Source organism: Protopterus annectens, chromosome 1.part1 (assembly GCF_019279795.1).
Source record: "Protopterus annectens isolate FY-2018-M chromosome 1.part1, PAN1.0, whole genome shotgun sequence".
Classification (NCBI taxonomy): domain Eukaryota; kingdom Metazoa; phylum Chordata; order Ceratodontiformes; family Protopteridae; genus Protopterus; species Protopterus annectens.
In genome coordinates, this window is record NC_056726.1 from 728,322,929 (window position 1) to 728,395,017 (window position 72,089).

The following is a 72,089-nucleotide window of genomic DNA, read 5'->3' on the forward strand; positions in this document are numbered from 1 at the left end:
AGGCACTTTAAAGCAGTTGTAAGCGGGTGTGTGCGGGTTTGTACAGAGCTAAGCAGTGCTAACCTCTGGGTACAGTTTCTTACACTCAGTTAGCTTCTATTTTGCTTAATTTTTGTAGGCAATGTTTACCCTTGCGCAAATGCACTTAAATATGCTTACTAGTGCTTATATATGCTTACTACTGCTTATTTCTGCTTAAACCTGCTTACTAGTGCCTTATTCATTATGACACTGACACTTCACATGTGCATTTAATGCAGTACTCCGGTTCACATTTAAATATTATTTAGTAGGTTATACAGCAATAAAATGTCAATAAATGTTCATATACATATTTCACATAGAAAATGGTATGTGCTGCAGTGGGACTTGAACTGGAAATGCCTACTTGTTAGGCAGATGCTCTGACGACTACATTATTGCTGGTTTGCCTCATTTGCATATATCTTCCTTGTTATCCTCTTCAGCATTTTCAGCTGCTTTAACCATAGCTAAGCGATGGGCACACCCACGCATCTACGGTTAGCTGTACTCGGGGTTTTAAAAAAAATTAAAGGGGTTTCTTCTTTTTATTTTTATGTCCTGTTGCTGTTGTACACATGGGGGACTGTTGGTGAAGATATGCTGACACCTATGAGTGATCTTGCTCATTTATTTACAGTTTCTGCTGTGTTACTTTGCAGGAGCATGTTTATTTTGAGAGCTCTGCTCTCAGACATGCCCCCTGCACTCGTCCATGCTCCATGTAGGATTAGGAGGTCAGGCAGCGCATCTTCATTAATATGCTGTCCTCCTCCTAAACTGCCACTTCCATGCAGGACTAGATTAGTCCTGCATGGAAGATTAGTCAATCCAGGGGTAAATCTATTTTTCAATCATAATCTTATTACATAAGAAGTGAACTGAATCTGTGTTCTGTCAGTTACATATGATTATAACACTTTTTACTAGCCAAGCCACATGGTCAAAAAATTCCTGTCCTGCCCAATTGACTATGTTACTAGTAGAGACTTACCTCAGACCTTTAACATTTATAATGCTACTTCTTGATTGACTTCCTAATGATAGAAAGGTGCCCTTGAGGTTACAGTTTAGGCTATTAAAGTAACTTACTTTGAGCCACATCTTTCTATGACTGTCTTTTTAAAGATAAGACTATTTAGTTAATTATTTATTTATTTAATTTTTTTGGAATCATGTGATCTGGTTGTACAGCAAATTTTAATGCCATTTATCCCTATTTAAAAGTGACATTTAATGTGTATAAAGGGACTATTCCCTTTTTTCTGATAAGTCAGTGTGGTAGAATATATATCACTCTCCCTTGAAATGAAGAACCTTAATAGTGCCATATCACCCAATGTCTGTAGTTCTAAATTACAGAAAATTTCATCATTTAACAGTAGCTCCCTGTACTAACTTTACAATCTTCCTGTAATCAGTATGAGGAGATTACTTTTTTGTTTTATTTTTCTTGTTAGGAGAATAAAACAGAGACCTCTGTGTGTCAGCTTGTTTGTGTATACCAGTAATCAAAGTAGCCCTTCTGTTTTCACAATAATTTATGAACAGCCTTGTTTGTAAAATTATTACTGTATAAATTATTCACTTAAGATTATTTCAATGTCCCTAAAAATAAAATTAAATCAGGCTCACCTTTTGTTTTAGACTCTTAATGGAGCAAAGTCTTAGTAATGTAAGGCTTGGAGACCGAATGGATCCAAGTTCTCATGTACAGACTGTAGTGATTACATTCCCTTCACCAGTTACACATTCTACACAAAAAAATAATAGAATTAGTCTTCTAGGTTGAGGTAACATGATTTCAGGCCTCTCTTTGTATATGCTAGTGGTGTGTGACAATTTGCTCAGTTGCTTACACATGCATGGTCCATTGGATATGATTACTCCCATCATTTATTTTTTAAGTTAAAGTTGTATTCAACAAATGCATAGTAAACAATAAATTGCTCTTGATCCATGAGCTGATTTGCCATGTACTTGATATGTTTTCTTGGCTGAAGACATGTTTAGACTGGCAGTTGCATGAGTGCAAAGTAGAGCAGCTGTTAATTAGTACTGCAGATGCCTTTTGCGTCTTTTTAGACAATAAAAAACAATTTTGTGTCAAGACATATGAATCATTGCTGTACTCCCTAAAGAAGTGAGAACAAGAAGATTCAAAATGATGCTCAAAATGCAGCTCGTAATATAATGTGACATCAAGTTTAAAATGAATTACCTGATGAGCATATCTTTTTCAGGGAATGGATATGAATACAAAGTTCAAACAAGAACTGTCTGTCTCAGATTTGTAAGAAAAATATTTGACTAAATATAAATTATTGACATATGTATATGATGTGCTGTGAATGAAATCATATATTTATCATGCAGTTTGTTTTCTTTAGGGTAAGAAGTTTGAATTGGAAATTTCTAAAATTATTACTGTTATTTTAAATAAAGGAAACAGTACTTATAAGCATTCAATGAATTGCATCCCCTATAATGTTGCTTATTCATGTTTGATGTTAGTCTGTTGTTTTGCATAGTTATACTACTCTAATGTAGAGTTGCACAAATCTGTATTGTGAATATTTTACAGTAATTTCTTAATTTAAGAGGGCCTTCTTACATTGGCTTGATACTGAACTCAGAAGACAAGAAACTGTAGACAAGGGCAAACTATTGAAAAGTTATGCCAGCCCCAGCAGTTTAAGCCACAGCCTTCAGAAAAGCATAGATTGACAGAACTCCATTTCTCTTCAGCTCTTTCTAACTATAGTGAACACTATTGTAAAATGCATAACACAAGTATTTAGAGCAGATTATCTTAACATGCATTGTATTTTAAATATAAATTATTAATCAGAAATTATGAGTGTGGATAGTAGCTTTCAGTGCAACATCCTTCACATGTAAGTACACTGGCTATGCTCCAAAGTCATTTCAAGTTCAGGTGTAAAGTGCAGTTTGTGTTAATATCTTATTTACCACAGCAAACAGCCCATGGGAGAGAGGATACTTAATGAAATACCATCTATATTATGCAATGACTGACTAGTAATATTCAAAAAAAGAGCATGCTGATTGGTCAGCCCAACCAGTGTGCCAGTTGTAAATCTAAGAATACACCAATGGAAAAAGGTCCAGTCACCCAGACTTTTTTTTCATTAGTATATCCCAAAAAAATTTAAATGTTCTTTCTTTTTTTAAATAAATGTACAAAACCAAAGACCTCAAATGAATGAGGGAGATGGCACAGAGAAAAATAAGAGGATAATCAGGTATGTTCTGCAAAACTAAAGAAATGTACCTGGTTATCCTTTTATTTTCTCTGTCCTGTCTCTCTCGAATGTTAAAAGTCTCCCAGTTTCTTTTTTCTTAATAAATAAATAAATAAATAAATAAATAAAGCAATGGAGGTCTTCCTTTCTCCATTGCTTCCTTTACATAGCACTGATGTACTGCACAAGTGTGGGAATGCAAGTCCTATACGCATGTGCAGTATATCAGAAAAGCCCCAGGATACCGGAGGAAATGTGGAAGGGTACCATGAAGGTGTTATACAAAGACATTAATTAAGAAAAGTAAGTATTTTTTTCTTAAATAATGTCATTGTATAATAGCAATAACCAATTCTGTGGTGTGGTATATTGAAGATTTACCCATGGGCGGCTTTATTTAATCACTCGGGCTTTGCCCTCATAATTAAACAACACCAGCCATGGGTAAATCTTCAATATACCACACAGACGTCATTGGTTATTGCTATAGTACATGATGCTAGGAAATATGTGTTTTTGTGAATGTGTGTACAGTCCTTGACACAATGATATTTTACACTGAAAAAAAGTGTAAAATGATGTGGATTATCTTCAGTACCTTTATTAATCATTCCATGTACTTCAAAAGCAAGAAAAAAACAATGAGTTTGCTGTCTCTATTCCCAAATCTCATAATGCACACCCGCTAGCCTAGTTTGGAAACTAAGAACATAAACAGTTCTCTAGTTAAATGCAGGGACAGTAGTGTGTGTGTGTGTGTGTGTGTGTGTGTGTGTGTGTGTGTGTGTGTGTGTGTATTAGGTATTAGGAGGGATCAATTGCAGTGAAGAGCCCATTTCTTTTCCTGCAGAGAAGGAGCGATCTCTATGTTATGCCAAAGAATGAAATTAGCTAGACACTCCAATAAAAAAGAAAGATATTGTTTAGCAGTTTTGGTATAATTTTGTCCACTGTATTATTTTACTGACTTTTTGGAGGAAAAGGTATATTTTCTGTCTGGAATTTTCACTGGAGTATTTAGGGTTGACCTTAATTTTCTTTTGGTGTCTATGTTTAGAGTTATTCTTTATGTTTAGAGTTATTCATGATGGATCTATATCAGATGATTGACTTTTCAGAAATTCGAAAAAAAAGAGACCATATGATTGAGTTTCCAAAAACTTGAACATCAAAAAAAAAAAAAAACAAAAAATCTACTTTTTTTTTACATTTTGCATTCTATAGCTATGTCAAGAATCTCAATGGCAACACTCAGATCTGCCATCAATGAGATTGAACTACAGTAAAGGAAAGAATAAATTTCCTGATCCTTGCTGTACCACAATCTCCATTCAAAAGCTTTGAGTTTTCCAAAAACACGATCATATGGTCTCAAAGTTCCAATTTCTATTTGTATATTAATAAAATGCAATAAAAATTAGATTGCAAAAAAAAAAAATCCAGTTTCTGTAAACTGAATCAACTGATTGGGATCCCATTCTGGATATAATATATGCCACCAAGAGCTCAAGATCTCAGAAAGGGTTGTTTTCTAGAGAACATCGACATCTGTGGAGTGACAGAGACTTAGTTCAAGGCTCCAGAGGGCACCCTGCATTACCAGGCTATAATTCATACCACACCATTTGGCCACCTAACCTGGACCGTAAAACTAAAGGAGGAGGCATGTCCATATTCACTAAGGATATCCACACCTCCAGGCTAGTTGCTCAGCATAATGCATCCGAGATTATCCAAGTGCAACTAACTCTGGGCAAGACCGCAATCCAAATTGTAGCTTACTACAGATTCCCCTTCATGCCCCAGGATTTCCAGTCCTCATTTCTGGAAAATATTAGGGTAGAACCCAACACCCTAATAATGGGCGATTTCAACTACCCCGCCATTTACTGAGAAAACTATTCATGTAGCAACTCTTTTGCTCAACGTTTTCTGGAATTCATAAATTCCAATGCCTTGGATCAACTTATCCACACCTCCACCAGGGGCAGCATCATCCTACACCTGGTCATTACCAACATGGGTGACCGGTGTTCTACACTAGAGGTCAGTTCCTTCTTGGTCAGATCCGACCACAAGCTAATCACCCTAGACATCCACATCACACCTCCACCCCCCCCATTAGGGAAACCACTGTAAACAATTTCTCCAAAGCCAACTTCACGCTTCTTAAGACAGAAGTGGCAAACGTCATGACACCCATGCAGACAGACAATAGAGGTACGAATGCTGAATCCTGCAGAAATGCACTTTATAAGCACTTACATGAGTGCATGGATTGTGCTATCCCTAATAGAACCAAGATGGTATCCTCCAAAAAAAGGAAGCCAATCTGGTGGTCTCCTGCCATAAACAAACTCTACAACAGAAGAAAGAAACTGTTGCAAAAAAGAGTAAAATCCCATGATTGGAGGAACTCCCTGGTCAGCCTCAGTAAGAAGCTGAGATCCCTCATAAAACCCTCCAAAGCTAGTTATGAAAACAAAATCACCAATGATTCTAAAGACAGCCACAAAACATTCTATAGCTATGTCAAGAATCTCAATGGCAACACTCAGATCTGCTCTGAGTTACAGCACAATGGCACTAAATACACAGAACCAACTGATATTGCCAACATCCTGACAGATAGGTTCAGTGCTAACTTTATCCCTCTCTCACCCCCTAAAGGGCCCATCTTTATACTGGAATAATGCAAAGTTCCTGTAATCATGGCTGCACAGTTACAAACCACACTCTCAAAAGCCAAGAACACAGCATCCATGGGACCTGACAACATCCTAGGCTGCATTCTACATGAACCATAGAACAAACTGGCACCCCATCTAAGTACCATGTTCAATCATATCCTCACCTCAGGCTTTGTGCCCACTGAATGGCACACAGTGACGGTTATCCCACTCCACCAAGGGGGAGCTACCACGGACCCCGGGAACTACCGCGCCATTAGCCTGATGAGCCTGGTCTGCTAGGCCATGGAATGTATCATCATGGAACTTATAAACAAAGACATTGGTAATCTGCAAACTCTGGACCCCACCCAGTTTGGGTTTGTAAAAGGCAGATCATGCCTCCTAAACCTGATAGACTTCTTTGAAGCAGTCACCAAAGCCATAGACGAGGTTAAGGTGATTCACATAACCTATCTAGATCTTGCCAAGGCTTTCAACACCATCCCCCACTCTGGAATTATAGATAAACTCACTAATCAAGGTATAAATCCCTATGTTACAAGATGACAACAAAAACAAAAACAAAACAAGCTTGTTGATGTCACCACTAAAGGCAGTTTGTTTAGACAAATAAACGTAAAATAAAACAAAACTAACTGCCACTAAAGCCGAAGTTGTTAAAATCTAAAAACTAGTTCACTTTATTAATACTAATGCTTTTAAAAACTGATATAGTCCAGCGCTTTTGGTTTTTAACCTTTCTCAAATCCTAAGTAAAAAAGCAGCTTTTATCTATTTAAATAATCCTTTCATCAATCCATGAAATCAAGCAGCCAATAGAAAGCTACTTTTCTGTCACACCCTTCTTTCAGTGCATGTGCTTCACTTTCTTAAGGTCCTTCATTTCAAAATCAGCTTGGAACAATTTCATTCAGTCCTGGCTTCAAATCTGCTCTTAAGTTCATAATCCACTTACTTTTTTCTATTTCAGTGCGATTAACTATGTCTCCTCCTCTTAGTGTTTCTAAGAGTTTATTTATAACCATAAATCTGAAATTGTGACCTGTGTTGATTTTAATATGCCTGTATAGTGCATTTATTCCTACTTGGTTTTTCATGTCTTGATTATGTCTAAGAATATGCTCTTTCAACATCCTGTTCATTTTTCCTATATAGAAAGCAGAACAGCACTGACATTGGGCTACATATATCACATTCTTGCTTCTACAGTTAGCAAAGCCTTTGAATGAATATTCCTTATTTGTTTTGGATGTACAAATGTATTGCTGACTTTAATATAAGGACAGGCTTTGCAAAACCCACACTTATGCGTACCTTTTTTAACATTAGCCAATTGTTCATTATCTTGGATGGAATTATTCTGATAACACAATAGTCTTTTCAGATTCCTACTGTTCTTCAAGGAAAAACTAGGGGTATCTCCCACTATACCCCTTAGTTTCTCATCCAAGACCAATATTGGCCAATTCTTCCTTATTATTTCACATACTGTTGAGTTATCACTACTGTATGTCAAACAAAACCTCATTTTATTCTCTTTACTCTTATTGCCTCCATCTTTTTACTGGGCTGAGTAGAATAGTATGGTCTTCCTTTTCCAGTTCGTAGACTCAACATCTTATTCATATTTCTTACAACTTCATCTTTCCTGTATCCTCTCTCCACAAAATTCTTAATGAGTTTTTCTTGTTCTTTCACAAAATCTTCCTCCATAGTGCATAGTTTCAATACACGAATCATCTGATTCTCAGCTATGTTGTTGAAAATATGTCTAGGGTGCATACTACTCCTATGGAGCATATGGTTACGCCATGTGGATTTCCTGTGCATAGAAGTATTAATGCCAAGTTGTTCATCCACTGTCAACTGAATGTCCAAGAAACTGATCGATTCTTCAGACATATTCATCTAAAACCTCAAAAAAGAGGTAGTTCCACTTAAACAGATTTCACAGTTTCTTAGGGAATTCTCATCCCCTTCCCACAGGATGAAAATGTCATCAACAAAACGTGTATACAGAACAATATTGCCATTCCAGATGTTAACAGGATCTGAATCATAAGATGGGTTGCCAACTGACTAACTGACAGAACCCACACTGTGAAAGTAGCAGACTCCAAATCTGACTTTAGACCAGTGACAAGTGGAGTACCACAGGGTTCAGTCCTGGGTCCTCTCCTGTTTGGTATCTACTTCTCTGAAGTACAGACTAACACAGAAGGTCTCTGGCTAATGAAGTTCGAGATGACTGCAAACTAGGAGCCATAATTGAAACTCCTAACGATGTGGATATCCTACAAAAGGGCCTCACTGAGGCAGCTGCCTGGTGTCAAAGCCATGGCCTCAAGCTCAATGCCAAAAAGTGCATTGTCATCCCCTTTGGTAAAAACTCTGTACCCATGAACTACCACATAGGCAGTAGTCTACTTAACACCGAAAGTATGATAAGAGACCTTGGGACACAGGTGGACAGTAGTCTCTCCTTTGATAATCACATCACCACAGTAGTCAGGAAATCATTATATGTGCCACACCTCATCACAAAAGGTTACTCATCCAGGAAAAAAGAGGTCATTGCTCCCCTCTACTCATCACTCATTATACCCATTATAGAGTACAACTCCCTTTAGGTATGTATCTCACAAGACATCTACAATAACTGGAAATGCCACAGAAATACCTCACAAAGAGGATTACCGGCCTCAAACAGATGCCCTATGCAGACCATCTAAAAAAACTCCAGCTTTACTCTGTTGCATATCGCCTACTCAAAGGCGATCTCTGCCTAACATACAAAGTTATGTCAAACCCAGAGCTGTTGGACATGCTCCACTTAATGAAATCCCAACCCCTCTGAGCCACATGCTCTAGGGACCTAAACCTTGTCACCACAATAAACAGAACATGCTGGAGGGATAGATTCCTGTTCCAGAGACTTCCCATACTCTGGAACAAACTACCTATCTATATCAAACAAAGCTTCTCATTAGCACTCTTCAAGAAAAATCTTGATGATTGGATGGGAAATAGGAAATTCACCCTGGGGATCACTTCTGTGGCTCTGCTCAACAGAGGCACAGGAAAATAATTTTCTTGGGTGGCAAAAGCTAGGGTACCTTTTTGGCTGGGCTTATATAGGCCCTAGGGCCAATAGCCTAGTAACTACCTATGAACCTATGATTCCTTATTTACGATTGATACCACGCTAAAGGAACATTGTACTAGGAAGCCATGGTCTTTGAATCTCACAGGTGTCAGTACAAATGTCCTATGCTTACTGAGTAGTGTGGTAATGTAGTCTGGGGCAAACTGTACTGTACAGCCTGTAGTTTTACACTGGTGTCCCAAGTCTCTTAATTTTTTTCATTTCTTCATCTCTACCTATGTATTTCAGGAATTGTATGCTAAAATGTCTCAAGATGGGAGGCTGTACTTGCTATCAGTTCTGGGAGTCTCTCAATATCAAAAAGCATGGACATATTCTTTAACTTTGTCAGCTCCTGTATTATGGAAAATACTGACATCAATATTTCCTTGCCTTCAGATAGACTGTTTGCTTGTGTCTTTCAGCTTTTCCCGGTTAGGGGTCACCACAGCGGAACTCCAGTCCACTAATAATTGGCAGTTGATTTTTACATAACGGCTTAACAGGCCTGATGTACAACCTTCAACAAAGGTACGCCCATTCACGCATGTCTCCATGCAGAAGACGCTCTAGCTGAGAATCGAACCAGACAGCATCTTACTGTGAGGCGACAACACTACAATAGACTAAGGAAGTATATATTACCTCTATGGGATCATTTCTTGATATTGCAGAATTCTTGATATTGCAGAATTTTAAATCTGTCATTTTGTTCTAGGCTTGAAGTTCTGTAGTCAGTTAATCATGGCCAATCGTGGCAATCTGCTCTTCCGGTAACGTTGCTTGCTGCTTGTTGAGTGTTTGATTAATGTCTTTGAAATTAACTTTTCAGTTGAGAAGTATGAAAAAAAATACTCTTTATTCCTACAGCTGGAAGTTGCCCTATTAATTTTACATTTAGTCAAAAACATATGCCTGGGAAGACTCATTGACAAGAAGCAGACATCACTGAAAATTAGATAAAGAGTTATTTTCCTTAGGAGACAATAGAATGCTAGGATTCCAGCTAAGTAAGAGGATGCTTCCATTTAAAGGGAATAGTAGGGAGTAGAAATAGCCTGAAGGGGGAATTCAATAAAGCTTACACAGTCATTTTTTTCCATGTACATGTCATGGCACAAAGCAAACATGGGTGCTGTGAGTTTTAGATTCAGTAAAGTCCATGTAGTGGCAAGCAATCATGCACACTCACCCGCAATTATGGAAACTTTCATGGAATGCAAATCTCAGTATAAGTAGCTGAAATTTATGCTAATGAAGCAAAACAACATGGTAGAGCGATTCAACAACCTTAAATACAATTGTGTAGAGTCCGTGCCTGTTTTGGCAGTCTACTTGGAAGCAAGGGCATGTAAAAGTCCAGAATTATAGACGGGATTCCCATGAAAAGGTAACAACACACATATAATGAGCGATGTATACACTGTGGATGTCTGAAAGCATCAGGTGTGTATGTCTGATTACTATAAATAAATTTTTTTTTTACCTCATGTTTATGCAGTGCACCGCCTGCCACAAAAGGTTTTAACTATGATTAACACAAACGTCATGTAAAACAGGAGTATAATGTACTGTAACCATAGGTAAAGTAATACCCTACCTTGTACCTTTGAAATCATGCTCCCATGCTGTTGACCAGATTAAACGGCTATTAACCATGTAAATTCCAGGCTGTCAGCATGGTTATTATACAAATGAGTGCAAAAATCAGTGGATTTGTTGAATCACAAAAAGCAGGAACCATGTAGGGCTGTTCAGATTGTGTAGGCTCCTACAAGGTGTTTATGTTACAAATGGGTGTCGATAACATCAGAGGGGTGTGTCAGGTCACTTTTTTTTTTTATTTGTGCATTGCATGTATTTGCACAGTGCAAAGCTTGCCACATATAGTTTTGGCATGCCATTTTTGCATGACTAGACTACCCACATATCAGACATGAGCTATATATCCAAAACTAGAAACTGGATACATTCAATTCATATTGCTGAGCACTGCTAGGCATCACGCAAACCCAGTTAGTGGGGCTGTGCTCTGCTAATACACTCAAGTTATGGGACTTTGCGTAACTATTCCTGTGGCGACAGATGTTAAGTATTAGACTGGAGTCCAGATGGCCCTGGCTTCTAGTTTAGGGTATGCCAACTTTTCTCATATTGTTCTGACACTGCAGCTTATACAAATAAAGTGTAACTTGCAGTAATTAGCATTTTCTGTACATTTCATGACAACAGGGATGAAAATATAACATTTTGACATGGCTTACCTTTTGTAAGCACACCTGCTGTCTGCTGTGCGATGGTGCACACAGCACACTACTGCATACTGAAGTAGGACATTTAAATCTTGTTAATTATATATCCTGTGCAGGTGACTTGCATCTTATTTAGCTAATCACACATGGTAGACCTACTCAAGAAATGTGGAGAGTGTGCATACAGCCTATATTCTGATTTTCTCTTGATAATTCAAGACCATTGGAGTAACGTCAATGCTGCTGGTTTTGCTGACAATAGGCTTAGGCTGAGAAGGAAAAGAGTGTTAAGGCCCAGGGTAAACTTCCAGGTGCTACATGAGCTGGAGACTGTAGAGCACTACAGTGTAGACAGGGACATATTACATGAACTCTGTGAGCTCTGCCGCCCTCAACTCAGAGCCAGAGCCAACTGAGGGGAGCCCATCCCAGTGGAAACTAAGGTATGTGTAGCCCTTAGGATATTAGCTACAGGTACTTTTCTAAGACCAATTGGGGATGTAATGGGAGTGCCACAGGCATCAGTATCCAGGATACTCTACCATTCCCTGGATGCTATGCTCCTACATGCCAGTGAGCACATATATTTTCCCCTTTCCCTGAGGAAAGGCCCAGCGATATGCAATGGTTCTAGCATGTAGCACACTACCCTAAAGTACTGGGTGCCATAGATTGCACTCATGTACACATCAAGGCACCACCTGTTGAGCAGGGTATAATCTACATTAACCACATGGGATACCACTCTATCAACTGCCAAATAGTGTGCAATGCCCAGGGGATTATCCTGAATGTGTGTGCTGGCAACCCTGGCAGTTATCTCTGGCACATATCACACTTGTACCAGATGTTTGCTAGGGGGAACATCCCACACGGCCATTTAATGGGGGATGTTGGCTATGCCCTAGAATTGTGGATGATGACACCCACCAGACATGCACACCCATGGAAGAATGCCATAATGAGGCATATGCACAAACTAGGAATATCATAGAGTGTGTGTTGGGCTTCTGAAGCCACAGTTCCAGTGCCTAGATATATCCAGTGGAGCCCAGCAGTATAATCCACAAGCACGTACACAAATATTCACAGTATGTGCTATGCTCCACAATCTGATCCTGCAGAAACAGCTGCAGCAGGATCAGCAAGAGGAAGGGACACACATTCCCCCCACCAGTGTCTAGGTCACCACAGTCACAGGAGGACTTGTAGGAGGAACCCCCTGCTGCTGTCCCTGTAGGCAGATGTAGGCATGCCTAGTATGCCCTTGCTTTGGCTAAGAGACAATGCATAGCACATTCACTGACCACTTAGGGACTTAGGGACTAATACCTTTCTCCTACTCACATACACACATTAAAAATGATGTCAGGCAACTCACACAACCTGTATCTATGCATATATTGGCTGTGTACTGCTTGCATCAGATAGAGTCAGCCTTGAACTAAAGTTTTGTCAACTGCTGCATTTGCAAGGTAGGTCCTTAACCTACACTGTATTCTTGTACAGTATTATGAAATATCCTTGTATCTATGAATTTGGTATAGTATGCAAATAAATAGTGGTGTATTTGTACAGACACTGTTTTACTATTATGTGTCAATTTGTAATTAGTTGGCCTCATGCATGAACCATTCTTGTAGTCCTTCTGCAGCAGATTACTGCTACATCATTCAAGAGAGAAGTTAAAAAGTGAGACTACACATTGCAGTGTCTGACTTCAGACTTTGTAACTTAAAAGTAAATGTGGTTTGTCCTCCCCCCAAAACAGGAGTGTCCCCTTGTAACTGCCATAACAATAACTCAAGTATGCTACCCCCAAACCCACGGTATATGGGTGTTTGTCACATTTATTAACCCCCACATTTTCAGAACAATAATACAGATTTGATCCTACATTGTATGTTTTAGATAACTGATGAATAGCAGTGTACACTTTTATGCAGGTATTTGTGTGGTAAAAGACAGCCATCCTGTCTGGTGAAGCTGTAATGCTGTTGAGGGTCCTAATCCTGATATAAGTAGAAGTTTTGGAGATGTACTAGCAATAGCTTGTGTTTTACAGACTCTGACGCTGTGCCCCATACTGTTATCTACTTTGTCTTGTTTTAATTCCACATTAATGTGGAGCGCCACATGTATAAAACATTTTTGATAAGGCTTAGCCAGTTTGCATGGAGTACAGCATCGCAGAAACAGTGAAAGAGGAAATACGATTTATGTCAGACTGCCAACCACAGACACTAGATACATTCAATTATTGCCGTTAGTAATTGGGAAATCCTGGCCTGGAGTAGAGATAGGAGTGGGCTGTAGTAACAGGTATATATCACATAATATTAAGTCTGACATGTGAGCAATGCACCTTGCATTTGTGCACTGCTTACCTATGCACAAACAGGTAAAAAAAAAAAGTAAAAGTGCATGCGGTACACTTAGTTAACAATAGCACAAATCTGATGCTTTTCACACTATTGCATTATATAAATATATGTATGTCTTTAGTGCCCTACATAGCTCTCAAGCTCTTAGAGCAAGAAATCTGGACAAAGTCGCAAATAATAGGGGACAAAGGTCCAAAACTAGGGACACTTTATAAATACTGCTCTTACAAATTTACAAAGTTGATAGAATAACAGGTGTTGCATTAGCATTAATTTTATGAAGGACATGACGTCTGAAATTCAGATGTCTGCCATTATTTTCTGACTTCATTTATCAATGATTTGCCATTGATTATCCAGACAACCACAATTTTGTGTGAAACGGACCAGAAATATGAATCAATCATCTGGACATTCTGCAAAAATCTGGACAGTTGAGAGTTGTGGCCCCTATCATTGTCAGGCACCATGTCTCTCCTAAGACTACATAAGTTCCTATGTACATAGGTAGGTACTAGGCTATCGGCCCAAGGGCCTAAGTAAACCTAGCCAACAAGGTTCCCTGGCTTACGCCACCCAAGGTAGTTAATTTCCTGTGCCTCTGTCGAGCAGAGCCACAGAAGTGATCCCCGGGGTGTATTTCCTATTTCCCATCCACTCATCAAGATTTTTTTGATGAGTGCTAATGAGGAACTTTGATTGACATAGATGGGAAGCTTGTTTCAGAGTATAGGAAGTTTCTGGGACAGGAATCTATCCCTCCAGCATGTCCTGTTTATTGTAGTGACAAGGTTTAGGTCCCTAGAGCATGTAGCTCAGAGGGATTGTGATTTCTTTAGGTGTAGCATGTCCAACAGCTCTGGGTTTAACATAGCTTTATATGTTAGGCAGAGATCTCCTCGGAGTAGGCAATATGCTAGAGTAAAGCTGGAGTTTTTTGTGACAGTCAGTGTAGGACATCTGTTTGAGGCCAGTAATCCTCTTTGTGAGGTACTTCTGTGGCCTTTCCAGCTGCTGCAGATGTCTTGTGAGGTACATTCCAAAAGGGGTGTTGTACTATATAATGGGTCTAATGAGTGCTGAGTAGAGGGGAACAATGACCTCTTTTTTCCTGGATGAGAACCCTTTTGTGATGAGGTGTGCCACATAGAAGAATTTCCTGACTACTGTGATGATGTGATTATCAAAGGAGAGACTACTGTCCACCTGGGTCCCAAGGTCTCTTATCACACATTCGGCATTAAGTAGACTGCCGTTTATGTGGTAGTTCATGGGTACAGAGTTTTTATCAAAGGGGATGACAATGCACTTTTTGGCATTGAGCTTGAGGCCATGCCTCTGACACCAGGCATCTGTATCAGTGAGGCCCTTCTGTAGGATGTCCACATCATTTGGGGACTCGACTGTGGCTCCTAGTTTGCAGTCATCTGCAAACTTCATTAGCCAGAGGCCTTCTGTGTTAGCCTGTACTTCAGAGAAGTAGATACCAAACAGGAGAGGTCCCAGGACTGAACCCTGTGATACTTCACTTGTTACTGGTTTGAAGTCAAATTTGGAGTCTGCAACGTTTACAGTGTGGGTTCTATCAGTGAGCCAGTTGGCAACTCATCTTGTGACGTAGGGATTTATACCTAGTTTAGTGAGTTTAGCTATGATTTCAGAATGGGGGATGGTGTCAAAAGCCTTGGCGAGGTCAAGATAGGCTGTGTGAACCACCTTATCCTCGTCTGTGGCTTTGGTGACTGCCTCAAAGAAGTTGATCAGTTTCGGAAGGCATGATCTGCCTTTCACAAACCTTAACTGGGTGGGGTCCAGAGTTTGGAGGTTACCAATGTCTTTGTTTATGAGTTCCATGATAATACATTCCATGGATTTGCAGACCAGGCTTGTCAGGCTAATAGGGCAATAGTTCCCAGGATCAGTGGTGGCTCCCCCTTTGTGGAGTAGGATAACTGTTGCTGTGCACCATTCAGTGGGCACAAAGCCTGATGTGAGATTATGATTGAACATGGTGCTTAGGTGGGGAGCCAGTTCATTCTGAAGTTCATGTAAAACGCAGCCTGGGATGTTGTCCGGTCCCATGGATGCTGTGTTTTTGGTTTTAAAGAGTGCAGATTTTACCTGCATAGATGTGATAACAGGGACTCTGCATTCTTTCTGTATAGATATGGGCCCTTTAGGGGGTGAGTGGGGGGTAAGGTTAGCACTGACCCTATCTTCCAGGACGTTGACAATATCAGTTGGTTCTGTAATTTTTGTGTTGTGGGTATTGCCATTGAGATTCTTGACATAGCTGTAGAAAGCTTTCTGGTTGGCCTTAGAATCAGTGGTGATTTTGTTTTCATAGCTAGCTTTGGAGGATCTTAAAAGGGATCTCAGCTTCTTGCTGAGGCTGACCAGGGAGCTCCCCCACTCATGGGATTTTACTCTATTTTGCAACAGTTTCTTCCTTCTGTTGTAGAGTTTGTTTATGGCAAGGGACCACCAGATTGGCTTCCTTTTTTTGAAGGATAGTGTCTTGGTTCTGTTTGGGATAGAATGATCCATGCACTCGTGTAAGTGCTTATAGAGTGCATTTGTGTAGGATTCAGCAATTGTAACTGTATTGTTCATCTGCATGGGTGTCATGAAGTTCGTGACTTCTGTCTTAAGAAGCATGAAGTTGGCTTTGGAGAAATTTTTTACCATGGTTTCCTTAATGGTGGGTGGGGGCGGGATGCGGATATCTAGGGTGATTAGCTTATGGTCAGATCTGACCAACAAGGAGTTGACTTCAGATGTGGAACACCGGTCACCCATGTTGGTAATGACTAGGTCTAGGAAATTGTTTCCCCTGGTGGGCGAGTGGATAAGTTGATCCAGGTCATTGGAATTTAAGAATTCCAGAAAGCATTGAGCGAAGGAGTTGGTACATGAGTATTTTTCCCAGTTAATGGTGGGGTAGTTGAAATTGTCCATTATTAGGGTGCTTAGTTAAACCCTAATATTTTCCAGTATATAAAGAAAAGAGGATTGGGAATCATGAGGCATGGTGGGGGATCTGTAGCAAGCAACAATTTGGATTGCAGTTTTGCCCTGAGTTAGTTGCGCTTGGATAACCTCGGATGCATTATGCTGCCCAACTATCCTGGAGGTGGGTATTCTTAATGAATATGGACACATCTCTGCCTTTGGTGTTCTGGTCCAGGTTAGATGGTATGAGTTATAGCCTGGTAATGCAGGGGTGCTCTCTAGAGCCTTGAACCAGGTCTCAGTCACTGCACAGATATCGATGTTGTCCATTTTAAGGAGTTCCTCGAGTCAGTGCATTTTGAGAATTAGACTTCTAGCATTGAGTAGCATTACCCTCAGTATTTACTTGCCTGTTCCTGTTATGGTGGTGAATTTGTCATTTGAACCTTTCTTAAAATAGGCACTATAGTGGCAGCAAGAGCCTTAGCCAGTATCCGGAATCCCAGGGGTGACAGGTGCAGGCCATCTCTGGCAAAGCATCGGCCATGTCATCCCAGGCAGACAGATACTGGATTCTCTTAGAATGACACCAGAAGCTTAGCCAATTGTTGAAGTCATTTTGCCCTTGTACTGCAGTATAATTCTGGGTGATGGCAGGATGCTACTCAGGGCTAGGGTCATACCTTCCTGGGCTACAAGATCGGAGAGCTGTTCCATGTCTCTTTTCATGTAGTCCAGGGAGGTATGTCTCAGGTCATTCACACCAACATGGACAATGACAGAGTCATATTTGTACTTGTTGTGGAGTGACCTGAGTGCGTGGGTTATTTGGCGGATCCTGGCACCCGACAGGCAGCTTACAGTAACCTTCTCCTTGTTTAGCCTGGTGAATGGGGCATCAATGTGCCTGACTATAGAGTCACCTATGACTAGTGTGTTGGGTACGTTGGTTTTCCTAATGGGCTGTGGTTTATTGGCACACTGAGTTTGTGGGCTGTGTGCCATTTGGGTTGTGTTAGGGGGTGGAGGTTGCTTGCATTTCTGCTTTGGAGGTCTCTGTTGCTTGAGAAGATTATTATTGAGAGCCTCTGTGAATGTTTTTGTGTTTCTATGTGTGGATTTTGGTGGTGTAGGTTTAGTGGGACTATGTGATAAGTGTGGTATGATGCAAGTGTTTACCTTCTCCTCTTGACTGTCAAGTTCAGTCTTGGTTGGAGAGAGCTTTACCTCCAGTTTGGCTAGATAAGTGCATCTCTCACAGGTTGTGGTGTTGGGTGGTAGGAGGAGAGGGTTGTCTGTGTACATGAGGCAATTGCTACATTGCCTCAAGATGCCCAGATTCATTAGATAGACAGGGGAGAACACTGGGAGCTGACCCTTGGACATGCCTGAATAAAAAACTACTTTCCTCTAGATAAGCGAGGAAAGTAAGTATAAGAGTTGTTTTTCTCTAAGCAAGTGAGGAAAATAAGTACAAAAACTGTTTTCCTTTAGGTAAAGAGGAAGGTTGAGTGCTGTAGTAATTTGTAGCTCATTTAGTGCTAACAACAAGTTCTGAACAAGTGCTGAGCACAAATAAGCAAATTCAAGTGCTGAAACTAAGAATCTGTACCTGCATCTTGTGGTAGATAGGCTACCTAGTGCTTACCACTCCCACTGATAAGCTAGAATTCTTCCCTCCAAAACAGAAAAGCTTGGGGGGCTCAGAAGCTTACAAACAGACCTGGATACAGAAAATCTGTATCTGGACTTGACTAGTTGCAGGAAAGGTGGGAAACAAGCGCAAACATGGGCTTTTAAACATGAAAGTTGAAAGAGATGGAAAAACTGCCCAAACAGCCAATAAACTACAATTTCTGGGCCAGAAATAACTCTTGTGTTAGATAGGTGACCTAGTGCTTACCACTCCCACTGATAAGCTAGAAGGCTTTCCTCCAACACAGAAAGGCACGGGGGCTCAGAAGCTTGCAAGCAGTCCTGGATACAGCAAATCTGTATCTGGAGTAGACTAGTTACAGGAAATATGGGAAACAAGCGCAAACACCGGCTTTTAAACCAGTAAGTTGAAAGAGATGGAAAAACTGCCAAACGGCTAATAAACTACAATTGCTGGGCCAGAAACCACTCTTGTGGAAGATAGACTGCCTAGTACTTACCACTCCCACTGATAAGCTAGAAGGCTTCCCTCTAGCACATAAAGACTTGGGGGGCTCATAAGCTTACAAGCAGTCCTGGATACAGCAAATCTGTATCTAGACTAGACTAGTTACAGGAAAGGTGGGAAACAAGTGCAAATGTGAGCTTTTAAACCAGAAAGGTGAAAGAGATGGAAAAACTGCCAAACGGCCAATAAACTACAATTTCTGGGCCAGAAACCACTCTTGTAGTAGATAGGCTACCTAGTGCTTACCATTTCCCACTGATAAGCTAGAAGGCTTCCCTCCAACATAGAAAGGCATTGGGGATTCAAAGCTTACAAATAGTCCTGGTTACAGCAAATCTGTATCTGGACTAGACTAGCTACAGGAAAGGCAGGAAACAAGCTGAGAATTTTTTTTTTTTTGGAAAGTGGAAAGGGAGAAAGGAGAAACAGAAGATAATTCAAAATTAAGGACCTAAGTGGCTTGCCCTGCACAAATGTTCTCTCTGTATTAGGTAGCATGAGCTAGTGACACTAGAATGGAATAGAGCTGGGAAAGAGCTGAATAGATGGGACTGGTAGGAGTGTCTGAAGTCAAAATATGATCTCACTGTACTTGGTTGAGTGAGGAAATGAGATAGACCCAGGAGGAGTGTTCAAACACAAATTTATAGGGGGGGCAGACAATTGCAAAGCCACCAAGATTAATAACAGAACAAGAACAGGGAGTGCGGCTGGGAAACTAACTGCAGAGACAGAGAGAAACCAAAGTATTCTATGAAACAATTAAACAGAAAAATAAATATCTACAGAGAGGCACAGACCACGATATGCAATGAAACAATTAAATACACAGAAAAATAAAATGCAGTACAATCTTTACCACTGCAAGTTTGTACTTAACTCAGCTAGTAATGCAGTTGATTGTAGGTTCATAGGTTCATAGACAGGTACTAGGCTATCTGCCCGAAGGCATTTATAAGCCTAGCCAGAATGTGTTGGCTTTCACCCCCTTAGATTAGTTCCCTGTGCCTCTGTCCAGTAGAGCCATTGAAGTGATCCCTGGGGTAAACTTTCTGTTTCCCATCCAATCATCAAGATTTCTCTTGAAGCAGGTTAGCGAGGAGCTCTGCCTAATATAGATTGGAATCTTGTTCTAGAGCATGGAAAGTCTCTGGGACAGGAATCTATTCCTCCAGCACATCCTATTTATTGCTGTTTTGAGGTTTAGATCCCTGGAGCATGTGGCTTGAGGGCATATGGATTTCTTTAGGTGGAGCATGTCCATCAATTCTGGGTTGGGCATGGCCTTGTATGGCGGAGATCACCTCTGAGTAGGCGGTATGCAACCAAGTGCAGCTGGAGTTTCTTAGTCGAGCTGCATAGGGAATCTGCTTGAGGCCAGTGATCTTCTTGGTGAGGTACTTCTGTGGTCTTTCCAGTTGTTGCAGGTGTCTTGTAAGGTACATCCCAAATGGGGCATTGTACTCTATGATGGGTCTGATGAGTGATGCCTAGAGGGGCCCAATGACCTCTTTCGATCTGGATGCAAACCCTTTTGTGATTAGGTGGGCCACATAGAAGGATTTTCTAATGACTTTGGCAATGTGATTATCAAAGGAAAGGTTACTATCTTCTTGGGTCCCTAGATCCCTTATTACGTCTTCCGTATTTAGGGGGATACCACCTATGTGGTAGTTTGTGGGTACTTTGTTTTTTCCAAAGGGGATGACTATGCACTTTTTGGCATTTAGCTTGAGGCCATAGTTTTGACACCAGGTATCTGTCTCAGTGAGACCCTTGTGGAGGATGTCTATGTCAGCCAGAGAGTCAATTATAGCCCCTAGTTTGCAGTCTTCTGTGAACTTGGTCAGCCATAGTCCTCCTGTACCTCTGAGAAGTATATGCCGAACAAGAGGGGTCCTAGTACTGAGCCCTGGGGAATGCCACTTGTAACCGGTTTAGAGTCAGACCTAGCTCCCACAACTCTTATCATGTGGGTTCTGTCTGTGAGCCAGTTGGCAACCCATATCGTGACGTAGGGGTTTATGTTCAGGCTGGTGAGCTTGTCTATAATACCTGAGTGGTGAATGGTGTTGAAGGCCTTTGCAAGGTCTAGGTAGGCTGTGTGGACCACCTTTCCCTCATCTATAGCCTTGGTAACTGTCTCAAAGAAGTCCACCAGGTTTGGAGGCATGATCTGCCCTTAACAAAGCCAAACTGGGTAGGGTCCAGTGTTTGCAGGTTTCCAGTGTCTCTGTTAATGAGATCCATGATGATGCGCTCCATAGCTTTGCAGACCAAGCTAGTCAGGCTTATAAGGAGATAGTTCCTGGTGTCTGTTGTGGCTCCACCTTAGTGGAGTGGAATAACTGTTGCTGTGTGCCACTCTGTGGGAATGTAGCCTGTGGAGAGGCTGAGTTTAAACAGTGTGTTTAGGTGAGAGGTTAGTTTATCTTTGAGCACGTGTAGGATGCAGCCTGGGAGACCGTCCTGTCCTATTGATGCTGTGTTTTTGGCTTTGGAGAGGACTGTTTTAACCTGAGTGTCTGTGATTTCAGGGGCACTACATTCTTCTGGTATAGTTATGGGCCCTTTTGGGGGTGAGAGGGGGGGCTAAGTTTGCACTGAACCTGTCTGCCAGGATGTTGGCTATATCAGTCGGTTCAGTGTATTTTGTGCCATTCTACACTAACTCCGAGCAGATCTGAAAATTGCCACTTAGATTCTTGACATAGCTAAAGAATGCCTTGTGGTTATCTTTGGAGTCCATGGCAATTTTTCTTTTGAAGCTAGCCTTGGATGATTTTATGAGGGAATGTAGTTTCTTGCTGATACTGATCAGGGATGTCTTCACTTCTTGGGATTTTACTCTTTTCTGTACTAGTTTCCTCCTTCTATTGTATAGCTTGTTTATGGCAGGGGTCCATCAGACTGGTTAACTTTTCTTGGAGGAGTGAGTCTTGGTTTTATTTGGGATAGCACAATCCATGCATTCTTGTAGGTGCCCGTAGAGTGCATTAATAAAGGATTTTGCAGCTTGGACAGTGTTATCCTTTAGCATGGGGGCTTTGAAACTTCCCACCTCGGTCTTAAGTAATGCAAAGTTTGCTTTTGAAATGTTTTTCACAGTGGTTTCTTTGACCGGGGGTGGTGGCGGAATGTGGATATCCAGAGTGATTACCTTGAGTTTATGAATTCTAGGAAATGTTGGGCAAGGGAGTTTGTACTTGAGTAGTTCTCCCAGTTAATGTTTGGGTAATTGAAATCGCCTAATATCAAGGTGTTTGGTAGGACCTTTATGTTTCCCAGTGTTTCCAGGAATGTGGAGTGGGGGTCCTGGGACATGGTGGCTGATCTGTAGCAAGCTATAATTTGAATAGCAGTTTTGCCCATTGTTAGTTGCACGTGGATGATCTCTGAAGCATCGTGCTGTGCCACTAACCTGGAGGTGTGGGTATCCTTGATGAATATGGATACTCCCCCACCTTTTGTATTTTGGTCCGGGTTTTGTGGCCGAAATGTATGGTATGAGTTGTAGCCTGGTAGTGCTGGGGTGCTCTCTGGAGCCTTAAACCAGGTTTCTGTTACTGCACATATATTGATTTTCTACATACTGAGGAGTGCCTCGAGTGCATGCATTTTGAGGTTTAGACTTCTGGCATTGAGTAGCATTACCCTCAGTTTTTTGTTACTTGTGCTATTTACGGCGGTGGGTTTGTCTTTTGAGCCTTGCCTAAAAAAGGCACTATGGGGCTGGCAAGAGCCTTGGCCAGTATTCAAAAGCCTAAGGATGACAAGTGCAAGCCATCTCTAGCAAAGCAGCATGGCTTATCGAGCATGTCATCCCAGACTGACAGACACTGGATCCCCTTTGAATGACACCAGAAGCTTAGCCAATTGTTGAAATTGATAATTTTTTCTCTATAACGTGGTATCATTCTTGGTGAGGGCAGGATGCTACTCAGGGTCATGGTCATACTGGCCTGAGCTACATGATCAGAGAGCTCCTCCATGTCTCTTTTCATGTAGTCCAGGGAGGTACGGCTCAGGTAATTCACACCAACATTGACAATGACTGAGTCATATTTGTACTTGTTCTGGAGTGACCTGAGTGCTTGTGTTATGTGGCGGATCTTGGCACCCGACAGGCAGCTAACAGTAACCTTCTCCTTGTTCAGCCTAGTGAGTGGGACGTCAGTGTGCCTGACTATAGAGTCACCTATTACTAGTGTGTTGGGTATGTTATTTTGCCTAAAGGGCTGTGATTGTGTGGCACACTGGTTTTGTGAAGTATGTGTTTCATGGTTTGTGTTGGGGAAATGGAGGTTGCTTGGATGTCTGCTTTGGAGGTCTCTGTTGCTTCTGCCGATTTTTATTTAGAGCCTCCGAGTATGTTTTTGTGTATTTATGTGTGTTTTTTGCCGGTGCTGGTTTCATAGGTCTATGTGAGACTGGTGGTGTGATGCAAGTGATTCGCTTCTCCTCTTGACTGCCTGGTCCAGTCTTGGGTTGAGAGAGCTTAGCCTCCAGTTTGGCTGTATAATTGCATCTCTCTCATGTATTAGTGTTTGGTGGAAGGAGGAGAGGGTTGTCTGTGTACATGAGACAATTGTAACATTGTGTCAAAATGCCCAGATTCACAAGTTGGACCGGAGAGTACACCTGAAACTGCCCTTTGGACATGCCTGGATAGGTACAGTGAACTGTTTTACTGATTGGCTGGTAAGGTCGAATAGAGAGCCTTGTCCTTCTCTACAGTATAGGGTGGGGTCTAGTGCTAAAGTTTATTAGTGCTTGCTATGAGTTTTGAGTAAGTGCCGGTATGAGAAGTGAATGGTTTGAGTGCTTAAGTTGAGCGTTTGTCTAGTTCCAAGGGAAAAATTGAAGAGTAGACTTTGTGGAACTGGGAATAGTTATACCCTAGCTAACTGGTGCTGCCGGGCGTGCAAAACCGCCCAAATGTGGGTTTTATAGCAGGGAAATGAAAGAGATAGAAATTAGCCCAAAATGGCCTATAAACTACTAATTTCTGGGCTGAAACCACTCCTCCAGGGATAGATATGCTGCTCAAAGCTCCCCCCTCGCACAGTGAACAGAGAAACTTCCTTCTATCCAAGTAAGGTATGGGCAAACACAGAAACTTGTAACACAGCCCTGAATTCAGCACTAACCTGAAAACTGGACTATACTAGCTTAGAAATGTGGGAAAACAAGTATATATTTTTTGTTTTTTTTTGTTTTTTTTTCAGAAAATAAATCAGATACAATCAAAAAACACTTTAAATGCACAGAAATGGCTATCACACTTTAATGTGTAGCCTACAACAGTTAAACAGGTAATTTAAACACAAAAACAACTTTGTTAAAGTGCAGGCAGTAAAATAAGTACAATATGTAGCTGAAACATGCTTTTTAAATCATAGAAACTCTAGAAAATTGGCATTTTAGGTGGAATTAGCTAAAGGCAGCAAGAAAATGCAAAAAAATGATACTAAATCACTCCAAAGTCTCTCTTTTGTCTCTCTGCTGCTGTAGAACTCTACACGGCACCAGGCAGGAACTTGCTGAGCTGTATGTAGCTGAAGCCAAACAACTTAGATATTGAGCAGTAACATTGCAAATTGAGGGCACAATATAAGTACTGTACTTATGAATGGAAATATATAAAATTCCCTTGGCAATTAACTGTGTAAGAAAAGATAAAATGTAACACAGTCCAAGTAATTCCAGCACAGAAACACAGTTGAGGTATAAATGACAATAAAAGCAACTAATGACTTCATTAAAAATGACTTTATTCTTAGGTAAACACTTTCATAATTTTCATCGCATCATTATGGTCTAAAGAAGTGATGAACCACCTTGGGGTGTGTGTGTGCATGTGTGTGTGTATGTGTGTGTGTGTGTGTGTGTGTGTGTGTGTGTGTGTGTGTGTGTGTGTGTGTGTTCATAAATAATGGTGTAGGTGTGTATCCCACACTGTCTTCTCAAATCGCTTGATTTGTCACTGTTTTGGTTTTTGTCCCCCATGTGGCCTGCTGATGCCATCTATCATAAGATCACCTGCAGTCCTGGTAAAATCAGACTTGTGCTGTAGTGTGTGCATTAAGTACTGTGATCTGTAGTCCATAAACTTAGGTTGGTAGGGTTTCTATTCTAACTGCAGTCAACTATGTATGTGTATGAGCTGTTGGTGGATGTTACACAGAGCATCTTACAGCAACCTAAGGGACACTGTCATCTAGTCTTTAACAGACACTGCTGATGTCATCTGCGATATTAGATTATTGTATATGTATATGTCACAACAAGCCATGCACACACTGACCTGACAGATGGGTAGATGTCACCTCTTCCTATTTAAGACAGACAGTGACATTCCTGTTATTGTATGCACAAACATCATGACATCTATTTGCAATGGTGATGGACAGGTTGACACATTAGATCACATAGCAGTTCCTGTGGACTATAATGTTTGCAGGAGACCCTGGAAAGGTGGAGATATGCTCTGCAGAGGAGAGAAATTAGGTCAGCAGGAGAAACATTGAATAAATGGGTGTGAATGAGAGGGAGGATAGTGGAATGGTGATGCAGGGAAGACAGTTAGTGAAGGCATATGATCAACAGTTCAGAGTAATATTGAGTATGGAAGACAGGTGAATAACAGGTAAAGAAGAGAGAGCATGCAGGGTGGAGTGAGTAGAGAAGAGTATCAGGAGTAATTTTTGACAGATGGGTACCAATAATTGTGAAAGAAAAGGTCTATAAGATGGAAGAAAGACCAGCTCGGTCATATGGGTTGCAGATGGTGCCACTGACAACAAGATAAGAGTCATAACAGGTGTTGGCAAAGTCCCAGATATTACAATTTGCATTGTGTGTGCTGAGGATGGACAGGAGTATTAACCATGTCAGCTCACGTTGTACAGTTTGGAGACAAAGCCAGAGTGGTGAGACTGTGTTGGTTTGGACATCTGCTGAGCAGTGATGCTGGGTATATTGGGAGAAGGATGCTAAGAATGGAGCTGCCAGGTAAGAGGAAAAGAGGAAGGCCTAAGATAAGGTTTATGGATGTGTTGACAGAGAACATGCAGGTGGTTGGTGTGACAAAGCAAAATGCAGGGGACAGGTAGAAATGGAAGCAGATGATCTGCTGTGGTGAGCCCTAATGGTGCTATCCAAAATAATAGGAAGAAGATGACATCTGTTTTTGGAGAAACCCAATCTATACACATGTGGCAGGGGTGTACAGTAGGAGTATCTATTTGAAGTTCAGTGTGTCTGGACTCAGTTTGGGCTTTAACAGCGTGTCTTTGTATTACCTGCTCTAGATTGTGTGCAGAGGCTGTAACACTTTGCCCTCATACATGCAGAAATATCAATAAATTTTCTTTCAAATACAATTGTCTGCTGCTATGTAGCAGAGCAGATCTAGCTGTCAGAACCTCTGTTGCATAACAAGCAGCAATTTACCCACTTACCTGTCACTAACAGAGGTATTGATCCACCTTATGAAGGACCTCATTATGTACACCCCAGAGATTAGTCACCTGAAAATAGCAGTCAGATCACATATACCCCTCTTATATGCATTCTCTATGCAGATACCAGGTTCAAACCTCCCATCATCACCTGTCATTTCCCCTCTGTTTCCCGTGCTAGCATAGTTGACACGAGTTATTGACTCAGTGCAGATAATGCCTCATGTGCACTGAATAGCCTGTATTTCCTACATCACTGAAGTACAATTTTCAAGAGATCCATCTATAGTAGGATTCTAGAATCAGTGCTCTCTTGCTTCCTGAAGAGTAACACTAAACAGGTTGTCGACTTACACACCTTGACTCCTACTCATAACATGCACCCAACACAAACCATCATGTGCAGAGGTACTCCCCACAAACCAACATAAACAGCAGACACATCCTAAACACCATCAGGCTATAAGCAGACAAATCACATAAGAAATATCATCACCACTGTCTCACCATCGAAGAGCTTAAGTCAATGGGCATGTATCCCAATGTTTTTAATAATAGTTGACTGTATAGTGAGACATACAGTTGCCCCCTCACAAGCTTAAACAAGGATAACTTTATTGTCAGCTGTGTGGCAGATGAAGTAATCACAGCACACATGCAACCAAGTCTCTCAACAAGTCTCCCTCTTAGCTCTCAACAAGTCTCACTCTTAATCCAATATACTTCATCTTGGTATGCACAACTTGAGACATGACTATATGAAATATATCAACACAGACATGATTGAGCTAGCTAAATATGGGTCCCTGTCAGGTATGTCCCTATGTTTGAGCAGCATTATACCCTCACCTAGGATAATACCACTATATAAAGAACGACAGATTTTCTGAACTTGCCTAAGTTTCTGGTGTCATTCTAAGGTGATACAGTACATGTCTGTGTAGAATGACATGGTGGATAGAGCACCATGCTTTACCAGACATACGTTAGTTGACCGCACCACAAACCCTTTACTAGGCAAGGTCACAAAAGCAGAAATACCAATGTGAAAATGTACAACTCCAACAAAGTAATGGCCATGCTGCTAAACCCTATGAGTTCACATCTTAAACTGCACTGTCTGTAAGCACTCTTCGCAGTGAAGGTGTTGATGTCTGTGCAGTCACAGAAACCTGGTTCAAGGCTGCAGTAAGTACTTTGGCCTTGCAAGGCAACAATGCCCTCCAAACATCCAGACAGCAAGTGGAAGTTGTGTGAACCATCGGAGATGTCATATCTATTTACACTTAAGACTAGCACACCTCAAGACTGTTTAGAGAAGATAACTATATGGAGTTATTCTACATCCAACATACTGTGGAAAGGAAACTCATTCATGTTATCGACATTAATAGGTCACCATCAATAAACAAAAGGGCACACAGCCTATATATTACTACATGGAACAATTAAAGTAAAACAAAACAACCCAGGCAGGGGTGAGTGAATGTAGTCATCCATTGACTGGGATAATCATAGGACAACAAACTCACTTGCACAATATTACCTAGAGTTTCTGAATTGAAATGCCATGGAAGCAATAGTGCACCACACCACAAGGTTATCTCATATTCCAGACCTGTACCTCAACAATATGAGTGAACAATGTAATGGCACATGTGTAGTGCCTGCACTATTAATCCAACCATGATGCGGTATGTTTAGATATAGCTATTGAACTCCCCAAAGGCGGAGTCAGTTTCAAAAACATCATGCAAAGTAACTTTACCCTCCTAAGGGATAGTCTAATCAATTTCCAAGATACAGTTTCCACAAAAGACATTGACAGCTATACTAACTTGCACCCTGATGCCCTGTCTACACATCTACACAGAAGTATACACACAGCCATGCCTGATAGGCTCAAACAAAGATCCTCCAGAAAATACAAACCATACTGGTAGATGTCTGTCTATGTATGAAGCTGCTGTTTACAAACACAACATTGAGAAACCAGGACCACTCTCCTCAGTATAAACATGCAAATAAGACACCTTGAAAAACCCTCACAGAGCAACTATGGTAATAATGAACACAACAACATATCCTGGGATTACCATAAGGCTTTCTTCATGTACATCTGCAAACTGATATATATATATATATATATATATATATATATATATATATATATATAACTCAGATGCATTTGGATCTGACTGTGTATGGTAACACACACACTGACCCAGTGTAAATTTCAAGCCTGCTAGCAGACATGTTTGGCTAAAAAGTGTACCCTCTGCCACCACCAAATCGCCTACAAACCATGTATGCAACATTACCTCCAACCTGTGGCATCTACAATGGGAAAGTTATCACTGCCCTCTCCAAGACTAGGAGCACAATCTCCATGGGACCACATGGCATTCTGGCCTGTGTTCTTCATGTGCTTCAATAGTAAGCTACTCCACCAGGCACCATATTCAACCACAGTCTGAATACTGCTGTTGTCTACAATGAATGGAATTTTATTATTTATTTATTTTATTTTACATTTGTTGACCAGGATTGTCTGACTGAGCTGAATAGTCCTTTTTCAGCAGAGGCCCGGGAAGAAAAGGTCCAACATATTATACAATTTTCATTATAAATTAGCATTAAGCAGCAATGGAATACAGTGACCATTTTCCAATCACACAAGGGATGATCGGCAAAATACATGTGTAATTAGAGAATCATAACTTTATGCAACCTGTGCCGCAATGCAATGGATACAATTTGCATGCATTTTAGACACATGGAAATAGGTGACCTCCATACACTAGATGTGTTCCAGTTAGGTGTTCTCAAGGGTATCTTGTGGCTGTAAAACTGGTGGGATTCAAGAGTATTGCCAGAAACATACACAAAGTCAAAGCTGAGCACCCATCCTACCGTAATTTGGCCAAGCCTTTAACACAATCCAATATTAGGTCTCATTAGGAAACTAACCAAGGTGAATATCAAATCCTATGTTATCCGGTGGTTTGCAAATGGGATTACAGACCAACAACATTCAATCACAGTGGGAGACTTCACCTCAAGCAGCACACATGTCACTTGTGTAGTAACAGAAGTGTCAATCCTGTTTGACATATACAGCTTGAAGTCCTGAACAAAACAAAGGGTCTGTGGCAAGCCATCTTTGTGGCACTAATAACCGCTGACAAAGGCATGGATATTACATGAACTGCACAGAAATGCATCAGCATACCCTGTGTAGTAATAAATGTTCTTGCTTATTATAAAATAACCATGAGTACACTATCAACTGCACCTGGGTCTACTGTGGGGAGGTAGGTATTCTACATCTTACATCTGATTAGCAATGGCATTACATCAATAGCAATATATGTTATCAATGCCCTATACTCATCCCTCATTGGCCATACTGATGAATATAATCCTCCCTTTGATATGTAGTGTACCAGACAACTACATCAACTTGACAGACCTCAGATATTTCTGAGTAATAAAACATCAGAGTCTCTGATATGTGTCTTCTGTGGGCAGACTGATGTAGCTGTCACTGTGTGCAGTATCATATGAATAGCTTTGAGACAGATTATGTATGCCTTACAGGGCTATGTGTGGCCAAAATGGGATGAAAATACTGCACATCCATAAGTAATGTTAGAGTTACCTATTCCAGGGACCTCAATGTACACTATGACATACATAGGACTCGCTGGAGAGACAGATACATCTCTTAAAGGCTGTCACTCCTCTACATTAGGCTTCAAATCCATGTCAAGCAGAACACTTCCATTCCTCTGTAGAAGGGCAGGCTGGATGACTTGATGTGAAAATGTTATCTGCCATGGATCACTGCTGCTTCCCTCCTGGACATGGGTGGTCCTTGCTAGACAAAACTTGGCCATGCATGATATCTACCTTTAATTATTATATTGTGATGTAATGGCTATGCTTCTAAACACCATCAGGTCAATATGCTAGTCACATCCTATGAACCGTAGAACCTATGACGATGTACATGGAAAAAGGAACATTATACTGTATTACCATTCTGATAAGAACTGGCATACAATCCTGACCTCTGAATCTAATGGCTTGACTTTGGATGAACAGTCATATGTTTGTGGTAAACAATCCTTAAAGAGAAAGTTAGACATATTAATGAGACACATTTAATTGTCTGACTTCACAGCCCTTACAAAATCATCCACTATAAAGCAGATAAATTATTATGCTAGCAACTGTCTAAATGGCCATGTACAATCTAAATTACAGGTAAAATTATCAGTTCAACAGCACGAATGGAGATAATAAAGTCATATTACTATAGATAGTTACCCTGTGCATCAGACACATAGTTTTAGTATCCCTGAATCCAAAAGACAGCTGACAGGGATGTGGTACAGTTATCATCACTTGCACAGGTTGTCATGTGGGGGTGCAGGAGGCCTATGCTGGCACAAAAGGTTGGCAAGTGTAAGTGTGTGTGTATGTGTGTGTGTGTGTGTTGTGTGTGTGTGTGTGTGTGTGTGTGTGTGTGTGTGTTTGTGTGTGTGCACGTGTGTGTGTGTGTTGTGAGTAAGCAATAGAAGCAAGCAAGATGGACCATGTAAATGTTGCATGTGTGTCTGTAGGTGCCCTCAATGTGACATTGGTGTGTGAGTGTCTGCATGAACACAGCCAAGCTCAGTGCTAGCACTACATGTCTGTATGTCAGACAGCTGGGAGCCATGCATGGTAGAACTGACAGTTCATCATCTCTGCCCCTGAACATGAGAACTGGCTCTGTCAAGAGTTGTACTGACACCTCCATGCCCAAAGTCAGATGCTGTGCTACCACCTGAAGATGACCAATAGCTGCTGGATGTGCTCCCTTCATGGGAATGCTCCTGACCATGATCCCATTGCTTCTATGTCTGGGTGTGGACAGCATACTCCCTTCTGGAGCAGTGGATGTACTGCCACTATGGGAGCGTGACCGGGCATGGCCATGTTGGCTCTCAGCAGATATAGTTGCTGACCTACACCCACAAGGCCAATTCTCTCCTCCCAACAGACGTTCCATCACAGACAATGTGTGTTCCATGACAGATACTCTACACTGTCTCACAGACACATCCTGTTCCAATGTGTCATTCAACCGATCCAGTGAATCAAGAACATGGTGGAGGCAATCACAGAAGTCAGACTGTGCTGCATCTATAACTCTGAGAATTTTCCTGGAGTTCCTTTCTGAATATGCCTGTGCCTCCATGATGGCCCTAAATATATGTCGAGTGACATGAGACACCTGCAACAGGTTGGGCAGGGACAGTAGGCCTCCTCCAAGCACCCCTATCAATCCACCTGGAACTTCGCCAACAGTTTGGCTATGGCCAATGTCAACAGCCACTGAGGCCATCCTCATCCTCCAACTGTCAAATATCTATGGCCTCAGTGAACTGGGTATGCGTAGGCATACTGGCTGTGTCTGGTGATAAAAGAGGTGGTTGCTGGATGTCAACCTCTGTGTCAGAATCATTATTTGCAACCCCCTGCTATGCCTCACTTTGGCCATCATCATCATCAGAGTCTGATGAGACACTGACATCAGGTGGTGTAGGGGACACAGAACCACTTCCATGTTCACCTGTGATAAAAGGAAGGAAAAAGGGCATACATTAATACCTGTACTTCTATGCTGGAATATATGTTAAGCAATTTACACTGCTGTCACTATTACATACATCTGTAGCTCTCAACCTCTTAGAGCAAGAAATGTGGACAAAGCCATGAATAAGTGGTGGACAAAGGCTCAAGAATAGGTACCGTTGTGACATATTGCCCTTACAAACCTAGAAAACTGACAGAATAACAGGTATTGCTTCACCATAACATTTCTGATGGGTATGCAGTCTGACTGTGAGATCTCTGTCATTATTTTATGTCTCCAATCTTTAATGACTTGTCAATAGCTTGCAACTCAATCACTATGATCTTAAATAAAGACGAGAGGCATGAGTCACACATCTGGATATTCTGCAAATATCTGTACAGTTGACAAGTATGCAGACAGTACAGCAATCCATACAGCAGGCCTGAGATGACACTTTTGCAGATATGGTGGAATATATCTACATTACTGACATAAATGTATTCTGCTTACCAACTGCTGGAATCCTATATCTGTGGATTCCTGACTGTTCTGAAAAAAGCAAAAGGAGAGGTAAAAGCAACAGCACCACATTTAACAGTATAAGAGGGGATAATACTTTTAAAAATCTATATCTACAGTAACTGCAGTGTTACCAAGAATGTGGCTGACAAACTGTAAATAACCTTAAAACTGCAGCTATCTTACATACCCCCACCAAAAAAAAAAACAACTGACACACATATAAACTATATCCACTATTACAGAATGAATGCAATAATATTCTACTGCTGATCTAACAAAGCCTACCTGGAAGCTTCTCTTGAGATTCAGAAGTGGCACCCATGTCCAGAACATATTGGCTAATGGACTGCTGGGAGCTGTCCTGTGTGGCAATGTTTGCCAGGAAATACTCAGTGGCAGTGAGAGGGTGTTGTGCTACTGGCCCACCACTGGTGACCTGACGATCAAGTGCCACTTGAGCTGCACATCTCCTTGCAGCATGAATCATGTCCATGGCTCTGGGGCACACCTGCTCAAAGCTGCGATTGTGTCACCCAATTGCATTGACATTTCAGACCAATTCTTCCCACAGGGCTGCACGTTCTGACATAATGGCCTCCTGGACATAAGGATTGCATGATGTTGCCATAATGCTTCAATTATGATGTTATTCTCTGCCTCAGAAAATGGCAGCCTACGGCAAGTGGACATATTGTTTACTCAAAGACAAAATCATGATAACACATATAAGGATCACATAACTACAAATAAAGTGTGTACAGATAAAGCAGGAAGGCTGTCAGTATTCACCACTTGATTACAATTAAAAGATTCAACAGTGGTCAAAAAATAACACCGGGGCTACAAAGCAAGGCGAGTAGCATGCCGAACATATCCTTGTTTGTGCCATAACAGATACTCACTTATGCTCACATACCCAGCACAACAGCCCATCCTAGTTTGTGCCAAAGCAGGAAGTCACACCCCCCCAAAGAAAAAAAAACAGGTTATGGGACAAAAATGTGCTACCCAAACAGTGTAATTTATTTAACATTCATTTACCAGGAAACTCCAATTTGGAACAAAGCCAATTTTCAGCAGAGGCCTAGGGAGAAGCCCTTCAGATGCATGTGTTTGTAACATGGGAGAACACCTACACAAACAAAGAGAGGACATGCAGATTCCACACAGAAGGCACCCCAGCTGAGAAACAAACCAGAGAACTTGTTGGGAGGTGAGAACATAACTGCTGCACCACTCTGCCATCCACATTTTATGTAATGTTAAAAGTGCTCTAAAGGACATATTCATGAAACATGTGTGCATAGTTATCACACAGCATTAGATCTTCAGCTTACTGTACATCTTCTGCACATCTGAAATGGCTGGAAAACAAGACCATGTCATGAGTACAGCTCTAACAACTGCTTAACACTACGACATATAAGCAGCTCCCCTCCGCCTCACTATCCTCATTTGTACTTACTCTTAGCCATCTTTAATGTTTCACTATAAATTTCTGACTCGCAGCTCATTTTTTCATCATGCTCAATGCATACCTTTTTATCTCTCTTCTCTTCCTCCTTTCTCTATCAACCTCTTACAACATCATACTTTCTTATCAAAAACTACCTCTCCATCACTCACAATAACAGTACCACCCTCCACTCACATTTAATCTCTGCATCTCCCTATAATTTCTCACCTTCACACCTCTTCAAAATTAACACTTTTTCTGACATCTCTTTCTCTCATCTACTCTGAAGTTAATAGCATCGGCTATTACAGATTTCTTCATACATCTTATTACTTTCATGGATACACTTCTCCTGGACGGGGACATCCATCCCACCCCAGGCCCACTTGTCACTACTTCTCACAACCACTTACCTCACACCTCACCCCCCTACTCCACATCCTTACCACATTTACCCCATATCCTACCCTGTCAGAAACCTGGTTAAAACCTCACATCACAATTGCTGAAATCTTACCCTAGGTTACAATATCTTTCGCTCCGACATAATTAAAAAAAGGGTGGGGGTGTTGCCATCATCTACTCTGACCAACTTAATCTCTCCCCACTTTCCATTTCTATACCCAGCTTCGAGCCTGCTGAACTTATTTTAAACTGCCACCTAAACTCACACAAAAAAATTTGCCATAGCCTCTATCTATATCTCCCCAGGGAACAATATTCCTACCCTTGAGAACATACTCTCATGGATGTCTCAAAATGTACCCTACAAAACCATCATATTTGGTGACGTAAACATTGACTGGACTAAACTTACACCTACTTCTAATCTTAGCATCAGCCTTCATGACTTCCACCAACTCATCAACTCCCCTACTCACACTAACAAAAACTCTGTTACTGGCCCTACTCTAGACTGGATCCTCACCTCTGATCCCAACCTTTATTACAACCCTAATATACTTCCAAACTCTTTAATTGACCATTTTTCCACTTATATCCAAAGATACTTGCTGCAACCACCAAAATACCAACTATATAGAGACTATCGTAAACTTACCAACTTCAATCCAGATACTTTTAACTCTAAACTACCCAGTATAAACTGGTCCTTCCTTCATCAACTCCCTCTCAATGAGGCTGTTAAATTATTCAGTCAGATCTTCCTGAACATACTAAATTCACTAGCACCTACCAGAAAAATCAGAATAAAATCTACCTTTGTCTATTGGCTCACCAAATATACCCATTCCATTATGCATAAAAGAGACAGTGTTTGGAAAGCCTGGGTCAAAAACAAATCCCATCTCCTACTTCAAACGTACAAAGAGTTCAGAATCTTTTAAAAAAATAGTTAACAATGATAAGAAGAATTTCTTCTGTTCTACCCAATCAAACCTGCAGAAAAATCCAAAAACATTCTGGACTATCATTAATAAACTTCTTTATCCTGGTGACCCTATGACACACAACCCCATTCCCCCATAACACTGTGACTGAAACTGACACTGTCCTAAACAACTACTTCGTAGATACAATTCTAAAACTGATGCAAAATAACAATACTTCCTCTAGCCCTCCTTCATTTTCTAATAAAACATCTTCCAATAGCTTCTTTATTTTATTTTTATTTTATTTTACATTTGTTAACCGGGAAAAGTCAGACTGGATATATATCCATTTACAGCGGAGGCCCGGGGAGAAAAGCTCCACGTTATGAAAATTTTAGTAACAATAAAAATTTAGGTAATAGCATATCTAAAATTTAACAATGAATCTATTTATACTACTTAAAAAATGCAGGTTACAAGGATCTCTATAAGGTTAACAGTTGGGTACGGACAAAAGATATATATTAGTTAAAAATAGATAGGAGATAAAAACAGTATCGCTTAGGCAGTAAATATACAGGGAAAAAACAGTTTTAGAGAGGTGTATCTGAAAGATAAGACTTTTCAGTTAGCGAGTAATGAAGAAGGAATAGAGATGGTAATATAGTCTAGTATAGTCATCTAATAAGGAGAAGAGGGAAACCACAATTGAGAGCTAAGTTTGGTCTAAAATGTTTATTGGTGTGTTTTTAGGTTAGTCAGGGTTGAGATATGAGCATGAGTATAGTTTGAATATCTCAGTCTACTTTATATAGTTAGTTGGGATTTAGGCATGGACATAGCCAGACTCTGTGCATGTGTGTTTTCAGGGAAATTTTTAATTGAGGGAAGGAGCTATTAGTGGTTACTTCTGGAGGCAGGGAGTTCCATTTTTTACCAGCAGAGTTGAAAAACAATGAATCTCCAGCTGAGTTATAGGCTTTGGTTGTTTGTACTAGCACTCTGCTGGATGAGCGTAGGGATGTTAGGTTGTTATAGGGGGTTATAAGTTTAGATAGACTAAGGGTACTGGTAGGTTGGTAGAGGATTTTATGTACAACTATGAGTTGGTTATAAAATAATTGATTGGGAAGTTCTAGCCAGCCTAATTTGTGAAGGTTATGACAATGGTGGGTTCTGTATGTGGAGCCTGTGGCAAATCTAGCTATATTGTTATAGCAGCTGGTGATTTTGTTGAGGTTTGCTTTAGATAGATTAGTGAGGATGGGTGAGGCATATAGAAGAGAAGATAGAAGATGTGTGCGGGCTATTGCGGTTCTGGCAGTTGCGGTTAGAAATTTCTTTATCCTGTACATGGAGCCTATTTTTGTATTTACTGATTTTATGGTTTTGTCTATATGGGCATTATAATTCAGATTGTTGTCAATGATTATACCTAGTAGTTTAGTGTTTGGTTCAGGAGAGATTATGGTGCCATTGTTTGAAGATACTGTAATTATTGGTGGTGTTAGCTTATGGGTGGGGGAGAAAAGTAGAAGTTTGGTTTTGTTTGGGTTCAATAAGAGAAGACGATTATTAAGCCAGTTCTCTACTTTGTTGAAGGTAGTCTGGGTTATGAATTGTAATTCTGTGGGAGTTGAGGCAGTGCAGATTAGAGTAGAATCATCTGCGTACTGTATGGTAGTTGCCTGTGGTATGACTTTGGGCAGATCATTGATGAATATAGAGAAAAGAAGGGGACCCAGAATAGAACCTTGGGGTACTCCAAGGGTGACAGGTAGAAGGGGGGATAGTTTATCTTTCCACAAGACAGCTTGTTGTCGATCTTTCAGGTATGAGTGGAACCAGTTACATATTGGGTTATCTATGGACAGTGATTTTAGAGATTCTAAGAGTAAGTTGTGATTTACCATGTCGAATGCTTTTGATAGATCGAGGAAGAGGGCAGAGGAGAGCATGTTTTGATTATGGTTGTGATTTATTGTGTGAGAGAAGGAGAGAAGGGCAGTGGTTGTACTGTGGGATGGTCTGAAACCATGCTGTGATGAGGTTAGGAGAGAATGGTGAGTAAGGTGGGCTAATAGTTGCTTCTGTATGCATTTTTCCATTATTTTGGCTAGGGGAGATAGTATTGCGATAGGTCTGTAGTTAGAGAGTTTTGTGGAGTTACCTCCCTTATGAAGTGGAATAATGTGAGCGATTTTCCAAATGGAGGGGATGTAGGATTCTTGGATTGTACGATTGATTAAGATGGAGATAGGGTAAGCTATTTCTTTAGCAGCTTTTTGTAGGAATTCTGCGGGTAGTAGATCGGCTGCAAGGGTGGTAGGTTTTAATTTCTTGAGTAAAGATTTGATATAGTCAGTGGGGATAGGCTCAAATTGAAAGGGTGAGGGGCATGTGTGAGTAGGAGGGATGGTAGATGAAGAGGAGGGAGATAGATTATTGGCTAGGGACTTGACGGTTTCAGTGAAAAAAGTGTTAAAGTTATTAGCTACTGAATCAGGGGGTAGTTACATGGTAGACGAGGGGCTTGGGGTAGACGATTTACCTGGGTTGAGCAGCTTATTTAGACCTGACCAGAATTTTTAAGGCTGATTTTGATGCTTTTGCTGTAAATTGCAAAAGTAGTTTTGCTTATCTAATATTGTAGATCTTTTAGCTTCATTTCTTGCCTGCTTGTATGCTAAGTGGGCTTGTGGTTATTTGGTATCTTTCCATGAGGACCATGCTCTATTTCTGTTAGTAATTTTTTGTCTGGTAGTATTGGTTAGCCATGGTGCTATTTTATTTTTGGTTCTGATTCTGCGTGTGGGAGCATACTTGTCTAAGATGGCTAGGAATGTAGTGTTGAATTCTGAAACTGCTTGGTCAAGGGGTAGAATTTTAAGACTGGCCCATTTACATAGGCCTAGATCAGATTGGAAACTATTTAGGTTAAAGTTCTTTGTGTACCTGAGGGTTTTAAAGCTGGTGTGGAGGGGCATGTTGTCTCTTTTTCTAATTATGTAGGTTAGGAGGTGGTCGCTCATATCCTCAGGTAGGGTGCCTGCTTTGTAGAGCTGGGGTTTGTTATTTATTAAGATCCAGTCTATAATGCTTTCCTTTTTGTTAGATTTGTTGATTCTGGTGGGGGTTATAATAGTTTGTGAGGAAACCATCTCATTTAAACCAGTTCCTACCACTCACATCAAATCTCTCTTGCTCAAACTCAAACCTTGCTCCCCTTCTGCTGACAAGCTACCACCTTACTTTTTCAAAATTGCTGCAGAGTCTATTGCTTACCCTATCTCTATTCTCATAAATAGATCCATTAATGAAGCCTGTGTCCCTGACATATGGAAATCCTTCTTTACAATTCCACTACATAAGGGCGGCAACTCCAATGACCCTACTAACTACAGGCCCATTGCCATTTTGTCTCCTATCTCCAAAATTCTTGGGAAATGCATCCATGCCTAGTTACTCAAACATCTGCTAGACAACAGCTTGCTAACCTCCACCCAACACGGTTTCAGATCCCACCACAGTACATCCACTGCATTACTTTCTTTCACCCAAGCAGTAGCTGAGGCCCGTGATAACAACATGCTCATTTCCTGCTTATTCCTCAATCTCTCAAAGGATTTTGATACTGTTTCTAACTCTAAACTTCTAAATAAACTATCAGACTTCAACCTCTCCTGCTCCTCAGTAAACTGGTTCTCTAGCTACCTCTCCAATAAGCAACAATCTGTTCATTGGCAAACTGTCTTCTCTCCCTTCCTTCCAGTGAACACAAGAGTTCCTCAGGGATCAATCTGGGCCTCCTCTTTTTCAACATCTTCACAAGCAATGTATGTTATGCTTGTAAACCCTCTACTCTATTACAATACACCATTGATTCCACACTTATCTCCACTGCCCACAGTATTCTTAACCTTTTAACACTTACCCAGGATACCTTTTCATCTGTAGAAACATGGTTCTTTAATAATCAGCTAGTACGAAATCCTAATAAAACAAAACTCCTCTTTTTTTCTAGAACATTGGCACAACACAAATCCTCCTTTGTCATCACTGCCCTCAGCAATACTAACATTAAAGCTGAACCTCATACCAAACTAACTGGCACCATAATCAACGATGAAATAAAATTCAACCTACACATCCAACAATCTATAAAAAACAACACCATAAACATGGACTTCTTTACAGAAACTGAAAATCCCTCACACCTCCCTCTGACCTTTCTCTAGCTCATTCTCTCCTCTTACTATGTCTGCTTTATGCTGCCCCTATCCATACTAATCTTCAATCTACTATATTGACCAAACTTGACCAAACATACAATAAAATTGTCAGATTTGCCACAAACCTTCCTTACAACTCTCATCACTGTCTCGCTCTAAAGAAACGTCAACAGCCTGAATTCTCTCATCAACTATTACTTCCTCAATTGCATATCATACAGTCTCTACAATCCCTCTTCCTGCCCTTCCCTCTCCAACCTAGTATCTTACTACACCCCCTCCAACATCTGTGCATGACTGACAAACATCTTCTTGACATATATAAACTCATAAAGAACACTAGAAAGTCCCTTTACAAGTACTCAGTAGCACATGTTGGGAACAAACTCCCCCTTAACATAAGAAATATCTCTCACCAGTTTAAAAGAGAGTTAAAACACCATCTTCAAAATACTTGTTCCTGCACTTGCCAAACCCCCACTTCACATCTCTGTAGTCCCTACCTCCCCTTTTTTGTCTTACTTACTCTTCAATTCTATTTTGAATTATCTCCTGCTATTTCTCTTACTCACACTCATTTTTTCTACTATCTGACATGTAATATAGTGCTTCAACATTTTTGCATCATATGGATGGAACTTATAGCTTTAAATGTTACCTTCTTTACTGCTATACCACTGTTATGTCTTTTTCCTGTTTATTTTGTTTGCTAAATAACTGACTTTACTTTTTACAATGTATATTTTTGTAATGGGAAATTTCATTGGATTATTGTGTTCATATGCTTTTAGTATATAGACCGGAGCTGGTCTCATCGAGCTATGAGAATATACTCTGTACCATTATGCTATTGTATTTTTATTGAATGTTTGTATGTAGATTGGAGCTTTTCTCCTCGGGTCTCCACTGAAAATGGGCCTTTAGCTCAGTTGGACCAACCCAGTTAACAAATGTCAAATAAATAAATAAATAAATAAATAAATGATAACTTAATGATTTACTTCACATTATTCCTAACAACATTCCAACATATGCATTATTTAGGTGACAAAATGGATACATAATGGAGTACAAGCCTCCTCTGTCGAAATGTAATGCTCCAAAATAAATGTGTAACTGAGTTTGACTTATGAAATAACGCTCATCCACACTGGTTTCCCTAGCTACACATTTGCCTTTTCATAATGGTGTACATTAGTAATTGATTGCATCTGACCTAGTCTGTGCTTCAGAGATGTTAATTGCAGCATACACTGCTGAACTGCATGCTAATCAACCAATCCTGTGGAGCTACTTAACAAGATATAAGGCATCAATGTACACATATGTGGAGTGAGAATATAGTGGAGTACAGATACAACATACGCACTGACAGATTGTTAGTAGCAGCTACAATTTACATACATTTGTGTGTGCTACAGGCTGAAGCCGATGCTGCTGCTGCCAGTAGCCATAGACAGAGAGGGTGAAAACTTTGCAGTTACAACACAGTAGTGGAACAGTGGGACCTCTGGCAGCCTTGAGTCAGGTACAGAGCCAAATGCAGGGAACCCATCACAGTGGAAAATAAGGTATGTGTTTAAATGTATATGTTAGCCACAGGTACCCTTAATAGACTACGAGGGCACATGCTTGGTGTCTCACAGGCATCAGCATCCAGGATCTTCCAAATATTCCTGCATACTATGCTACAACATGGCAGGGAGCACATATATTTTAACATAAGTTCTGAGGACAGGGTCACAATTGTAACATATATTGCATTTCTCTCCAATAATGTGTACCATGCTTCACAGTCAAGTACACATGAGAACAACACCTGGGGAACAGGGTAGGGTCTACATTAACAGTAAGGTCTACCACTCAAACAACTGCCAAGTCATGTGTAATGTCATGGGAATCATTTGGAAAGTATGTGCTGGCAACCCTTGCAGTTAGCACAACTTCCATATGTGCCACATTCCCCGACTACACCAGATGTATACTATGGGGGAGATCTCCAAGGCTCATCTAGGTATGGATGCATGCTATGCACTGGATCATGGCTGAGTTAATCTATTGGAGACATACACCCACTCACACACACAGACACACACACAGACACACACACACACACACACACACACACACACACACACACACACACACACACACGAACACCTTAATGAGACACACAGTCCACCTTGTAATGCCATAGAACATGTTTTTCAGCCACTGCACTCACAGTGCCAAAGGCACTATTATAATCCACTGACATGTCCCTCAATGCTCATAGTATGCTTTAAGCTACCCAAGTTAATATAATGGAAACAGCTGCAGCAGAATCATCAAGGGGATGGAGAGCTCATCCCATCGACAATGCCAAGGTCACCCCAGCCACAGGCCAATGATGACTCAGAGGAGGAACAAGCAGCAGGTGTGGTTGTAGGCAGACATAGGCATGCTCAGTAAGTCCTTGCGTTGGCTATTAGACAAGCCATATCACACTGACCCGACACCTAGTAGGCTAAAATCATCCTCTGACATCACTATACATCTGTACTAGGGATGCATTAGAGATAACAGTTCTCAAAAATAACTAAATCGTACAACAGGCAGGATGCCAGACATGTAGAGTAACCAGAACAACACAGTCTTATTAGTGCCATAGCAGACACACATCTTTGCTCCTCCACCTCTAAAAGAGCAGGCAATACTTGTCTGTGACATCCAACCTGTCTTTCCTTAACTGGCAGCCTCGTAACATATTATTCCCAGTTAATATCCTTTGACATTGTAAATGCAACAATATTGAATGATGTACACACTGTATGCCCCAGACTACTGAACAGATAACTGATGAATGACCAGGAAACACAGAAATGTAAGATAGTGCTGTATATTTGTAAGCAAACATCATAACTGGGTGTGTAATCAGTAAGTGCAGTATTTTAAAAGTGAAACATTTCACTAAATGTACAGGTAACATGTAATATTTTATTATGACTGCACATTATTTTCAATTTGATTGTGTGCTGGACATCTCTCTGAACTGTACAGATTTTCACAGAATGTCCAGATGTTGGACTCAGATATTTGGTCTGTTTCTCATAACTTTGTGTTTTCCTGGCAAATCACTGAGGACTGAAGTCAGGAAATAATGGCACACATTTGTGTTTCAGACTTCATATCCTTCAGAAAATTCATGATAATGCATAACCTGTTATTCTACCCATTTCCTAAGTATGCAAGAGCAATATTTGAAGAGTGTCCACATTTTAAGTCCTTTGTCCCTCCATTATTTGTGCCTTTGTCCAGATTCCTTGCTAAAAGAGGTTGAGAGGTATGCTGACTGTTGATGCTTGTTACAAAGATGTATGTTGGAAACACAGGGTTAAAGTATCCATCCTGTATTTGGCATGTGCATTGGATGGTGAACTGGATTGTAGAACTATGTAGGGATATTTCCTGTATAGTAACATAGTCTAGTAGTGTATGTGATACACTGAGTTTATATTCTGCCTATTATCACTTATTTTATCTCAGTATTTGGAGCCACTGTTTGCACATTGCTGCATGTAGCACAAATGGTATCAGCTATGTGCAGCAGTGCACAAACTGTTGAAGTGGACCACCCAGGTAGCAGATAGGAACCAGACATCTAAAAATTGACACGGGATGCATTGTCTTAATGTCAGTCTGCATAGCGCAAACCAGCTAAGCTCTGTTGCACTGCTTGTAACAGTGAGAACCTCAGAATAAATATTAATGTAGTAGAGCTTCATGCAACCTCTCCTGTGGCTGCCGATGTTAAGTGTTGGCCTAAAGTTCACATGGCCCTGGGTTCTGATACAAGGATTGCACCTTGTATTTTACTAATGTGACCTTGCATTACATAGCAATGTCATTAAACATACACATGTATTCATTAATCTTTCTACTGACAGCAGCTGTGAGTGTAGGACTAACATGGATAAGGTCCAGGGTTTTAATACAGCAGACATCTGTCTTATTTCAGTGGTGTCCCATTTCACATTATAGTCATCCTGAATTACAGCAGTTGACCTAGTATTTCTTATATTCTAAATATTTTCCTGATGGATAATACACTAATATTGTCAGTTATGTACTGATATGATGATATCTGTATTACTAAACTTCACTTTATTGTTTCTCATCATGCAAACACAGGCAACGTGTGTGCACAAAGCTAAGCAGAGCGCACCATTTTCAAATGTTGCAAAATCCAACAGTGTGCATTCTCAGTACCTGTATAACTGGAATTGGCAGGAAAAGTCATTATACATTGGTTTTCATCTGCATTAGACATGGCTGGTGTTTGGGTAGAGGTTCTGAGATTTCAATATCAAAAATGGAGTGTGCAGGAGTCCAAAGTGTTTGTTGGACTCCTCGTGAATGATTATGGTCCCTGGCTGTTTCAGGAGCACTATCATGGGTCAGATTACAAATCAGATGCATGGAATAGTTTGTCCTGTGATTTGTCCAGTGTCATTGGATCCCCCACACTGGCAAACAGTGTAGGAATCACTACCGAGACCTCAGGATGAGGAAGAGGGATACCCTCGAGCACTGGATCAAGGAAACAGGACTGATGGCACTCCACAGATGTGTTAAGTATCATTTACAGGCACTGTTTGTAGAAGGTAGCAGCTGCATTTGTTCATGACTGGTATTATGTTGTGTTCTGTTTTTCCAACAGCTAATGCAGATTACGGAATGAATGTGTGAAACTATGAGGAAAGATTGCGAAGGATGTGAGACACAAGTGGTATGTTTGCTTCCAAACAGTACTGTTATTTTAGCATTAGGAATAAATACAACTTATTGTGGTAAACACTTGTATCATATTGAGTATGCATTTGTCAATTGTAAAGCAAAAGTATGCATGCATTAGTATGTTAGTTAAAACAACAGTCCAGTATTACGGAGTAGAGAGGTGTTGTAACTTAGAAAACCACAAGTCCAAACTATACAGTACTTGTACTTATTTAAGTTGACATCAATATTGTGTTTTAATGTATGACCTATAAACCAGGGACAACAATAGCATGCTGCAGATAGTTAGCATTATAACAGTGAACCTGTATCTATAAAGTGTAAACAAAGAGTGCTTGTGTTATGCTGTATTCCAAAGAAAAAGTATATATTACATTAATCACTGCTTGTGAGCTCGAATACCACACTCCCCATATTTAAAATCAGCTCTTTACAATACTGTTTTAGGTTGTCATCAATAAAAGTACAGTGGTGTTATGTATTCATAATGATAGCATTAGAAGTGCAGACCTCTATAGCTGTGGCTGAGATGGACTGCTGTCAAATGTAATCAGTGTATTTGGAACATGCATATGTGCAATATATGCACCCATGAATGATTGCTGGATGTGATATGATCTGAACTATAGTGTGGCTGTGTTAGCAATAGGGTATATTCAAAGTAATAAAGGTATTTATTCTCATTTGGTAGTGTTAAAACTAAAATGTAACAGAATATAGTAAATTATTTGTAGAAAGTTTTGTATATTATGTGTCCGGTTACTAATGTTTTTTCTTTTTTTCTCTCACCCCAGTGACCCCACCCCTTTTCTTTGTTTGTTTTTATGTATTTCTTATTTTTTCTTACTTGTATTGCTATTATTATATTGTGTATATCATCATATTTTTCATTATCATAATTATTTTTATTAGCTATGTTTTGTTTATGTATAATTTTCTATTGTTTTTCTGTTAAATACATTTTTATTTCTTATTATTTATCATGTTTCTAATTATATTATTTATTATTTGTATATTACTTCATTATATGTTTAGATTTTATGTAATGTTATTCTGTCCATTATTTTGTGTTATGTTTTATTTCATTATTGAATTGTAATTGTATTTATGTTATTACTGCAGCACGATAGGGTAGGCTGCTTCCCCGTGGTCTGCCTACACTCTTTCCACTGGCTACAGCACCAAGGCCAAACACTTCTGGGCTGCAGCCTGATGGCATTCCCCCTGCTGCCCCTGTCCTACCTGGACCCTTAGGTAGTTCTGCCCAAGAGGATAGACCTGTGTTTCCCTCTAGGAGCAGAGGCAGAGGGGGTGATTTTGTTATGTGAGCTGAATTGTCAGGTGTGGTGCATAGGCCTGTGTACCACACAATTGATGTATGCCTACACTGAGTGGAGACACTGCACTCAATTGTCATCCTAAATAACACAAGGACACATAGATCTCAGACACTGCAGCTATTGGTATAATAAGGGGACAGTAATAACAGTCCAGTGGTTGAGGACTCGATTCTCACTGTCGCTAAACATGATGTCCATAGGTTCACAATCCTCTCACCCCCACCTCAAGGTTTTTATCCCATCTTGTGTCCTTCATCAACCTTGTCTTCTTTGTCTTGTATATCTTGTCTGTTAGCAAATGCTCCCTCACCTTTCCAACTTGCCTGCACTAGACTTACCTATGTTCCTTCCTCAACATTCCATTCTCTCCTTAATAAAAAGGGGCACCTCTCCCCAAAGAAATATCGTCCTATACAAAGCTCTCCATTTCACACGTGTCTACTTGACACACTTAATTTAGTCCAATTGGCATCACAATGGAATTGTGTTTTTGTCACCCCTCTCTCTGGAGGTGACAGTCTAAATTCAGCTAATAACCTTTACATGTGTTCAATTGTTACTGTTGAAGAAATGGATAGCTATGGTTCTTACCTACACCCTTTGTGCACATTCCTGCCTTCACTTTGTTTTTCCCCCAGCTTGCTCCCCATTTCACCACTTTCCTATTTCCCCATTTCTTTTCTTTAAAGAATCATTGTGCGATGGTGTGCGATGAACAGCATTGTGCAGCAATGGTAAATAGGAGCTTATTAAATTTTATTGGATACCAGTACAATCTAGCACCAGACATTTCATCATCACTGCATTGAGTACATATGCAGCTGATGACACAGATTCATAAATGTCACAATTTATAATCTTGATGTATACATACAAGTATTTGAAATGATAGATGTGCCTGTATTCGAACCCAGTACAATCTGACCCAAAACAACATGCTATCAATGCATTTAACAGATAGTGCTTCACAGTCAGCTGAGTAGCAGGTGCATTTTACACATTGCATAGATAATTGAACACTAAGCTGCTGTTGCTGCTACTTAAGTAAATCAATTAATAATAATAATAATAATGCAATACCTATTATTCTATCATGTTTCTAAATTTGTAACAGCAATATTTACATGTCCCTTTAATAATGGCCCCTTCTTCCCCCATTGTGTATGGCTTTGTCCAGATGTAGTGCATTACCAAGTTGACAGGTATGTTCCTATTAGTTAATTAATATTTTATCAGCCTTGCTGAGCGATGATGCATGATGCACAACATCGTGAAACATGCTTTACTGAGAATATATGACAATTAGAGTTCATGTGAGGCAGAGCACCTCACTGAATCTCTTCAAGAAGAATCTTGATAGGTGGATGGGGGATCATAGGTTTGTCCCAGGGATTACTCCCGTGTCACTATTAAACAGAGGCACAGTAAACTAAACCTTAAAAAGGGCACAGTATACTCAAATCAAGGGGTGGCGTAAGCCATACAGAATTGGGTTAGGCTTATAATTGCCCCAGGGCAGATAGCCTAATATGAACCTATGAACCTATGAATTAGAAATGATTGCTTATAATAGATCCACTAATTAACTGACTCTGAGGATGAATGGGTTAATGCATTGTTGATGATGTCAGAAGGTACTGGGTTCGAACCTGGGTGTCAGCATAATTTTTACAAATGTGCATGATACTTTTACATATATTCACTAATACTACTGCCACTTACCATTGCTTAGTGATGGTGTGCATCGTGCACCATTGCACAATAATTCTTTAAAGAAAAGGAATGGGGAAGATAGGAAAGTGGTGAAATGAGGAGCAAGCAGGGGGAAAAACAAACTGAAAAGAAGACAGGAATGTGCAGAAAGGGTGTAGGCAAGACTCATAACTATCTGTTTCTTCAACAGTAACATCTGGGCGCATGTACAGATTCTTAGCTGAATTTGGACTTTCACATTGAGAGAGATGGGTGATGACAGCATAATTGCATTGTGAAGCCAGTTGGACCAAATTAAATGTGTCAAGTAGCCACGTGTGCAAAATGAAGAGGTATGTATGGGGCAAAATTTTTTTGGGACAAGTGCCCTTTTTTTTTTTTTTTTAAGGAGAGAGTGGAATGTTGGGGAAGGGACAAAGACAAGTCTTGGCATACAAGTTAAGAAGGTGAGGAAGCATTTGCAGACAGACAAGGCATACAAGACAAGAGACAATGTTAGTGAAGGATGCAAGAGCGGGTGAACACCTTGGTTGGGGTGGGGGGTCAAGGTCCTATGGATGTCAATAGGGTATTAGTGTGACTCAAGTCCTCACCCATTAGACTGTCAGCACTGTTCTATCACTGTGCCATTGGCTGCAGTGGCTGACATCTGCACCTACAGCCGGTCTGCCATACCAGGATGGAACGCATGCTCTTCATCCAGCATAACTGTGTGCCCATGGCCTGGTGCACAATCCTACACAGCACACCCAGTAAGTCTGCTCAGGTGATGCATGCATCCTCTCTGCCTCTGCTCCCAGAGGAGCCCACAGGCCTGGCCTCTGGGGCAGAACTACCTGAGGGTCCAGGTAGGGCATGGGCAGTGGGGTGTGCTGCCATGCTGCAGCCCAGAAGTGCTTGGCCTTGGTGCTTCAGTCAGTGGACCGAGTGTAGGCAGAGCACAGGGAACTGGCCTATCCCACTGTGCTGTAGTAATAACATAAATAAAATTCAAACCAAAAATGAAATAAAACATAAAGCAAATTAAATGAAAATAATAAAGAATAAAGTAACAATAATAAATCCAAAAACACAAATGGAACCAGAAATGGCACAATTCTCCAGACTAAAAAGCAGTTTTATTAACGAGTCATAAGCGCTTTGTCAGCTCCTGCTGCTTCATCAGATGACAATAACATTCTCTTCAAACTACTCCATTAAATATATTACCCTAAAGCACTAATTAATCACATGACAGACATTTAAAAAAAAAACTAGTGCAAAATAAACAAGACTCAATCCATTAGAATTTCCTATACAGTGTAAAAGTGCAGGAGCTACGAAAGCGCTTATGACTCGTTAATAAAACTGCTTTTTATTCTGGAGAATTGTGCCATTTCTGGGTCCATTCATTTTTATTGGACTCCTTTATTCTGGAAGGTTGGTAGTAGTGTTTATTCGAACAATAATACATCATTATAAACAGTTTTAAATAAAAGAATTATGAACACAACGATAAATAATAAAAATGAAAAAGAGTTTAACAACAAAGCAATATAAAATTATACAGAATAAACAAAACATAAAAAGTAATACCAAATAATAGAAAAATAAATATGATTATATGAATAATATAATGATAATAATAAAAATAATATTAAAAATAAGAAATCAATAAATAAAAAAGGGGTGGGATGAGAATAAAAAAAAGAACATTAGCAACTTCACAGATAATATACAAAGTTTTTTGCAATTGATTCTATTCTGTTACATTCTACTTTTAACAATACCAACTGCTAGGACACCAATTTGAGTAACCACAGTGTGATCACTTACACCTTGTTGTTAGATTCACTATTGGAGCACAGTTATTTTATGTTCAATGGTAATTTCTATAAACAACTGTCAGGAGTATCTATGGGTGCCACTGTGGGTCCCACTTATGCAAGTTTGGTTCTTGGGTGTGCACATATTTCTATATTTAATCTTTCAGAATTTGTTTTGAATGACAAGCACGTTAATGTTTTAAAGCTGGGTTTAAATTTTCAAAACAGTAGAAAGGCTGACTTGACTAAAACGCTTTTGGAATTGAAATTTTTCACTCAAAAGCTTAATTTGCAGTACATTTTGTGTGATGTAACTTTGGGTAGTACTTTGGCTAAGCCCTCTGTGTACAATCCTACATTAATGTATACTTTGAAAATGTTTGAAAATCTTTGTGAGAGAGACATCAGGGCTCACATTAGTAGTAGTAAATACTGTTCTTTTTACAACCTAAGCACAAATGAGAGAAAGGCACTTAATGACTTGGTATGCAACAAGGATTTAAGGTTTTTTGAAGGCTGACAAGGGGGTGGGATTGTGGTCATGGATACTAATGACTACAATAATGCAATGAAGCTTATGTTGGCTAACCAGTTGGAATAGAAAAAGGTGTCTACATTTGACATTTTGAAATGTTATGGTTTCATCTCTGACACTCATTATGGTTTGTTAATGGATGGTCAAATAATAGCCCTGCTAGACAGGGGCCTGGAGAAGTAAATATTGTGGGAAGAAATATCCAGGGAATTGTTATGGCTAGGCTTGCATAGGCCCTAGGGCCGATAGCCTAGTACCAACCTAAAGAATTCTTCGACTTCTTGCATGTAGAGGATCTCAAAATAGATGTGCTTTTTGGAATACCTAAGCTCCATAATAGCATTACCAATCCCCCTTTTAGGCCTATCACTCCTGCCTCAGGATGTTGTACAGATTACATCTCTTTATACTTAGATTATTTCTTGAAGCTATATGTGAAGCAGTTACCGTCATACAGTGCCGATTCCTGGGACTTTTTGGAAAATTTAAGAATGTTTTTTTCCAGTTTGGACAATGGCAGTAAACAATTTTTGATGCTCACAATTGATGTGACTTCACTGTTCACTTGCATTTCCCAGGAAGTAGGTGTTGATTTTGTTAGGTAGCTTTTGGTTAAGTACACCAATTTGAGTAACCACAGTGTGATCAATTACACCTTGCTGTTAAATTTACTATTGGAGCACAGTTATTTTATGTTCAATGGTAATTTCTATAAACAACTGTCAGGAGTATCTATGGGTGCCACTGTGGGTCCCACTTATGCAAGTTTGGTTCTTATGTGGTGGGAGTTGGAAATTTTGCCTAGTGTGGATTTGGATGACAAGGTTGTCTTTTATAAAAGGTTTGTAGATGACCTGTTTTTTATTGTTAAAAAGGAAGGTTTTAGTGTAGATGTTTTAAGTGCTACCACTGAATTTTTAACATTCACCTTAAGTGGTTTTAGTTGTGAAGTTTCATTCCTGGATGTGATTACTGGGTGGGAAGCTACTACGAATGAGGTTTACAGTAGTATTCACCGAAAAAACACTTTTTGTGACAGCTATGCACATTGTAAAAGTAACCACCCCACCTTTACTAAAAAGAACATTCCTCGTTGCCTATTCATCCAGGCTTCATGGATGTCCATGGATGACACCACATTTTGTGAGGAGGTTCAGTTTACTAAAACTATTTTTGGATAGGAGCTGTCCTAGAGATTTACTGGACAAAGCTGCCAGTGAGATTATCTTCTGCAGTACGGGAAAAAGGGAAAAATAAGAGGCATTATGAATACCAATTTTTACCATATTCAGCTTGAATATTTATGAGTATTAAATGAAAATCATACATACACATTTCTGGGGTGTTCCCTGCCTAACACATGCTTATCCACCAATCAAGGATATCCTTTTTTCTTCTGGTAGAGGTCATCATAATGGTGATGACAATGTTTCCCAGTGAGTGGGATACAGGTCGTATGGTGAGAGCCCTTCCAAAGCTATCCCAGGCTTTGGATTTATATTGCAAGCTGGTATAGGTTTTCTGCATCAGGCAAGTCCCATGATCCTTAACTAGGAGCTGAATAAAGACCTTGGACTCCTGGACACCCCAACACTGTGCTTTGAGTTTCACACCCTCTCCAACAACTAACATATCTTCACAAGTTCAAGCCCAATGTCTAAAGTACAATTCTGGCCAATTCACCTTTAAATATCAATTTCAATTGCACTTACTGAGAGTGTGCACTGTCTGCATTTTGATACATTTGAAAAAGCTGCATGCCGCTTATCATTGCACAAACACTGTAAAAGTGCATTGGTGTGTGCGATGCTAAGCAGCGTGCAGCTATTTTGAATGTATCAGCAAATAACTTTCAACCAATGCAATTCCATGGTTATTTCATTAATCACTTTATTTGCATCAATCTCACAACAGTATAAACAAAGTTTTCATACCCTTAACCATCTGCACTCCAGTCCAACACTCAAGACATGTTACCACAGGATTTGTTGCATATAGGCACATATTTTAGTATTCATTGTTAAGGTGATGGTATGAGCATAGTGCAGCCCTGCTTACCGGGTTTGCATGATGTCCAGAAGTACTCAGCATTAGCAACTGAAAGCATCCAGTTTCTATTTTTGGATGTCTGGGTTATGTCTGATACATACATATATACATACAAATATTTCAAGGACAGGCATTAATGCCCTTCTAGCTTGCCAATATACCAAAACACTTGTTCCCATAATAAGTGTCCAGGCTGTTCTTAAAAATATCTAAACTAGTACTTGGTTTAATGTAATTAGGTAGTCTGTTCCATGCATTGGCTACTCTGTCAGAGAACCAGTTAGTACACTTCTCATTCCTATAGAATCTTCTACATAGGTTATCTGATGATTCTCTAGTACTTTTTGATAACCCCAAACATTCCCAGAGGTAGCTGTCTCTAAATGCCCTACATACCTGAATAAGATCTCCTCTTAGATATCTGTAAGAAACACTGTACAAGTTCAGATATTTTATTCTATCATAATAACTTAAAATTTCACACCTCTGGATGCCCTTGGTATTCTGTACTCTTTCCAGTTTACTCATGCTTGTTTTTTTTTTATAAGGTTTCCATATTGTTATTCCAAACTCAAGTTTGGGTCTAATGTAACTAACAAACAATGACTTCATTATTTTTGATTTCCTAAACTTTATTAATCTTTTTATGCAACCTATATTTCCATTGCTATCATTAACCAATTGGTTGACATGATTAGAAAAACTCATAGCTGAATCTACCCATATACAGAGGTCCTTAAATGAGTCTACAGTTTCAATCACTGTGTGCTGTATTAAATATTTACCTTTCAATTTATGTCACCCAAATCTCATATGCTTAGTTTTTGATGTATTTATCAGCATATTATTCTCCTGTGCCCAAATGGTTAATTTAGTCAAGCTATTTTGCAGGCATGCCTTATCTGTAACACATTTAATCAGTTTACCAAATTTCAGGTTGTCTGCATATAGACTGTAGAACACCTCAGATGAAAAAGTGAGGTCTGAAAGATACAATCTAAACAAGTAAGTGCCTAGGACAGAGCCCTGTGGGACACCCTGACTGTAACCAAGGATTTCACCTGTCCAGTTGCATGTCCTATTTGTAAGCCACACTGCTATCCATCTTATCAAGAGTACATCAATACCTAGTTGTACTAATTTATTGATCAGTGTTTTGTGCATGACTCTATCAAATTCTGAAGTTAAATCTATATAAATCACATCACAGCACAATTTTTCATTCATAGCTGTTATTATATTGTTATAGAACATCATGTTACAGGTGGTAATAGATCTGTTTTCAACATATGCATACTGATATATGGTTTTAAGTCCCAACCTATCCAGTTCTTACAATAACTTATCCAATATTACCTTCTCCATTATTTTTCCACAACATGAAAGTAGACTTAAGGGGTCTATATGACTCTGGGTTTGTCCTACTCCCCTTTCCCTTAAAGACAGGCTTAGTAAATGCATGTCTCCAATCTTGAGGACTCTCCCCATATTTATATGACCTAGCAAATAATAGATATAATGGTACTGTAACTTCTTGCTGAAGTGTTCTCAGGTCATTGTTACTAATTCCATCCCCTCCCTGTGCTTTGTTTGGTTCCAGTTTGCACAGTTCTTTTTCAATATAATCTAATTTAATTCCAGTATCTGGAGTTAACTGAATGTCACTCAGACAACTCATCACTCCTTTTGTGGAGCCAAACTGTTTTGCATAAGACTTTGTAAATATATCTATAATCTGTTGTGTCTGTGAATAAATTTTAGAATCTGCACAATCTTTATCAATTTGTGTGTCTTTACTCCTTCCACATCTTATGGATCTATAAAAATGTTTCCTATTATGCTCAATAGCTTTATATAAATTTTCTTCAAATTTTTCTTGATCTTGTCTCACACTATGCTTAATCTGTTTGTCCAGCTTGTTTATTTCAGTTTACAAAGTTGTAGTTCAACCTCTCTTTCATTTCTTATATTTTTTTGTCTTTCACCTTAATTAGATTTCTTGTTCTTATGGAAATATTTCCCCCTGATGTGGTATGCTTAGATCCTAATGTTAAACACTTTTTTTTTGATTTTTTTGTTCACAGGTTCATAAGTAGGTACTAGGCTATTGGCCCTCGAGCCTATATAAGCCTAGCCAAAAAGGTACCCTGGCTTTCGCCACCCAAGAAAATTATTTTCCTGTGCCCCTGTTGAGCAGAGCCACAGAGGTAATCCCCGGGGTGACTTTCCTATTTCCCTTTCAATCATCAAGATTTTTCTTAAAGAGTGCTAATGAGGAGCTTTGTTTGATATAGATAGGTAGTTTGTTCAAGAGTATGGGAAGTCTCTGTGACAGGAATCTATCCCTCCAGCATGTTCTGTTTATTGTAGTGATAAGGTTTAGGTCCCTAGAGCATGTAGCTTGGAGGGAATTGGGATTTCTTTAAGTGGAGCATGTCCAACAGCTCTGGGTTTGACATAGCTTTGTATGTTAGGCAGAGATTGCCTCTGAGTAGACAATATGCAATGGAGTAAAGCTGGTGATTTTCAGACGGTCTGCGTACAGCATCTCTTTGAGGCCGGTAATCCTTTTGTGAGGTATTTCTGTGGCCTTTCCAGTTGTTGTCTTGTGAGTTACATAGCAAAATGGGCATTGTACTCTATAATGGGTCTAATGAGTGACGGGCAGAGGGGAACAATGACTTCTTTTTTCCTGGATGAGAAACCTTTTGTGATGAGGTGTGCCACATAGAAGGATTTCCTGACTACTGTGGTGATGTGATTATCAAAGGAGAAACTACTGTCCACCTGTGCCCCAAGGTCTCTTATCACACCTTCAGTGTTAAGTAGACTACTACCTATGTGGTAGCTCATGGGTACAGAGTTTTTACCAAAGGGGATGACAATGCACCTTTTGGCATTGAGCTTGAGGCCATGGCTTTGACATCAGGCATCTGTCTCCGTGAGGCCGTTTTGTAGGATGTCCACATCGTTAGGAGTTTTGATTATGGCTCCTAGTTTGCAGTCATCTGTGAACTTCATTAGCCAAAGACCTTCTGTGTTAGTCTGTACTTCAGAAAAGTAGATACTAAAGAGGAGAGGACCCAGGACTGAACCCTGTGGCACTCCACTTGTCATTGGTCTGAAGTCAGATTTGGAGTCTGCTACTTTCACAGTGTGGGTTCTGTCAGTGAGCCAGTTGGCAACCCATCTTGTGACATAGGGATTTATACCTAGTTTAGTGAGTTTATCTATAATTCCAGAGTGGGGGATGGTGTCAAAAGCCTTGGTGAGATCTAGATAGGCTGTGTGAACCACCTTACCCTCGTCTACAGCTTTGGTGACTGCTTCAAAGAAGTCAGTCAGGTTTAGGAGACATGATCTGCCTTTTACAAACCTGAACTGGGTGGGGTCCAGAGTTTGGAGGTTTCCAATGTCTTTGTGTATAGGATCAATGATGATACGTTCCATGGCTTTGTAGACCAGGCTCGTTAGGCTAATGGGGCGGTAGTTCCTGGGATCTGTGGTGGCTCCCCCTTTGTGGAGTGGGATAACCGTCGCTGTGCACCATTCAATGGGCACAAACCTGAGGTGAGGCTATGATTGAACATGATGCTTAGGTTTGGTGCCAGTTCATTCTGCAGTTCATGTAGAATGCAGCCTGGGATGTTATCAGGTCCCATGAATGCTGTGTTCTTGGCTTTGCAGAGTGTGTTTTTTACCTGTGCAGCCATGATTACAAGAAATTTGCATGCTTCCCATATAGAGATGGGCCCTTTAGGGGGTGAGAGGGGGGGTAAAGTTAGCACTGAACCTATCTGCCAGGATGTTGGCAATATCAGTTGGTTCTGTATATTTAGTGTCATTGTGCTGTAACTCAGAGCAGATCTGAGTGTTGCCATTGAGATTCTTGACATAGCTATAGAATGTTTTGTGGTTGTCTTTAGAATAAGTGGTGATTTTGTTTTCATAACTAGCTTTGAAGGATTTTATGAGGGATCTCAGCTTCTTACTGAGTCTGACCAGGGAGATCCTCCAATCATGGAATTTTACTCTTTTTTGCAGCAGTTTCTTTCTTTTGTTGTAGAGTTTGTTTATGGTAGAGGACCACCAGATTGGCTTCCTTTTTTTTTGAAGATACCATCTTGGTTCTGTTAGGAATAGCACATTCCATGCACTCGTGTAAGTGCTTATAAAGTGCATTTGTGTAGGATTCAGCAGTCATACCTCTATTGCGCATCTGCATGGGTGTCGTGAAGTTTGCCACTTCTGTCTTAAGAAGTGTGAAATTGGCTTTGGAGAAATTTTTACGGTGGTTTCCCTAATGGGGAGTGGAGGCGGGATGTGGATGTCTAGGGTGATTAGCCTGTGGTCGGATCTGACCAATGAGGAATTGACCTCTGGTGTGGAACACTAGTCGCCCATGTTGGTAATGACCAGGTCTAGGATATTGCTGCCCCTGGTGGGGGTGTGGATAAGCTGATCCAAGGCATTGGAATTTATGAATTCCAGAAAACGTTGAGCAAAAGAGTTGGTGCATGAGTAGTTTTCCCAGTTAATAGTGGGGTGGTTGAAATCACCCATTATTAGGGTGTTGGGTTGTACCCTAATATTTTCCAGTGTATCAAGAAAAGTGGAGTGGGAATCCTGGGGCATGGTGGGGCATCTGTAGCAAGTTATAATAATTTGGATTGTGGTCTTGCCCAGAGTTAGTTGCACTTCTCAAATGCATTATGCTGAGCAACTAGCCTGGAGGAGTGGATATCCTTAATGAATATGGACACACCTCCACCTTTAGTGTTTCGGTCCAGGTTAGGTGGCCGAAAGGTGTGGTATGAATCAAAGCCTGGTAATGCGGGGTTGCTCTGTGGAGCCTTGAACCAGGTCTCTGTCACTGCACAGATGTTGATGTTCTCCATTTTAAGGAGTGCCTCGAGTGAATGCATTTTGAGGTTTAGACTTCTAGCATTGAGCAGCATTACAGTCAGATTTTGCTTGCTTTTACCTGTTAAGGTGGGTAATTTGTCATTTGAACCTTGCCTAAAAAAGGCACTATAGGTGTGGCAAGAGCCTTAGCAGTATCTGGAATCCCAAGGGCGACAGGTGCAGGCCATCTCTGGCAAAGCATCATGGTCTGTCGATCAAATCATCCCAGGCAGACAAATACTGGGTCCCCTTAGAATGACACCAGAAGGTTAGCCAATTGTTGAAGTCAATCTTTTTGTACTCAAACAATTTCTTTTTCAAACTTTCCATATTCCATCTGCAGTTTTTTTTCAGTGAACACCTCACTCCAGTTAGTTTTACATAGTGACTGTTTTGCTTCCATATAATCTTTAATTAACCTTCTGCGCATTGGCTTAGATTTCAGTTTGGCAGAATTACCTAGCAACAAATGAACCTTTATAACCCCATGATCATGGCACATCAGTAGTGGTAAATCTTGACTTGAAGTTACAGTCATTTATTTGGGAACACAAACAATGTCTAGTATGTTCTGTCCCCTGGTAGTTTTTTTTTTACAATCTGTTCCTGAATATATGCTGTGAATAACTTCCTTACTAATGTTGCTGAATCAATATTATTCCAGTCTGTTTCTGTCAAATTTAAGTCCCCAGCTAATTTTATTCTTCCCTCCTGTGATTCATGCAAGAAATGTATGAATTCCTCTAGGTCGTCTGCACTTGACTTTGGTGGTCTATACACTCCAACAATTGTTATATGTTCCCAGGTTGTCTTTATTGTCACAGTTACACAGTCTATAGTATTGGTGTTATCACTGAATGTATAATAATCACAGGTCCTATAGCTATCTTTAATCCCTTTCATAACACCTCCACCTGATTTTTTGTTAGAATATCTGTTACAATAAAAACATTCATACACTGATAGAACTGGTTTCCAGTCATTGTTCTTTAACCATGTTTCACAAACAATAACATCAATCTTGTGGGAACGTAGCAAATTTTCCAATTAAAAACCTTTATTATTAATGCTCCTAGCATTATCATCTATCAGAGTTGCATCAAATGTTGCTATCTGTGGACTGTTAAATTTTTGACCTGGCAAAAATCCTGCCTAGTGTTTGTCAAATACTACAAAATAGGTGCTGCCAAATTTCTCTTCCCTGATCCTGACAAATGCACACCATCCTGTCTGAACACGTGTGCCCAAAACTATGCTTGTATGTTCTACACATTTCCATTTTTTAAAACAGGACATTTTTTCCATGTAGGTTTTTACTCAAAAAATATTTCCATTCACAGTGACCTGACTATCCTTTCTATAGGGGATTTGTGAAAAATACATCCTAACACCAGTACAAAATATACTATCTAAGAGGGCTGTCAGTTCCCTACTAACAGTTAGAAAATCCTTGCTGGTGACATCATTTGTACCAATATGAATAAAAACAGATCCATACTTCCTTACATAGGTTCATAGATTCATAGGTGTGTACTAGGCTATTGGCCCTTGGGCCTATACAAGCCTAGCCAAAAAGGTACCCTGGCTTTCGCCACCCAAGAAAATTATTTTCCTGTGCCCCTGTCAAGCAGAACCACAGAATTGATCCCCAGGGTGAATTTCCTATTACCCATCCGATCATCAAGATTTTTCTTGAAGAGTGCGAATGAGGAGCTCTGTTTGACATAGATAGGTAGTCTGTTCGAGAGTATGGGAAGTTGCTGGGACAGGAATCTATCCATCCAGCATGTTCTGTTTATTGTGGTGACAAGGTTTAGGTCCCTAGAGTGTGTAGCTCAGAGGGATTGGGATTTCTTTAAGTGGAGCATGTCCAACAGCTCTGGGTTTGACATAGCTTTGTATGTTAGGCAGAGATCGTCTATGAGTAGGTGATATGCAACGGAGTAAAGCTGGAGTTTTTTGAGATGGTCTGCGTAAGGCATCTGTTTGATGCCAGTAATCCTCTTTGGGAGGTATTTTTGCTGCCTTTCCAGTTGTTGTAGATGTCTTGTGAGGTACATACCAAAAGGGGTGTTGTACTCTATAATGGGTCTAATGAGTGATGAGTTGAGGGGAACAATGACCTCTTTTTTACTGGATGAGAAACATTTTGTGATGAGTGTGCCATGTAGAAGGATTTCCTGACCATTGTGGCAATGTGATTATCAAAGGAGAGACTACTGTCAACCTGTGTCCCAAGGTCTCTTATTACACTTTCGGTGTTAAGTAGACTACTGCCTATGTGGTAGTTCATGGGTACAGAGTTTTTACCAAAGGGGATGACAATGCACGTTTTGTGATTGAGCTTGAGACCATGCCTTTGACACCAGGCATCTGTCTCAGTGAGGCCCTTTTGTAGGATGTCCGCATCGTTAGGAGTTTCTATTATGGCTCCTAGTTTGCAGTCATCTGCGAATTTAGTTAGCCAAAGACCTTCTGTTGTTAGCCTGTACATCATTAAGGTATTCCAAAGTTTGTGTTACAGCTTCTATTCTTGCTCCTGGGAAGCATAACCTTATTTGATGTTCATTATCATCTCAGCAAATATAATTATCAGTTCCTCTAATAATTGAATCTCCAATTGCAAGAATATATTTGCTGGCCAGCTCTGAAGAATCTTCAGCTTCTAATACAGTAATATCTGTTCAATCGATTGTTACAATGCATAGATATTTATCACTGTTAGTCTTATTAATCCCACTGTTTTTATTGGTGGTCCCATTGTGCAAGCAAGGTAAGCATAGCTAAACACCATGGTTCATCTCACAAACATAGCAAAAATAAATAAAAAAGAAAATAGGAGAAAAGCCAAATTATAATGCTATAACTAGTTCTGGCAGTTTTACCAAGGTTTTGGCTTATATTTTTGTGGTGTTCCTCATGAAATTTGTGGTTTTGTAATAATCATTTGGGATGGAAGTCATTAAATAATGACAATCGTTTTTGTTTTGGTCTTCATAATCTTTAGAAATGCACGCTAATGTATAAGTGTTTATTCTGTCAACTTTCTAAGGTTATAAGGGCACTACATCCCTATGTCCCCATTTCCTGGCCTTTGCCCCAGTTTATTTAATGGCTTTGTACAGATTTCTTGCTCTAAGAGGTTGAGAGGTATGAGGGCAGACCATCAGTGCTCTCCTGTACATGGATTCATTCTCATTATCTGTGTTGTTCTGTGAGGTTTCACGGCCAACACTACTGAGACACATTGCGAAACCTCACTTAGGTGCACCATGCATCATTAATGTGCATTGCATGTTTCAGAGAGTATATCGTAGCTCTGTACACGATGCACTCCATGTAGGCTCTACACAGAGCCTACATGGAGTTTATTGAATCCCGCCTTGAGTTTAAATGATGTAAAAGTCATGTAAATGTTTTTTATATTACCGCATACTATTAACATAATGGGGCATTACCAAATAAAAGGGCACGATGCCAAGTCTTTACAATCCAGGACAACAAGAAGGACATTTCAGCTTGGGTGGTTGAAACTCACAGAAGTTAACAATAAACTTCTATAGCATTTAACTGCTAAATAACATGGGTCAATAAATGTACATACATATTCAACTGACCTCTGGCAGTATCCAAGCAAGATAATACTGAAGAGGTGAAAACAAGATGAGATCTATTAAATGATGAAACTGTTACTATTTTTGTTTAGACAAAGCCATAAAGCTGGATTATTTACACATGCAAAATAAATGTTCTGTTAATCCGTGTTGGATAAGAGATGGGGCAGTGATGTTAAGAACAGTTTTACGCATTTCTTAAAAGTGTAATAACACACACTTTGATTTATTCAGTGAATGTTTAAATCTTTAAAGGCTTATCTTATTTTCTTTAATAAACTGTACATTTATCTATCACTGATCTTAATCACAAAATATGTCTGTTTTCTGGAAAAGAGCCTCAATTTTGGGATTAGGAGTACTTTTGATTTAAAACATCAACATAAAAGTCAAACAAATCATACATATTTTTGAATTTTGCTAAAAAAATAGTTATACAAAACATGTGTGACTGATTTCCAACTGTAGTGTTCCATGACTGATGGAATTTAATGCAAGAAGGATTTATTCTGAATTATGTCATTGGTAACCACATCAGATATACAGAATGACTGTCTGGTATATCTGTAACAAAATTTGTATAATAGAAGAAAACAGACAAACTGAAAGGGACATGCTGCATATAATAATCAGAAGTTAATAAGTAGTTTAGTAAACCAAATAAAGAACTGAAGCAGTGAACAGTTAAAAAAACAAAAGTCTCTAAAATATCATTGTACCACTACAGGCAGGTAAAGTAATCCACACAGTTGTTTTATGGCTTTGTAATACCTATATCGCTTTTTGGAAACTTTATGGTTTTGTATAAACACATTTTTGCTTTATTCAAGAGCACTGAATAGTATTAGATTTTCACAGCTAGTAAAATATGTAAAAAATAAACTCTGTGCAGGCTTAGCTCAAAGCCTACACAGAGTTTACCTGTTTACAAGAAAAGCAGCAGCCCTCATTGCATATCCATGTTGCACAATGCATTTAAACTTCAACAAGCATGGGTTCGTGACCACCTGCAGACATATACACCTGTTTACCTATAGGCAAACTAGGTCTGCAGGATTGTTTGGAAAGCCAGAATGACTATCAGTGTTTTAAATAAAGCAACGTCTACAGTTCAAACACATTACTTGAAAGTGTATACATTGCAGAGTAGTGTGAAAACCTGTTTTAGGGATACTGAATAAAAGTTTTGCAACTAATCAACAAGGGTACATAGACTGCATTATATATAATTATTTAGGGGAAGTGTGCATATTGAAAAGGGGCATACAGATGAATTGTATGAGTGAACACAGGGGAAGAGGACAGGTGAAACATGGTAATGTACAGCATATGATGGCATGTCAATGCACTTACACCACAAACTCAGAGGTGATCTGTGCCTGAATGGACATGCTCCACCTCAGAAAATCCAAATCCATCAGAGCCACGAGAACAAGTGACTTAAACCTCAACACAGAAATAAATAGGACGTGCTGGAGGGACAGATTCATAACCCAGAGGCTCTCTACACTCTGGAACAGAATCCCAGTCCATGTTACCTCACTGACTCTATTCAAGAGAAATCTCAGTGGATGGGAGATCGTGGGGTTTACCCGGGTCATCTCTGTGTCACTACTAGACAGAGGCATAGTAAACTAAATTATAAATGCCTTAGGGCAGATAGCCTAGTACAAACCTATGAACCTATGAACCTAAACAAGACAGTTGTAGCATGAACACTAATTAGATATCTATATGATATACAGTACATACTGCTGTGTACACCTCCTGTGTGGGAGTTGTCATATCATTACACAGTTATTGTATATTATGTGACTGCCACACAAGGTATTCCAAACACAAATAAAATTTGCCTGAACAGCCAAAATTGTCACACAAGGTCACATATCAATGGAGGGGATTCTAGACATGAACAATGGGAAGGGCATTTATCAAGGATACCATACAATAGGGGGTAGGTGCATATTGTGAATCTGAACAAAATGATTGCCTGAATATGAATGTGATGTCAGCATTGATCTCAACCACATGGGACACATAGCAACAGGCTCATGGACAACAGTAGACAGATGCACTCACATTCATGAATAATATCAGCATAATACCACCATTAATCCATGTCATTGATATAACATATGTGATTGCAAGTGATTATAGATGGTTCTATAAGAACACGCTTATACAACTGTCATGATTGTCAGCAATATATGAGGGCAATCAAGCACACCTTCTTGAAAAAATAACATCTTCCAGAGGTGGGAGGAGGGACACTGTTACACCTCTATTTGAAATTACAAGTAATCCTGGTTAGTTGATAGGTGTTCATGGCATATATATATGGCACGATCCACACTGTCACAAATGTAACCCATGCCAACAATGTTGTCAATCAGCTCTGTGTTTACTGCATGCATCACAGGAACATGTATCACACATGCATCTTGTATAACACCTTGAAGGGGGTTCCACACCATCAACCACTAATGGTTATACAACAAAAAGAATACTTAAGTATGGCTGATAAGATGTGTGGGAGATCACTGTGGCAAATGTGGTACACTTGAGTAACACATCCCTGAAAGATGTGTTGGGAGGTACTTGAAAAAGGGTGGATTGTACTCAGTTATTGGTGTGATGAGTGCTGAGAATTATGGAACTATAATGCCCTTTGATGTGGATGCCCCTCACATACTTAAGAGTTGTGATGAATACAAGGTAGTGCTCACCACTGTGGGCACATGCTGGTGGATGTTCCGCATACCATCTACCTGAGTACACAGATCACATACCACTTGGTCCGCTCATAGGGGTGTGCTGTCTATATTATAATTAGCTTGTGTATTTGCTTTTATAACAGAACTAAACCCTCCATGATTTTTTTTCATCTACAGTATCTCCTAGGCTATGGCAGAAATCCTTTGCATGTGTTGATACTGTCTGTATTATACTAACACCACACTTGGATTCAATGACTGTCCACAGTCTGCAGTCCTCCACAGTGGTTGGCTGAAGGATGTGTAAGTCAGTCTTGATGTCTGAGACTTAAATAATGAACAGTAAATGGCCTAGTACAGAGCTGTGAGGTACACACCTGCTCACTATACTCTAGATATAGGTAACTTCACGCACTTCAACATATTTATCTGTCACGTATGTGATCCAGTGGTCTACCCACTTGGTGATGTAGGTATTTATGGCCACTTGATACCTGAGTGTGGATTTGTGTCCAATGCCTTGACCAGGTCAAGTTAAGCAGGATGATATTGTTATCATCATACATGCCCTTGTTGACCTTCTTGAGAATATCAAACAGATGTAACAGAAATGATGTAGCCTGAAAAAATCACACATGGATTTGGTACACAGCCGGGATATTACCTGTGTCCTTTTAGAGAAGGTCCTTGATGACTCAATTGCCTACCTCACAGATGAGGAGAGTCAGGATGGATCTATAACTCCATGCATCAGGTGATGGTCACTCCCAGTCAGAAGGATGCATGTTGATGTACACCCTTCTACAGAACATAGACTGCATGGAGGCTGTGTTGAAGTATGGATTCAACTGTGTTTAGTAGGTCATGTTTTGAGTCATGCTATGGGCAACCTGTGATGTTGTCAGGGCCCATTGATTCTGTGTTATTAGGTTTAGAGAGCGTACAGATGAGCTGCCCTCCTTAGAATAAAAACTCAGTAATGTTTGCATGTATACTTTGGCTGATGGCCAGTGGCAACAGAGGGGTGATGTGTGAGACAAACTGTCAGCTAGCAGATTGTCTGTTTCCTCCACCTGGGTATGTCTGCTGGCATTCACATACAGATCTGTGTTTAGTTGTGCATTCCCCTTAAAATTTCACATTTGTTGAAACAAGTGATTTGTGAAAAGACCTCCAAATACAATCTTGGTCATTTATTATGTTCATGTACTGGTACTATGCACACAGCTGTACAACCGAACCAATGTCATGTACCTACATCAATTGCACAACATATGCCTATATGTGTCTCATGAGCAAGCTGCATTTGATCGACCTGATGCCATATCATGCACATTACAGATCAGTTGTTTGTGGCACATGTAAAACATTTCTAGACACAAATGCTAATAGTCACACAATGGTGCTGCTGACCAAATCACTAATCCTTGGGTGTAGCAGCACAATGAATTCCATAAGGTTGCAATTGAATCAAAATATGTGATACATTGGTTGTGTATATCACAGCATAACAACATGTGTATGACACAAGACTTATGATACCATGTAATCAATATGAATTTATATTGACGACTGCCACAGAACATTTAATGATGGTGTGTAAACACATATACACCTGTACCATACTGCAAGTGGCACTGTGATGGTGAAATGTAAACTGTATAGAAGGTTGATCTGTTCCACTACAATAATACATGTCCTGATATGCCAACAATATGCATAAAAGTGTATCATACCATGTCAACAGTTCACACGAGCCATATTACTACAGCTGTTATAGAAGGAACATGTAATGCAATGACAGCAATAGTCATCAGTAGATTAGTTCATTTCACAAATTGTAATACCCTCTTGTAGCCATACTGTACATCCATACCCCAATATAGCACATAGTGACAGCAACATTGACATGTCAACTATAGGGTAATAGGATATTATGAGGCTTATGGCCAATATCACATGAAATCCTAGCCATTACTATACCATGTAAAAAAAATTCTTATTTCTATACTGTGCAATATAGTAAGACTACTGCATGTATGTGTATATTTTTTGAATTGCATTACATCAAGCCACTGCCCATATGGGGCATGTGCACCACACAGGTCTATATTATAATCTCAAATGATTAAAAGAGTGAACACTCTTTAATTGACCTCTTAAAATCGAAAGCACTAAATCCCAAACACACAGAACAGTGATTTTTTTCCCAGGGGAAAAAAAATCACTGGGCCATTTTTGGGACTTTGCCATTTCCTCCACTGTGGTGCAATCACAGAGTTGGTATATTTAAGTAGGGGGAGTGGGGGGCACATCCCCTCACATCAGAGGGTGTGAGGGGGCAAAGCCCCCCACTTTATTTTGTGTTTGGATTTTTTATTTGAAGACCAGCGATTTTCTTCCCTTGGAAAAAAATTGATGTTCAGTGTGTTCAGGATTTAGTGCGTTCGATTTTCAGGGGTCAATTAAAGAGCATTCGCTCTTTTAATAGTTCAGAGTTATAATATAGACCCCACCACACCATGGTTGAATTAGCAATAACACATGCAGTGGTCTAGAGATGGCTTGCAGAAGCTCATAGAAGGACTCTGCTTCATGATGTGTGTATGATTCTTCAACATTAGGACATCCTCCACTCCTTTGCAGGAAGGATGTCATGTGGCTATAGGAAAAAGGAGGATGGTGGATGCATGGGGTTATGTGAAAGGTACTCCAAGTGATAGTGAAATGAAGAGTGACTCCAAACATCATACAATGACCATAATGTACCTCCAACCAAACACACATATTAGTAGACTGGGCCTGATATGAAAATTATACATGTTGTACACATGTTGGGAGGAATATAGGACATGGATGTGGAGTAACATATCTGTGTAAAATTGTGTCAAAAGTGATAGTTGTATGTAGAGACATGCAAGTTACCTGCTGACAGATTAGAACCCCTATATGTGTATGTACAGTAGGTTGCAAACACAGTTGTTATTGTTACTACCACAGCACAGGTTTATCTTGAATACTGTCAGAGTGCATGTTATACAGGATGACATAATTGGTGAATGCTACAACAAGATGTTTGGAGGAGGGTCTGACATGGCTGTGAACTAACAAAAAAATATATCATTCTACAATAGTCACCATAGTGATTGTTGAATGCATACACAGTTGACTGCAGTGAGAATACAACCCCTCTCTAACTATTTACAGAGCACAGTACTTAATGCAAGTACCATGGCACAAGTCTGGCTTTTATAGTGTCTGATAGGGTCTACTTCATTTTATTGAAAACTCGTTTGACTGAAACTCATTTTGCTGAAAGGTATATGCTCTGCTCCCCACTGTAGTGTGATCCTGAAGTTAGTATATATAGTAAGAGGTGGTGTGGGGGGCACAGCCCCCACATTGAGGGTTGTGGGGGGCATAGCCCTCCACCTATTATAAACATTGTAAACCATAGACATGGATGCTAACAAGTCAAATGAATAACTCTTTCCAGAAGACAATATATACCCAAACTATGGGGGGCCTACACCCCTCCCACCCCCCAATGTGGGGGGCTATGTCCCCCACACCCCCCTTACTATATATACTAACTCCAGCATCGCACTACAGTGGGAAACAAAGCATATACCTTTCAGCGAAATGAGTTTCAGTCAAGTGCTCATTGTGCTTAGGCAGCTGATTTTCAGTGAAAAGCGTTTTCAACTAAATGAGTTTCAGTGAGATGAGTTTTCAATGAAATGAAATGAAGTAGACCCATCTGATAACACTTTATAGCTGATGGCATCAGCACTGTCTGGTGAAAAGAAGATGGTAATAATTTTGTCCAACATGCTTGTGTAAAATGGTCTCTTGAATGTCAACCAAGAGAACACAAGTGTGCACACGCACACACACACACACACACACACACACACACACACACACACACACACACACACACACACACACACACACACACACACACACACACACACACATGTTGTCTGCAGTAAGATTAGAACACTTACTTAGCTAAGTACACTAGCTAGAGAACTCAGTATTTAATGCAAGCATCACAGTACAAGTCTGACTTTTGCAATGCTGCTGGACAATGTATAGTGGATGGTATCATCACTGGCTGTTTGAGAGAAGATGTGGAGTCATGTACAACTGTCAAGATATTAAAGTTCTGCATAGTACTGGATTGATGATAGTAGGATACAGACTGTTTTTCCTCTGACTATGCACACACACACACACACACACACACACACACACACACACACACACACACACACACACACACACACACACACACACACACACACGTGCATAGAGACACACACATAATGTGGCTTCTGTGCTAATCAGACACACATGCAATTATTTTTTCTCATCTGCAAAACACACTATGTGATGATTGCAATATCACTAAAGTATGTATTTGCCTTGTCAGAGTTGTCTTTATAGATGATGCCATCATCATTATATGATCTGATTGACATATCCTCTTATAAGTGGTGTGCAACGTGTGGATGTAGTATTTCCTGTTGTGTTTCAAATGTAAGATATACTTTAAGAGACAGCTTTACAAATGATATACAAACAGCTGTCAGGAATGCATGTAGCAAAAATGAGACAGTTTTACCAGTATGTTGTGTACATTGCACAATTAAATTGTCACATGCAGACACATGGATTTTATTTGTGAATGATTGTTGTCCACATTAGTGCAAGTATTAGACAGTCTGAATGTGTATTGTCAGTATAAAGATGTGCATGGTATATAAAAGCATCTTTGGTATTTATTTCTGTAGTGTAGTTGATATTTTGGAACAACTACTGAGATACCAAGTCTCAAGTGCATGGATGCTGGTAAGACATGACTACTGTGCAAATGTATATTCTGTCATTAAAAAGTGTTTTTCATTTGGTTGTGTTTTTACATGGACTTTAATGGGATGAAGACAAACTGGCCAGTAAACATAAGTAATACACGCTAATAAGCACTTTCCATAGTGCATCGCTGAGCAGCTGGTTTGCTCAGTTGGTGGCAAAGTGTTTCTGCATGCAAGATACACATTTAAGGACTCCCACTTGAATTTAAAAAGTACTTATCTGTGCTGGCTATGGCAAACACAGCTAACAGATACTTTGGTGTTCATAAATAGTTCATATCAGAAATGTATCATAAATTGTCTAAACTTAAAAAAAAGTATTTATATATTTATACTGCTATCCCTGTTTGCACACAGTTACACAATGAGCAAACTCAGGCCTCTGCTTCATTGATAGAATTATAAGCATTCTATTGGTTTGCTTTCCTTCATGCAAACACATTAAGCAGAGAGGAGTGGCAGCCAGTACTTTGGACAGTACTGAGTGTAAAAACACACCTGCTGCTTAGTTAACTCTGTGGCAGCAGGTGTAAGAGCACTGAGTTTTTATTTTGAGCCCAGATGATACAGAGTTTGAATCCAAGTCTATCTAATAATTTTGAATATGTATTTTTTGATGTAATTAATTACGTGATTATTATTCAAAATGTGACAGGGAATGACTACAGTGAAGTGATGTATATAAACAAATGGATCCCCTTCTGAAGTTCGAAATTCCATATAACTGAAACTCATTTTCGCAAGACAAAAATCGCAAAACCTGGAATACCAGAATGTTGAATTTTTCCCAGGGTAAGTAAACAGTTGCCCAACATGCCCTTTTCTCCACTGTAGTGTGATTCTGGAGTTGGTATATATAGTTAGGGGTGTGTGTGGGGGCATAGCCCCCAACCTACGTAGGTTTTATTTACTATGGTGTGTGTTTTTGTTTAAGTTTGGGCAAGTGTTTACTTACCCTGGGAAAATTCACCGTTTGAGTATTCAAGATTTTGCCACTTTTGTCTTGCGAAAATAAGTTTCAATTATATAAGATTTTGAGGTCTGGAAGTAGATCTAAACAAACAGTACTTAAGTGATTTATGTCAACAGTACACATGTGGAGTTATGTACTGATACAGTCATTAGACTAAATAAATAGTGTTTTAAATGAAATGTTTAATATGAGTGTCTTTATTGCACTTTAACTGTGTGTTGCCTTACTGCAGTGGGTTTAAGCAGCATTGCTCAGACGTAACTGCATCATGTCATTGGATGTGAAGAGCCATTCACCATCGCTTGGCATTGGTGTGAGATGTGAAACTCTGTGCAAACACAGGGGTCAAAAAGTGTAGGGCTTCACTGGGGATTTCTTATTTATGTGTGTGGTGTGTGATTCTATTTTTTGACCAGATTAAAGGTATTAAAATAGACTAGATAGGAAAGTGGTGAGTTGGGGACAAGCAGGGGAAGAACAAAGTGAACCAATATAGGGATGTATAGGAGGGAGGTAGGAAATAACAAGAGCTATCCACTTCTTCAGCAGTGTAAAATGAATATGTATAGAAAACTGACTGAATTTGGATTATCACCTCAACAAAGATGGGTGACAACAGTGTAAACTTGTATAGCTAACTGGACCAAATTAATTGTATCAAGAAGACACATGTGCAAAGTGGTGAGCTATATATGGGAAGACATTTTATTTTTGAGGGGGGGTGCCCATTTATGATTTTTTATCTCAATAAGAGAAGAATTTTGGGTGAGGGATGTAGTTATTTATGGATCAGGTACATAGGGTAGTTGAGGAAGCAGACGCAGACAAATAGGAAAAACAAGACAAGAGACAGGGATGGTGAGGGTCACAACAGGCTGGGGGCACCATGATTGGGAATAGGGAGGGGACACTGGATGTCCATGCTCATCAAACATGGGGACAGTGACAATCTAGTCCCCACTATCAGAACTGTCATCACTGTCCCCCTGCTCAGCTTGCTGTTGGAGTGCTTGATGTTTACATTTTCCCAGCATTTCAGTGAGTATCTTCTCTATCCATCTGAGGAGCACACTAATGGTGCTTTCCACAACCTTATGCACCATGCCTGGCATCTGCTGGTGGGTGACAAAATCCACACCTCCACCAATTCTTCCAGTGGGTACCACTGCACCAGCTGCTGGGGTAATGCTACCTGATGTGGAGGGTCTAGGTAGTGCATGGATAGCAGAGGCAGTGCTGCCAGGTTGGATCCAGATGTGCTGGGCATTGGTGCAGAAGCCGGTGGAGTGGTTGCAGGCTGAGCCACAGTGGGTGGCCTACCTCCCCGTGCTGTAAATCATTTTGTGAGTTATCAGAAATTGATTACATCAAAACGTTGTGACTACACATATAAAAATAATAAAAAGAGAGATGAGGGTTGGGATGAGGGAAAAGATGAGATAATTAGTGTGGCGATCTGAGGTACTGCCAGCTATGCCAGGACAAGTAGGGCAGTGGATGTGTAACATATGTCAGCAAAGCTAGCTCTAATTTTGTAAAGAATTACATGCCATTTGTATATCAAACTGATTTGTACAAATGCTTGTGTTTAAAAAATATATTTGTAAAGTTGTTTGTGTTAAAAATGAATCAACAGTGTGTCCTGCTGGACAGAAAAAGAAACATATATGCATTATTGTAACTGTTTCGATGTATTTGTTTTAACAGTGGATACTAGAAGAGACGAGGTTAATCTCAAACTTTAAAAAATAAGAATACATTAAATTACTAGGCCTAGGCCATAAAGATGTTATCTCACAGTTTTGCATAAAGCCAGAGATGAAATGGCTGTAAGAAGTATGGTTTATTAGCTCCTATAGGAAGAGTGGACATGTTTTCTGGTTTTATTACTTCCAGGAGCTTTAGTAGATTGGTAAGGCTCTGTGTGTGTGTATTACTGACACATTGGTGCTAAATCCTGGCAATGTATAGCAATGTTGGGTTGTTTGGGAACCAGAAGTCAGATGACCAGATGCATGTGACCTCATGCTGTAATCTAGGACAAAAATACATTTTAACACTAGTTGAGACTGAAATATCATGGCAGTCTGTTTTGGGAACCTGACATTGAAGGATCACTCACCTACTTCATCTTGTCTTGCTCTAGTAAGTGACTCTTGAGATCATTCAGGAAAGTATAGTGAGATTAGTTAGATATTGTTTTTCTGTAACTGTGTGAACCTGCCCATCTGTGTTATTTTTAATATTTCCTGTGATTGAAACTCTGGTGTTTATTGTAAATAGATATGTAATATGTTCATGTTTTTTTTATTATTTCTTATTAACTATATTTAAACTTTTCATTGTGGCTGGTCCTTTATAGAATATTTTTACCTTTGAGAGCACTCATATCTACTTGGTGACTATGTGGCCACTCCTGAAAGCCTTACTGCATTGGTCAAACTACCATTCATATTAATATTAATTTCACTGAGTAAAATTGGATACCCTTGTAAGAAGCTTAGAGTAGCTGTCTTGAGATCATCTGGTGGCAGCAACTACCTTATAGTCTGGACAGAAGGGGTCATAGCTAGTAAACCTTTGCCAGCCTTTTCCTGGTGTGTGTACGTGCATGTGTGTGTGTGTGTGTGTGTGTGTGTGTGTGTGTGTGTGTGTGTGTGTGCGCAAATCAAATCTCAAAGAATGTGTGTGTGTCAGCTACTTTCACAGACAGAGTGATGGAGGACTTGGACATTTGGCCGAGGACTTAATTCAGCAGCTGTGCCAGTGGGAAGCCTTACTGCAAACCTGGGGAGAGACAGAGAGACAAACCCAGACCCCAGAATGAGTGTGTTCCCTGTGTGCTCTTAAAGGAAATTGTGCTTAATGTAGAGCGCTACAGCTGGAAATACTAGGCGTATACATTTTGTTCCATGTGAACGTCCCTCTCCACTGTCAGTAGTGAGGATTCAGGATCCTTGATTACTGGCCCAGAGTGGAGACATCACAATTAGTATCATCATATGTGAAATACAATAAATTAGTACAATATAAGTAATGTATTTCTACTTTTACATTTAAGTATACTTTTTGACAACTAGAAATTACAACTGATGATTGCTTCAAGAAATCCTTATAATATGCATATATTGCACATACAGCATGACATGTATGCCAATTTTCTTGAAATTATTATGTAATCTTTTTAAGTAATTTTACAATATATCTGTATTTGAACCACAACATCTGGGTGCAGTATTACAACTGACTCCTACAGCTGGCTTGGTTACAGACTA